Source organism: Gossypium hirsutum, chromosome D04, assembly GCF_007990345.1.
Source record: "Gossypium hirsutum isolate 1008001.06 chromosome D04, Gossypium_hirsutum_v2.1, whole genome shotgun sequence".
Classification (NCBI taxonomy): domain Eukaryota; kingdom Viridiplantae; phylum Streptophyta; class Magnoliopsida; order Malvales; family Malvaceae; genus Gossypium; species Gossypium hirsutum.
The window spans coordinates 56,102,633-56,174,721 of NC_053440.1; the positions used below are offsets into that span (position 1 = coordinate 56,102,633).

At 32.1% G+C, this 72,089-nt stretch overlaps 7 protein-coding genes across 8 annotated transcripts; 5 read left to right on the forward strand and 2 right to left on the reverse strand.

Annotated features, from left to right (window-relative positions):
* The first annotated feature begins 19,013 nt into the window (after positions 1-19,013).
* On the forward strand, positions 19,014-21,030 carry LOC107898697 (transcription factor TCP8). The gene has a single exon (XM_016824216.2). It carries the CDS (start codon positions 19,386-19,388, stop codon positions 20,847-20,849), a length of 1,464 nt encoding a protein of 487 aa, XP_016679705.2. The 5' UTR covers positions 19,014-19,385; the 3' UTR covers positions 20,850-21,030.
* Positions 21,031-22,878: 1,848 nt separating this feature from the next.
* LOC107898695 (protein EI24 homolog) lies at positions 22,879-25,741 on the reverse strand. The gene is made up of 11 exons (XM_016824213.2): positions 25,563-25,741; positions 25,407-25,472; positions 25,164-25,314; positions 24,578-24,630; positions 24,342-24,476; positions 24,186-24,249; positions 23,982-24,067; positions 23,809-23,891; positions 23,622-23,698; positions 23,415-23,530; positions 22,879-23,327 (listed from the first exon to the last, which is right to left on the reverse strand). The coding sequence occupies exons 1-11, from the start codon at positions 25,682-25,684 to the stop codon at positions 23,261-23,263; spliced, it is 1,020 nt and encodes a 339-aa protein (XP_016679702.1). The 5' UTR covers positions 25,685-25,741; the 3' UTR covers positions 22,879-23,260.
* Positions 25,742-25,974: 233 nt separating this feature from the next.
* LOC107898696 (cx9C motif-containing protein 4) lies at positions 25,975-26,949 on the forward strand. Its single transcript, XM_016824214.2, has 2 exons — positions 25,975-26,085; positions 26,701-26,949. The coding sequence occupies exons 1-2, from the start codon at positions 26,000-26,002 to the stop codon at positions 26,804-26,806; spliced, it is 192 nt and encodes a 63-aa protein (XP_016679703.1). The 5' UTR covers positions 25,975-25,999; the 3' UTR covers positions 26,807-26,949.
* Positions 26,950-27,018: 69 nt separating this feature from the next.
* LOC107898694 (probable magnesium transporter NIPA3) lies at positions 27,019-30,884 on the reverse strand. The gene is made up of 9 exons (XM_016824212.2): positions 30,164-30,884; positions 29,570-29,626; positions 29,201-29,291; positions 28,967-29,127; positions 28,736-28,863; positions 28,507-28,644; positions 28,125-28,217; positions 27,593-27,698; positions 27,019-27,473 (listed from the first exon to the last, which is right to left on the reverse strand). The coding sequence occupies exons 1-9, from the start codon at positions 30,312-30,314 to the stop codon at positions 27,367-27,369; spliced, it is 1,032 nt and encodes a 343-aa protein (XP_016679701.2). The 5' UTR covers positions 30,315-30,884; the 3' UTR covers positions 27,019-27,366.
* Positions 30,885-44,813: 13,929 nt separating this feature from the next.
* Positions 44,814-46,598, forward strand: LOC107898692 (berberine bridge enzyme-like 18). Its single transcript, XM_016824211.2, has one exon. It carries the CDS (start codon positions 44,828-44,830, stop codon positions 46,409-46,411), a length of 1,584 nt encoding a protein of 527 aa, XP_016679700.1. The 5' UTR covers positions 44,814-44,827; the 3' UTR covers positions 46,412-46,598.
* Positions 46,599-53,146: 6,548 nt separating this feature from the next.
* Positions 53,147-54,949, forward strand: LOC107898691 (berberine bridge enzyme-like 18). The gene has a single exon (XM_016824210.2). It carries the CDS (start codon positions 53,178-53,180, stop codon positions 54,762-54,764), a length of 1,587 nt encoding a protein of 528 aa, XP_016679699.2. The 5' UTR covers positions 53,147-53,177; the 3' UTR covers positions 54,765-54,949.
* A 9,575-nt stretch (positions 54,950-64,524) lies between these two features.
* On the forward strand, positions 64,525-68,952 carry LOC107898690 (ATP phosphoribosyltransferase 1, chloroplastic). Of its 2 annotated transcripts, none has more exons than XM_016824209.2 (11): positions 64,525-64,932; positions 65,686-65,745; positions 65,848-65,961; positions 66,271-66,336; positions 66,422-66,529; positions 66,670-66,753; positions 67,584-67,685; positions 67,814-67,927; positions 68,006-68,086; positions 68,190-68,309; positions 68,445-68,952. In XM_016824209.2, the coding sequence occupies exons 1-11, from the start codon at positions 64,702-64,704 to the stop codon at positions 68,538-68,540; spliced, it is 1,176 nt and encodes a 391-aa protein (XP_016679698.1). In that variant the 5' UTR covers positions 64,525-64,701; the 3' UTR covers positions 68,541-68,952. The 2 variants fall into 2 exon arrangements, with proteins under 2 accessions (XP_016679698.1, XP_040946955.1); XM_041091021.1 differs by having other exon boundaries at positions 64,546-64,932; positions 66,238-66,336.
* The last annotated feature ends 3,137 nt before the right edge of the window (positions 68,953-72,089 follow it).

The window sequence follows — 72,089 nt, forward strand, 5'->3', positions numbered from 1 at the left end:
TTTCTTGCTTGGCTGGCTTTTTTGAAGAAATATTTAGTCAGGTTGCCCCCACTGTAAACCTCAAAGTTTAATCCATTGGGGCGCAAAAATTCATACCATTGTTCTCCCACTGTAACCCAAGGGTATGTGGCTTTTCTTCAATCCTTTCCTATCACAACTCAAGGATACAGGATTTAAATCTTTCTGGTCTCTTACACCGTGCAAATGAAGACTCTCTTCCCTGAGGTAACCTCTTTCTATTTCCCGGTGATCATTACTTTGTCACCCACCTGACGTCTTTTCGTTTTGTTCGATCAATGTTTTTTGACAACAAAATCCAAAGAGATAATCTTCATTTAGACTCTTCCTTCTCAGATTTCTAACCTTTTTAAAACTTGGTACGTTCTAAACAATAGTCATGTTTCAGGTTCCTGTATTATTTAGAAACTTCTAAAGTAATATGCAAAACCTCCCTATGCAACATGTTTGCTAAAAGGGTATAACAATGGATGAGAATACAATTGGTTCTCAGCATAGCTCGAAAGGAATAAATTATCAACAAAAGTAGATAAGGATAGCAAAGAAATTAATTGGGAATGTGTATCTTGGAAAAGAATAAAGTATTCCAAGAATAATAAATTTAATATATAAAAAAAATTTGATGCCCCAAATATCGTAGCTTGAACTTCTCTGTACAAACTTTCTGAAGACCCTCTTGAGTTTGACATGTGTTTGAGAGATCTACAGTACTCTGTCGATGCCTCAAGATGTCGTCTACATTTTCCTGATAATTCAGGTATAACAAGATCACCACATGCCCCAATCTGGTTAAACTTTGAGTTGCTCTAATCACCTCGTGCCCCATTCTGATCAATATTTGAGCCGCCCTTTTCGGGTTTTCAACTCAAATCCCCTTTGGTCTCAAAGTGCCCTTTGCGGGTTTTCACTTTGGCCTTTCCATTTTCTTTTCTCTTTTATTTTTTATTTTTTTTGTTTTTGTTTTTATTTTTTTGTTTTTTTTAATCTGAACTCATAGGATTAAACAAGTCCTTGTTATCCCTTTCGATCAGAACCAATGTAAGATCTTCTTTGTAATCAGATTTCTTTCATAGAGCCTTTTGGGGCAAAATTTAACTATGACGAAAACTTTGGATCTTCCTCTTCAATTAGGATGAAATCCAACAACGGAGAAATGGCAACTTGACTTCGACAGGCTAAACCATGATGAGCCAAAGGAGAAGGCATTGCCCCGACAAAGAATTCTAAATGCATCGTTCATGATGTTAATCTTGAACATACTGTAAATTCTTGATATCGCATTGTTGTTCCGATTACAATGTCGGTGCTTACTCAAGCATATCCTGATATGACCATATGAAGACATCTTTGAACTCTTTGAAGTAACTCAACAAGGTCATGCTTCATTTCTTTGGTTATGCACGCTATCTTAAAGTCACAATCTCCATTGTCCCCTCATGAAGTAAGATTTCATTCCTGTTCTACCATCCTCAGCAAGTCTGAAAATAGGCTACAATCTGTGTCATCTTTAAAGTCATGAGATCCCTCTAAACACAAATCCCACTCAAAAGGAACTTCTGAGTCCGTAACAGCATCACTCATGTCATTGATATCTGGGGACCCACAGTAAATTCCAAAGAATATACAAAAGAATGTATGAATAATCATTTGTACAATTATGGATGAATAAAAGAATAATATGGAAGAAGATCCGAAAGAATGAAAGTATAATTATTCGAAAAGAATATTGGCTTAAAAAATGAATGCAAAGATGTATTTTATTAGAATAACGATGTTCAGACATGAGCCTATTTCATAAAGGAATTCTTATTGCCTCTAGGCTGAAGGCAACAAGTGTGTTTTGAACATTACTCTGAGTAATCTCTAAATACTACAGGGGTTTCTTCTGCAGTCTAATTATTTAAAACACTCCCAAGTCTATAAGGGCGAAAATCTTACAAGGTCTCTTCTTCAGTTGTTTCATCGTGAACACTTCTCGACACCCCTTCATATACTGCATTCAATCATGACTGGGTACTAGATGAGCCATCTATTTTGACAATACCCATGTTGATGAATTTTTCAACTAGTTTTTTGAAGGTAATGCAATTTTCTATAGAATGCCCCGTAATTCCCGCATGATAATCGCATTGTGCACCTGTGTCATACCATTTGGGATACGGGGGCTGTGGAGGTTTCACATGTAAAGGAGCAATAATATGCGTATTGAATAAGCTTTGATACAGCTCATTGTACGACATTGAAATTGGCGTGAACTGGAGCTTTTCAGTACCTGGCTTCACATATGATTCTTGCTTTAAAGGAACCAGATGGCTGGTGGTTTCTGTCTTTAACCGGCCCACAACGATTGGTCTTGAGTGGCCCTTGTTATATCTGCCTTCATTTTTCCCCTTATTCCCTTTCTTCCTTGAGGCTTTTATAGTATCTGGATGCTCTACCTTCACCTGTTTTATTTCTGATGAATTGTCAAGAGCAATAGGATTGGATTTTAAGTTTGTCAGGCGATATACTGGTGTCGATGTACCAGTCAGATATTGTCGGGATCTGATAGTAAAGTGTGCCTCTTGTGGACATGCGTCTGGTTGGGCCTGGACACTTATCAAGGTAAAATATATAGGGTCCTCATTATCATCCCCAAAGTGAGCCTCTGGGCTTTTCCCTTTACCCAATAACTGGGTTAGCTAGCTCATATTTATTTGGAATTCTAGCATCTGATTCCTCATTTCTTGTTGAAATTCAGTCAATTGCTCTTGCATCTGTATTTGCATTTGCTCTATTCTCTCCAATATTTGGTCCATGCCTCCTGACTTTGCTCGGGTACTATAACGGTGTTCAGTTGATTGGTTGGTTTCCAAATTAACTGAGGAATGATGTAAATTAATTAGAATCTTTTAATGTTTTTAAATGCATATGAAGTAATGCAATGCATGAATGCAAAAAGACGTCAATTTTGATTTAATTCCATATAAGAAAACCTTACTAGAAAGCAAATTTCTTTACATAAAGCGAATTACAAGTAAGACTTTGCCCTAGTACCCAGAACTCTGATCTTCCTAAGTAACAAAACTAATTCTTACCCCCGATCCGATTCTAATTCATACTTTATATTCAGCATGTCAGCCTGTACTGCTAAAATCTGTACGTAATCAGCTACTTCTCGAATCTAGACATAGCTTCCTTCATAAGATGATCTCTGCTCCTAACTTGACTCTGAAAGTGGTGGAGCTGTTCATTATTACTACTTTCGTTTATGTTCAAGTGCTTGATCTGGATCTCACAATTTTGCAGCACCGTTTCTAGCTCTTCCAAGGAATGCACTTGTTGTCCCTCTTTTGCTTAACTTGTGCAGCGACCCACTACTCACTCATCCCTATTATACCTATCAGCTTCTTTGAAAAGGTTGGCACATTTACCGTTCTCGAGTAAACTCTATCCACTTGAAACTTTGAACATCGGAGTAAAGCCACATATTTTTCTATCGTAGGTACCAAATCGACATTCCCAAATGTGAAGCAACTGTAAGCAGGATTCCAAAACTGGGTGAGGGCTTGAAACAAATGTTTGTCTACCTTCTCATCAAGCAAATAAGGCAAGTCCCCATAATTTTCGTAAAATAACTGCCTAGCCTCATTATTCCATTGGTTCCAAATTTCTTTCAACTCCTGCAAATTGTTTTGAGTTACACTGATGCGAGTAAAACCCATAATTCCGATACATACCCATCGGCCAGGCTATCTCCCTTATCTTGCTGCGTTGTTTCAGACCAAGTTCGGACAGCCGCATTGTCCTCCACTTTATCAAGAAACCCTTTTTCCATGTCAAGCTTTCTATCTAGCAACCGAATCTGAACTGACGCCTTTTATGATGAAATGAAATGCCATGTCATGCAAACAAAATAAAACACAAAAGGTCAGTGTCATATAATAATATAAAATATAATCAAGAAACAGTAAAACACCTAATCGGATGTCTACTAGGGTTCAGTATAGTTCTACCTAGGGTGGATTCCTAAGGTTCATTATATGAAGTTTGGCTTCTAGGGTAAAGGTACCCGAACCAGCAGATTCCTCCATCCTCACCCATTATAGGCTCATATGGATCGAGTTCGGTTTAGGGGAATACATTTCCCTATGGCTGCACGGAGATGAAATCTCACGAAGACACAGGTACGGATGTATCCCGGAAACAATCCACTACCCTACACGGAGGTGAAAACCTCACGAAGGCGTAGCTTCTCACTCCCACTTAAAAGGGTAAAAATGTTCAACTCATGAAATGTACAATGCAAACAATATTTAAGGAATAAGATAATGAATGTGAAAGGATGTTATGATTTTTTTTTAAAAAATATTTTTCTCGACCGTAAGACAAAAATTAATCAACTTTGTGGCTCGACTCTCTTCTTTTTTTAAAAAAATTTTCCCAGTGGAGTCGCCAAGCTGTCGAAACCATTTTTTTGAAAACAAAAAATTTTAGGTTGCCGACTTTTAAAAAATGAAAATTGGGAGTCGCCACCAATCTTTTATTAAGGTGTGATTGGGTCACCTAAAATGACTTTGGTCTACGAATTTTAGAAAAATGGGTCCGGAAGTCGGTTACGTATGAGGAAGGATTAGCACCCTCATTACGCCTAAAAATTGGTACCTAGTTAATTAATTAATGTCTTAAGGTCGAAAATTTTAAAAATATAATCTTTAAAAACTTAAAACGTTGCATATTAAGACCCTTTTCAATTCAGAGAAGCAAAAATACCACACCCAATACGTTAGGGCACAACATTCTAATTTCCCCCAAAATGAATTAGGTCAGAATATTTATACAATAAAACTTTAAAATAACATCCACTCATCCAAGATTTAAGAAATCACACCCAATACGTTAGGGCACGATCCCTTTAGAATCCCAAACTCGGAATATTTCCTTTACTTTAAAAGAACATCCACTTATCCAAGATTTAAGAAATCACACCCAATACGTTAGGGCACAATTCCTTTAGAATCTCAAACTCGGAATATTTCCTTTATGATTTTTTTAAAAAAATCTTCATTTCGAGAAATCAATGCGTCACATCCAATACATTAGGACACAACGTGTTGGATTCCCAATAATGAGTTTTTATTTTTTTGATTGAAGAGAAATGCTCGATTGTCGGATTTAATGAAGAAAATCGAAACCCAATATGTTAGGGCTCAATTCCCTTGAAAATCCTAAATACGAACATTATCTCAATTTTAAAAAATTTCTATCTTTAAATTTGAGTAAAAAATGATGTAACGTGATTTTATACATACAAATGCTATAATAATAATAACAATAATAAATACATCATCGACATAAAAATAATATAAGCAAATGAATAAACGAAATAATTAAAAAAAGGTAATCCTTGACATGCAAAATATTAAATGTAAACACAATTATACAATGGATAGGATAGCAAACAAATAAATAAGGATCAAAAGTCGTATAATATACACATGAAAATTATGAAGATTAAAAATATACATATAATTTATAAATAAAATTTTGGGTTATAGAATTTATATATAAATACAATACATAATATACTTATGCAAATAAAGAAAAAATATAATTATACGTACATATATAAAATAATAAAAAATAGGTATATTTTAAAAAAGAAAAAGTGAGTATTTAATCATTAAAAAAAACGTAAATATATACATATAAATATGAAAATATTCATTAAAAAATATAGGAAAATATTCGTTTTAAAAAATATATACATGTACATATAAAAGGAATATACATAGATAAAAAAATTAAATAATGAGTACATTATCAAAATTAATTTTAAAAAAAATAAATATACATATATATACATATATAAATGTGAGAAAAATATAAATTAAAAATATGTGCATAAAATATACATTTATAGATTTTAAAAAAATAAAAATAAAAAAATGACTACGTTATTAATTAATAAAATAAATGAAAAGAACAAAAAAAGAAAAGAAAAACTAAATTGAATTGCAATAAAAAAACTGGGGTAAATCCGCAAATAAATAAAAGTAAAAGGATTAATTTGAACGCGCGAATTACATAGAGGGGCTGGAAGGGAAATTTTCCCTTCTCCTCTAAAACGACACCGTTCAACTTAGACCCAATTGAAATAAAAATAAATAAAAGGGTAAATTAAGAAAAATAAAAAAAACTTAATTACAAAAACATTAACAGGCGGAGGGGCTAAATAAAATAAATAAAATTCACAGTGGTATCACCTTCTCTCCTTTTTTAAAAATCATAAATAAGTAAAAAAAATAATCGAAAGAAAAAAATAATAAGCCACCTTTAAAAAAACTGACAATCGTTCTCTTTTTTATTCCTCTTCCCTTTTTCTCCTTTTTTTTTCTTTTTTTTACAATGAAGGGTGAGGCCTCTATTTATAGTTGAGCCTCCCCAAATCCAACGGTACAGATCAATTACATCAACAGCTGAGATTAAAGGGTATCTACAAATTAAATCTCTAAGATTACAAAATCATATATTCTAAGATTGCATATCATATCTAAGATTATATATCATATCTAATATTGCATATTATATCTAAGATTGCATATATCATATCTTGGATTGTATATCATATCTAAGATTGTATATCCTAAAAAATTATGTTTCCATATGTGAGCCCGAGCTAAAATTGGGTATTACATCTATGATTGCACTTCACAAAGCAATACTCTTAATTGAGTGTATGAATGAAGAAGAGGTGTTAATTTGTAAGCCTCCATGGAAGGGGGGAAGGGGAGATTATATAGGTGAATGAACCAACTCTACTGGCTCAAGAAAACAAAGAAAAGTAAGACATTTTATTTTTATGAAATTTAAATGTGGGGGAAACATGATGTGGCAATACTTTTTTTAGCTAATGACTCATTTTTATACTTCTTCATTAATTCAAAGGATTCCATTTTTTGAAAATCTTGTAAATATTTCTCTAACTTTTCTACTTTTTACTCCAAGGTATTTTGACTAGAGCAGCTATAACTATCATCATATTCCTCGTCATAGCTATCATCTCTACCATCCATATCAACATCCTCATCCTTTATATTTTCATTACCTACGCCTTCATGCTGACGATCATGCTCGAAATGGATGGATTCTTCCCTTCTACTCCTGGGATTTTACTCTTGGTTCGTCCTATTTGCTCTGCACTCCTCAATGAACTTTTCATTTCTTCCATCTACCTTTTTTTTCTTATTCATCTACTCCCAGATGAAATTATGTTTCTCTTCTCATCTCTTTTACTGGGAGGACATTTTCCCCTCCACACCTCGCATGTCTAGATATATTGTTGATTACTTAAATTTAAATTTATTATTATTAAAATTTATTATTAATATAAAATTATAATATTAAATAATTTATTAAAATAATAAATTATATTAATAATTTAGGGTTTAAACTTTAGAGTTTAATAATTTATTATATTATTAAATATAAATAATTATAATATTTGATATTAATAGTTTATGATTCATTCCCATTTAACATGTTTAAACGTTGGAAGAGTCCAATGAAAGATGCATCGAATTATATAACTGTATAGGCTAAAACAAAATTGCCACGATATGAAAGGAAAAGTTCGGGTGAGCTAAAATACAATATTTTCTTATTTAAGAATCGAGGAATCGAGGGAGGGAGAGTTATGTATGATTTTAAGTATGGTATAAAAAATGAGAAATTAAAAAGAAAATAAAGCAGAAATAAGAACTTAGTTAATATATATTAATATGAAGCTCCCCAGGCATTTCATTTTCTGTAGACCACCATGTGGAAGCCTTCACCCTTTTCTCTGGCATAAAGAGTGACCACAGCTCTCATATTTTGTCGAACAAACCTGCACCACTCCTCGCCATCGATGCGACACTCGTCTCTGTTACCTCTGCAACGAACTGTCAACTGTTGAGATCCCACTGTAACAGTTAATTCACTTGGAAGTGGATTGCCATTATAACTAAACTCCCTTTTTGCTGCATGTTGTGATGCAAGAACAACGCTCCCTATCTCCGCCATTTCTTTTTACAACACCGCAATAGAATATGTCTATGATTGCACTTCTCAAAGCAATACTCTTAATTGTGTGTGTAAGAATGAAGAAGAGGGGTTAATTTGTAAGCCTCCATGGGATGGGGGGGTATATAGATGAATGAACCAACTCTACTGGCTCGAGCAAACAAAGAAAAATCAGACATTCTTCTTCTAAAAAATGGTATATTTTAGCGAGAAAAAGGCTAAATATCTTACGACATCCTTGCATATACTGTAAATGTTTCCTTGTTTGGGTCATTGCGAGAACTAAAAAACTCAACGTTTAATACCTTAAAGTGCTTTTTTTACTTGGTCAAACAGCTAGCCTCAATTTGGTAGTGTGTTGCGCTGAGCTCTTTTTTTCATTCGATAGATCGAGAGAGAATCTGAGAGAGAACGAGACATGGCTCACCAGCTTGCTCGAAAGATGGTTAGTTTCGAAGCCATTAATTTATACTATTCTTATTGTTATCTTAAAGAGCAGGCCAGGTACTACTACACACCAAAACAAGGACTCTGCGTTTCAATTTTCAAACATTTTTTTTTATTAAACTATATATGTGTAAGTTATAGTATCGACAGACAACGTTTATAATTTCTACTAAAGGAAAAAGGGTTGAATAAAATTAGTTGTTTAATGGAAGGATCTTGCTACGTTGACGATTTGCAACTTCAACCACGTGCTTTGCTCGCTCTATAACCCAACCATGTTAGCCGCAAGGGTATTTATGACCATATATATATATGTGTGTACATATTGCACGATGGGTTCTCCTCTTCAGAACATGTTGTGAGAGCAAGAGAAAGTGAGTCACTAACTTTGACAAGAATGGTATAATCTAACAAAATCTAAAGACGTTGGAAAATGATTTTATGTTTGTAAGTTTAGAACGAATAATTTTTTTTTGTTTAATTTAGCTGTATCAAAATTTGATTCATTGAGTTATGAATTTTATTATTGTGAATGATGCTACATATTATAGAAGTTGTATACTTAACGTAATAGCTTCCGATTCCTTATCTATTTGAACTCAGATTTTTACTTACATCAAAGTATACGAGTCACGCATACATAATCCATCATCCACTCAAGATTAAGGTATGACACACTATGAACATTACAAGTGAATCAATCCACAAACAAATTTAGGATCTATTCTACTTTGGTCATGCATGTTGTATTGTTAGTCCAATCAGTCACATCTATATCTCTATCTTTTAGAAGTCATTCGCTCTGATACTCAAGACAAAGTATTTCCCCAATTAGCCTAAATAAACAATATATTAGTCTTTTAATTGATCTGCTCATTTCTGATTAGACTAAATACATGTTTAGGTTCATCTACAAATACAAGCCGTCTTTCCATATTACGATCCAACCATGTAATACCGCTTAGTTTTAGTTAAACATTAGATAACCAGTGAGTCAATATTTGCTTCCATTTTGTTTTGCGTGCAAAAATATTGAGAACAATATACAAAGGGTATTAATATAATAAATGAACATTTTTATTAAACGAATTTGTTCGAAAAATACACGTATACAAAATGAATATACTACACTTAGAACATCAGATCTAACACGGACATAATCCAAGTTCACATACATTGGCTCATAATGTTTTATGTTAAGTATACTATTAGTCAACTATTCAAAAGGATGTCGCAAAATCGGTTCTCAAGAGTGAACCATGTCAAAGACTCTGACATCAGACATCAGGTCCACAATAACCATCGAAACCACTTCAATCAGTTACTAGTCCATGGCCCTTTTCAACTTGGGGAATTGATATTTTGGGGTCATTCCCAATGGCAATAGCTCAGAAAAAGTTTATAGTTGTTATTGAGTACTTTATTAAGTGGATAGAAGCTAAAGCACTAGTAACAATCACATAAAAGCAGATAGAAAACTTCATTTAGAAATCTGTTATATATCGCTATGGCATCCCAAACCTCATTATTACCGACAATGGTACACAATTGCAAGAAAAATTTAAGGACTTCTACTCTAGTTTACATATATCATTGGCTCAAATTTTGGTAAAAAAGCCACAAACTAATGGACAAGCAAGGGCAGCCAACAAGAAAATCCTTCAAGGGTTAAAGAAGAAAGTTGGTGATGCGAAAGGAGCATGGGTGGATGAATTGTCAGGTATATTGTGGGCCTTAAGAACCACATCCCACACTGGGATAGGTAAAGTATAGCTTGGTATAATCGTTAGTAATACAGAATTATTGAATACGTTGTGAGTGATTTTTAGAAATTCTATGTTATACTATTGCAAGCAAGGGAAGCTCTGTTTAACTTGATGCTCGACATGGAGGTAGTAATCCCAGTAGAAATTGGACTCTAAACACATCGAATTATAACAGTCTTTCTTCTGAGCAACAATATTTCGTTTTTTTCTTCTGTTGCTGTTCCTTGGAAGGAATAGGAGACTTCTGATTTATTAGTTTACTCCTCAAAGCACTTAGACTTTGATTAACCGAATTTTTGATGGTTGAGTCTGAAGGCAGGGGCAGTTGAGGCAGAAATGGTGGAAGTAGGAGATAAAAACAGACATCTCAGATGTAGGAGGAGTTGAGGCAAGTGCAGTGGTTATAATGGGAGCAATAGGAACCTCAGGATTAACGAAGTACTTTTCATTATCTCCAGCGTGCAAACCTTCACCTTCGCATAAATCCTCTGCATGATAAAAAAAAATCACTATCAAATTATAACAAACAAGAAGATAATAAAAGTAATACACACTAGAGCTACTACTACAAGACCAATTAAAATTTTAACGAAGAACTCCATCAATAATATCATAGCCCGATGAAACACGTAATGAATGAATCTTGCCCTATATTCCTTTGGTTATTCATCTTTAATGCGAGTGCTTCACTTGATTATAATAGTTCGTTTGCCTAGAATATATAAAAACTTGCAAAAGTAAATACAACAAATTAGAAAGTTCGAAATAACACCTCCAACACTAGAGTGTGTATCAAAGCCTGCAGGAGATTCAATATCCATCCTATCTCCGCTTGAGGCAACTTTACCAATGAAAGGAAGAGGATGAATATCCCCTTTTCTCTTTGTGCGAACTTCCAAATTGGGTCCTTTGCTTTTTTCAGAGGGTTCTTGAGTAACATCAACAATTTTAACCCCTTAAACGGTCTCAGTGGCTGACGAAGATTTAGTCGCCTTTGCAATTTTCTGCCCTTTTTTAGCTCTTGGAACCTTCGCAGTAACATCGCTGCTTTCTCCTTTCTAAACTCGATATTCCCATTTACATTCAGGACCAAAAGCATAATCAGGTAACCAATTTCTGGGTTTTTTGCACAATCCCAAAAGAATCTCTGCTGTCACATTATTATCCCTGTATAGCCAAGCCTCATTACATGGCTTTACCTCATCGAGTTGAGTTTCGCCAAGAGAATTGAAGTCCACATCATCCCAACCATTAGGACTTTTCTCCATCAAGTAGAACTGCCAAACATTTCTCAGGCTGTGAACTTGCTAATATCTAATTAGTTGTCTTGCTGCAGCCTTTTCAATTGAGCCTCTTCTGTTGCATTCAAAAATCGAGGGTCCCAAGTGCATTTGTTAGTGGAAGGTTTAACCCAACCCAACCCAAAGGGAAAGGGAACTCCCCACAAGGTTGCTCAATTTTAATAAACTTATCCCTCGCCAAACGAAAATTGGTGGTAGTACTATCCACGATAGCTTTTCCTCCTCTTCAAGTGGTGAACATCACAAACCCCCTTTGATTACTCTCACTCGCAGGAGACACTATGTATATTCTCCTAATCACATTTACAAAGGGTTCTTCTCCATGCAATTGATAATCTAGGGAAAAAGCCATTAACGTCCACCAACCCATTAATTGATCAAGAATCATTCCATATGAACTCAAAATTTCAACCAAAAAAATGGGTGTAAAGGCAAATGGAATCTTGTTTCTATCACATATAAAGACAAAAGAAACCAGTTGTTTTCCCTTCTTTGATTATTCATCTCACTCAATTGGTGTTTACCCTTTACAGCCTCGAATCTATACCTAAAGTTATCAAAGCAGGTGATTCCCCTACATTCGAGCAATTTCCACATTTCCTCCACTGATGCAAAACATTCAAATTCCTCACTTTCAGTGGGAACACTAAACAATCTAGGGTCCATGTTTCACTGATATGACAAGAAATGAAAGAAATTCAAACCTACCAAAGAAAATTGCACCAGAAGCATAGATGAACAAGATTTCAGAAAACTCAGAAACAAACGATGGATTAAATCACAAACCCTTACTCCCCATTTATAAGTTCAAACAAAAACCCTTCAGCTACTTCAAAACTTATTAAGTAAGTGACAACGTGCTCATGCGTACATTATTTCCCTTATATAAAAGTTGCTCCAATTAGAGTTCAACACGTGTACCAAAAAGTAATCGTGATGACACTTTTATTGGAAACCTAACCGAGAAGCCGTAATTTATAGCACGTTTCAAGCAACTTCATCCTTAAATATATTTGAATATACAAACATGAATTGTTTTACCCCGCCATTAATCCTACGAACTTAGAATATTTTTTCAATTTTTCAAACATGAAACTCCAAATCTCAAACATCCTAGTATACAAATTAAAAATCCTCCGACAATACATAAAACATCAACATACACATCAAATTAACTATCCAAACTTATACTGTGAACTTCTCTAACAAGCTCACGAAGGTTATAAAATTATTAAGTGCCCTAACATGTCTTATTCTAAGACCTCACATCACCATCAATGTCAAATGTATCAAGTTAGACTTTCATGTTAACAATCTTAGGACACGTAGCTAAGTTTGTTCTCCATTATAAAAGGGTTGTGCAAACAGCTCACGTAGGACATTCCTTCTCCCTTTTCCTAAAAACTCTTTCTAAGAAATAATAATCTCTTCTAAAACTTCATGCTCCTCTCTTTGATTCTTCCTTCATCTTCTTCCCTTGTTCGCCTTACTAGTTAACAAGTTCAAATTATTTTTTGATTATTTTTTTTTCCTCAGACCCAAATTCAACCCATAAGTTTTAGCATATTCAATTTAGTTCATTCTCCATTTAAAGAGCCAGTCAACTCACACTATATGTAAGTGCCTAGAATATGCAACCTTGTCAGAAATCACCTTAACTACTCACGCTCTTTCTCACTTTTGATACGCTCAGCTTCCACTACTCATATAAGATACTTTGTGAGACGTCTTTGAAGTGACATCTGCTCGGGAGCCAAAGAACCCTCAATGAAAAGTATTATCCCCATGTAAAGGCTTTTTTCTTGACTTCTATAGAGAATCATTAAACAATTCATAGAACGGATGGCGCTACAATTGATGAAGATAAATACCTGCAAGCTCATAAGAGAATTGTTAGTATTATGCATAATATTATACGAAACTCTCCACGAAAACCCCAATACATAGATAATACATTTTGTAAAGTAGTTCGTCACCTTTAAATCAACAACATTTAAAAAAAAAAAGTTCTATCTCCTCTCAACATTAAAAAGTGTCTTATCAATTAAAATAATAGTTTGAGTGAAGGGTAAACTACAAAAATGATCACTTTTGTTTGCCTTAAATTACATATTAGTCACTTATGTTTGAAATGTTACGTTTTAGTCACTTATGTTATTGTTTTGTTACGAAGTGGTCACTCTACCGTTAAACTCCGCTACCTCCCTAACAGCAGTCCTACATGGCAGTCTAAATGGGTTTTAAATGCCAACTTGGATGTCTAGTTGCTAGGATAAAAATAGGTTTTTAATTAAATAAATTTAATTTGGACTACCACACGTAGGACATCCAAGTTGGCATTTAAAACCCATTTGGTCTGCCACGTAGGATCACTGTTAGGGAGGTAACAAAACTTAACAGTAGAGTGATCACTTCGTAAGTGATTAAAACATAACATTTCAAACATAAGTGACTAATATATAATCTAAGGTAAATAAAAGTGACTATTTTTGTAGTTTACCCTTTAAGTGAATGAAGGTAAGAAATGTAGAAGTGGCGCGTGAAGTAAATAAGCTAGATTTTATGATAGAAATAATGATTTCACCTCCAAATCAACGTGGAAATGTGTAATTCTATTTTTCTCCGTTTTCCGGATAAGGTAAACATCTGGGTCCCACCGGCAAAGGACGATTCAGACAAAGACAGACCCTTTGTTCCCCTCATAATTGGTTACTGTCATCTCACGCGCTTCTTAAATGCGTCCGCCCGGTCAATTCACTATGGAACGCCGTGTATGATAAGCAAAATCCCCCCCTTTTTACCTTAAGGGATTTGAATTCCCCATCCCACCTCAGCTTTCCACAACACTCAAATTTCATTATATTTATGGCCAAACAAACCAAACATTTACCAAATCTGTGCCAGGAGCTGACATTGCGCACGTGACATGCCATGTCATGTCTATTTGCTGCTAAATCCTTTATTTTTCAAAATTATTGTACCATTTTTCTTTTATTGAATTTATACTAATTTGCTTCAAGGGAGGGAAAGGACTTTAGACCCCTTTATTTTGTATAATAAAATTGCATGTTAGAGTTTTTTTAAAATTTAATAATTTAATTTCAATAATTTTATATAAAATTTATGATTTTGGTCTTTAAAATTTTATAATTTTATATCAACTCTTAATACATTGTGTGTGTGTTTTTTATCTTATCTCATGCTTCTGAAGTTGGTATGATTATCAGGTGAAATTAATTATTTTTTCAGGAGAGATTAGGATTAAATTGTATAATTAATTTTATTATTTTAATAGTTTAAATTTTTATAATTTTTAAAGAAAGTCATAAATATAATTTTACCATGTATTTATGAATTTTAAAAAGTCAAACCATAAATTTACCATTTTTTGAGGAAGCACTACAAAATTTTAACGAAAATTACTAATGTATCATTAATTGATATGAAAATTATAAATAAGAATTTTTAATTTTCAACTCTTTTTTTTTCTTTTTGTGATAAAAACAAACAGGAAGATTACATTAATTTAATTCAATTTTAGCAATACGATCTACTTTGAAATTATCTTTGCGAGGTATATGTTCAAGCTTCCATTGATCAATATTCAACAAGTGCCGCTGAAAACGTCTAAACTCTACGTATATTCCTAAACCCTTAAATTAAAAGATAATATGCACTTAAGCGTACTCAAACCTACTCATTTCATTAAAGCTCAATTACCATATTTTGAATCTATTTTTCAAAAATGAATGAATGAATTTATTAAATCAAAATCCAAACCCAATTATCTTTTATTTTTAAAATTAAATAACTTCTTTGATAAAAAAATTGTAGAAATTTAAAATCGGAAAAATAAATCACAAGAATTTGGAATTCAAAATTAAAAAAAAATAGAAAATTGAAAAATAGACTGTTGAAAAAAATGAAAAAATTGTGAAATTGATTAATTAGGGTCCATTAAAAAGAAGGCGGTCAAATTGGTCGTTGCCACCTGCATGTTTATAATTATAGAGGTTTCCCACATGTGTTTGCTGGAAGTACATAAACGGGCTCTGTCAATGGTGACAATCATGATGCATGCTTCTTTTTTTGTTGGTAAAACTTACTTTTTTACTACTTTTGGGGGTAAAAAAAGAAAAAGAAGTGAAACTAAAGCTTATTTATTTGCTTCCAATTTTAAGTTTTACACTAAATTTACTGTAAAGTCAGTAAAAAGTAAAAAGTGGAAAGTTACTGGGAACAGAAAGAAAGAAGGGAAAAGAGAATTAAATGTCTTAAATATCATTTGATTTTGATGGCAAATGTATTTTTATATAATGGTTAATTTAACCAAAGGTCCTCATGTTATGATTCAAATTCTAGATTAAACCAAAGCTTTTAAGATGTTTTAATTGAGTCCTTTTCTTTTTGGGTGATACAAATAAGATTAAACAGAAGCGGTCTTCTATCACAAACCATCTTAACTAAGGTATCAGCGATCTTGTTCTCTTCCCAAGAAATGTGTTGGATACGCCAATGATGCACTTTTATTGGGAGTTATTGAATTCTTCTAATCAAAGTTGACTTGTGAACTCCTGCAGATTCTTTTTAAACGACAACAATAACCTCAAAATTATCTGTTCAAATCTCCGATACAATGTAACTCGCAATTCAACATTCAAAACAGAACAACAGCCCAGATATCTGCAGTACCCAAGAATCATTTAATTGGATCCTTCAAAGTATTACTTAATCATGGTAAATAGAGGAGTCAAAATGTGGGTGAATAATAATTTGTTCTGCCAAATACTGTGACTGACACAACTTGATTTTGGAATGTGGAAATAATGGAATGGAAGGAAAAGTAAAAGGGAGGTCTTTATCAACAATATTTTAATATTATTTTTTAAATAATAATATTTTAAAACAAAAAGGTAAAAGAGAAAAAGAAAGAATCAAACAAAAACAAAGGAAGAGAGAATCATGAAGGTGACCACTGGCTTAAACTAGCCACTCTGGCACCCACTATTCTTGATTTAATGCTATTATAATTTTTTTTACATTTTTAATTATTAATAATCGATTGATATGAATATTATTGTTAATATAAGGAAACGTAGATTTGAGTGTACTAAAATATATTATCTTCTTTTTTACAAATTGAAAAAAGAAACTATAGGTAATTCTAAACATGTAACGCAGTTTGAACTCTTGTTAATACTTTAATAATATTTGTTGTGATTTAAATAGTTTTGAAGATATGGGTGGGATTTGTGTTTGTTATTAATTGAATTTATTAATGAATTAGATTAGATGATTATCTGTTAATTTCAAGAGTTTATTTTCTTTTCATTTCTTTCATAAAGCAAAGAAAGTGGGTCCAGGTGGGTTTTGTCTGGCTGATTAGTGTTTGTGAATTATAATAATACTAAATAATATTTTATGGTTAAAATATGCCATAAGTTTATGCGCTTTTAAAATTTTAAAATTCAGCCCCTATATTTTTATTTTTAGATTTTAAAATTTAAATCTAATTATTAACATTTTTTATTAAATTCGTTTATGTGACATTTTAAAATGTAAAAAAATCACTCTGTAATTATATAATAAAAAAATTATTAGTGTTAATAGTTAGAATTTAAATTTTGAAATCTCAAAAGGGACTAAAATCATAAAAATAAAAATATAAGAATTAAATTCTAAATTTTCAAAAAAAATAAAATTTATCGCATACTTTAACCATTTTTTTTTTGCTATTTTTTTTGTTTAAATATAATAATAAGGAAAGGTAGAATGATTTGATTTGGGCACCCCCACCTCCAAAGGGGTTTTTTAAATTTTGGCAAAAGATGAGAGGACAAAATTGTACTTTAGCAAAGACAAAAGATTATATATATATATATATATATTAAATTTAAATAATCAAGAGAATATAACTTTAGAAAAGGAAAGTCTAAATTTATTATGTTTTTGTTACAAGAATATGTGATCATATGAATATGAAGATGCAAGGGTAGGCAGTGGCCGTGGCCCGGTAAATTATCGATTTAGCTTTTTGCGTTTAAAATCTTAAGAAATTTTATGGAATTTTTATCTGATGCATTGATAATATATAAATTCATCCCTTATTTATGAAGTAAATGAATATAGTTTGAAATCAAGAAAAGGAATTTATTTTTAGAAATTTAAATGAATATCGATTAAGATTTTTATCTGATATTTAAATTCTATTATTCTCTTTCTCTTCTTATAATAATAAGGTAAAGTTCAAATAATCATCGTGACTAACAAAACTCGAACCCAGACCATATCTGAGACGATAAAGATTCTCTTTCTCTTCTTTATACTATGATATAAGTCGCCAGGTTATGAAAAGAAGGGGTAGCCATTTGTTTACTTAATTAAAAGAATTGTGGGTTGGGTTAAAGGCTATGAGTTGTCTTAAGATGCTTCCCAGCTTGCTGATTGCATATTCTGTAATAGTTTTGTATTTATTAAATTAATTTTATTAAATATATATTATTAAAATTTTATACAAAATTGTGAAATCAACCTATAAACTCTGTTAATTCACCATTAACATATTTTCTCTCAAGTTTGATAAGATCACTTGTTGAAGAAGAGAGGATTTCATAGACCTATGAGTTGGATTAGCTTTGAGGGACTTAAAATTAAATTTTGGAATCATATTATCTAAAGTTTAGATCAATTCTAATTTAAGTTATTTTCTTTTTTTTTTCCTGAAGAAAACGAACTACTATATCATGTTAAAAAATAAAAAGCACCCCTCGCTTTGTCTTGTTGAAACATATCTGAGACTTCATTAGGGATGACATTAAGGATTTGTAGACTTGATTTCCAAGTGAGACTCAATTTCGCCAAGTGATTAGCAATTGTGTTATCTTCTTTAGGTATATACCTCAACCACCACTGACCTTCAGCTTTCAAAAGTCGTCGTACCCTTCTAAGCACTGTAATACCTGAATCTTCCAACTAATTTTCAAACAAGGCTTTGATGACTTTAGGATTATCAGATTGAATTGTAATTTTTTTTCTTGATTCAAGTTATTTTAAAATATTTAATAGAATTATTTTAGATTTGGGTCATTTTGAATTAAAGTCTTTAGGGTTTAAAACTCAATTTTTTTGAGGGAAACTAAGGTATCTTTTATGCCCGCTTTTACGGTACATAGAGAATGGTTCTTTTGGAATTCACGATTGTCCCTCCTAATGATGTCATTTTCAAAGTTCTAACTCGTAAAACTCGATTTTTTTAGCATAGCAATAAGTGTCCTCATCTATTTTATAGATTAAAATTAATAATGTTGAAGCAATAGTTGTATAAGTAAAACCCAAAATATTAATGAGTGAAAGATTCAAATTTTATCCAAATAGATTAAAAAAAATCCACTAACAATTTTTACATAATGTTATTCACAAAATAAAGCTTGAATGAACTCAAAGGACAAAATAGGAATTTCACATTATGTAAATTCATCATCGAAGGGCTTATTTTAACATTCCTTTATAGGACCCCATGAGTAGACTTTTGCTATAACTTTCTGCCCCCCCACACATCTGCTTTTATCTAAAGCCACCCTCTCTCTCTCTCTCTCTCACACACACACACAAAGAGCTCAGAGACAACAGTCAATCACAAAACAAAACAAGCCCCACAATCAAAACTCTTTTTAGTCCTAAAGAAAAACATCTCTCTCGAGAAACCAAAAAAATTGATGATGGATCAGCTTTTAAACCCCAAAACACTTCCACTATTAAAATAAAAATCCAACCTTTTTATTTTTATTTTTTCTCAGAACACCCCACCAGAATGGAACCTACATATTCTCAGAACAATAAGCAAACCAACAATAATACCAATTTGGTCTCTTTTGATGGCACCACCACCACATCTTCAGCTCCTTCTTCTACTAGCAACAACAACAATAGCCCTTTTAATATAACCTCCATATCTCACCTTCACCGCCGTCTTCTTCATCCTACTACTTCTTCAACAGCCACCGTTATAACCACTGCAACGCCGCCTCTTTCTTCTTCTTCTTCTTCCTCCTCTTCCACTACTAAGACTAACCCTGCTCAGCCGGTTGATGCTTCACTAGCTATTGCTACCAGATCTAGCGCTTCCCTTAACATCGATGATTCTACAAAGAAGAATCAACCCAACTTGCCACCGTCGTCGAACCCACCGGCGAAACGGTCCACTAAAGACCGTCACACGAAGGTGGATGGTCGGGGACGGCGTATAAGAATGCCTGCAGCTTGTGCAGCTAGGGTTTTTCAGTTGACTAGAGAGTTGGGTCATAAATCTGATGGTGAAACGATTGAATGGCTTTTACAGCAGGCTGAGCCGGCGATCATTGCAGCCACCGGAACTGGTACTATACCGGCCAATTTTTCGACTCTTAACGTTTCGTTGAGAAGTAGTGGGTCTACGCTTTCAGCTCCACCGTCGAAATCTGCTCCTCACTCGTTCCATGGTGCTTTAGCTTTGGCTTCTCATCATCACCCATATGAAGAAGGGTTTGCTCATAGCGCTTTGTTCGGTTTCCACCATCAACAGCAACAGCTGTTAAGGGCAGGTCAAATAGCTGAAACTTTACCTGCAGGTGGCAGTGGTAGCGGTGGTGGTGGGAATTCAAGTGAGAACTATATGAGGAAGCGTTTTAGGGAGGACTTGTTCAAGGATGATAACCAACAACAAGGAGAAACCGGTGACGGCGGTGGAAGCGGAGACGGTGACAGTGGCGGTGATGGATCCTCCATTAAGGCTTTTAAAACTGGCTTACCTCAATTGCATAAGCCATCAAATATCTTACCTGCCACTGCCATGTGGGCAGTGGCACCAGCTCCCAGCAGTACAACTGGAAGTACGTTCTGGATGCTTCCGGTTGCTACTACTGGTCCCTCAATTCTAACAGCCGCATCTGGAGCGGGTTCATCCGAACCCCAGATATGGCCGTTCGGAACGGCGAGTGGCAACACATTGCAAGCACCCTTACATTTTGTACCAAGAATTAACCTTCAAGGGGACCTAGAGTCCCAAGGTGGTAGAGCCAGCCCTCTGCAATTAGGTTCCATGTTATTGCAACAACAACATCAACCGTCTCAACACCTCGGGTTAGGGTTATCGGAATCTAATTTAGGAATGTTGGCCGCTCTTAACGCCTATTCTAGAGGCGGTCCGAACATTAATTCCGACCAAAATAATCCCATGGAGCATCATCAACAACAAGGTACAAATAGTGGAGATGAAAACCCAAATAATTCTCAATGATGTGGTTAGTAGGCAAAAACTTTAATTCCCATAGTTGAGATGCTTTTCAATTTTTGTTCCCTTCAAGAAAATACATTTAGTTTTATAAATATGGGGAGAAATTAAGGTTCTAATTAGCTACTATACCCTTCTTTTGTGTTCTTTGTTTTGATTTGGTTAATTTATGGTTTTCATTCTTCTACCCTATTCAATTTTGAAATTTAGTTCATATACTTTCGTTTGGCATAATTTAGTCCCTATTTTCATAAGGCTGTCCTTATGTTTTTATTTCAAGGAATTTAGTTCCTCTACTTTTTTAAATCCAAAATTACAAGTCTAATTTAAATATTGGTTCATTAGAAGTGAACAATTAGATTTAAATTTAAGAAGAATTCAGAGACTTGGATCATATATAAACTTTTTTATAATGTCATTCATTAGTTTAAGTAATTATTCTGGGTAAAATTAAGATGATTATTTTTTCTTAAAAACATACTTCCATGTCAAGGTGATGAGTTGGAAGTGGTGGTTTTAAGAAAAGTCTAGATCATTATTTTAATTGTTTAAACTAATTAATGATGTTATAAAAGAGAAAGAATCAAATTATGCTAAATTAAAATTCATGAATCGAATCCCGAATTTGAGCATACCAAAGAGGTTAAAGTCGTAATTTGACCTTTTTATTTTGGATTTATGAATCTTTATAGCTGGAGTTTGGTAGTAAGCAATTTCAGGTGTAGTCCAAAGGGACTTAATTGGGAAAATGACAGAGTTGTTTGTATAGTAAGATATTTTTATTTATTTGTGTTTAAACAATGTTATTACATCCTTTGTTTGTACGTATTTTTAATTTGTTGTAAATCTTTCTCTCTCAGTTCGGGAAATTTCGTAAATGGACCCTGAAGTTTGAATGAATTTGAGTTCGATTTACTAATACAAGTTTGAGGTTTAGGGTTTTTAGATCGGATCATTACAAGCCCAAATCATTTCAACTTCCGTTATTTGTTCAATGCATTTCATATTCAAGTTGTTCTAGTTTTAGATTAGCTTTGGGTTTAAAGAAAATTGAACGAGTCCTCAACATTTACCTCTTTTGTCATTTTAGTTTTAATTTCTTTTTGGATCGTTTTCATTTTTAACCTTCAAACTTTTGTAATAAATTTATTTTTTTAGATGAAAAAGTTAACTGAACTGTCAATCCTTATGTACTTTATAAAAAGTATTAAAAAATTTAACAAATTAGTAAAACTCTTCACTTTTTATTCACGTCAACTATGAAGTACGACACGTCAATTACGTTTAAATTTTAAGACTTTTTCGTTAAAAAACAATTTAACTAAAATTTAAATATATATGTCAAAATAATTAAAAAAGAAAAATCGGTACCAAAGTGAAAATAATTAAACATCAAAAAGTGCCATTATGCCTTTATTATTATATTAGTACGATCATAACCTTCTAAATGGGGAAATTAAAATGTCATTATTTTCCTTTTGGTGGCGGGGGGCTGTGTCTGCCTCTTTCTTTTTTCAGGTATGGAATAACAAAGTTGTGTACCATATTGGAATAAAATAATCCAAATTAAAATTATGTACACCTCAACATAATTATATTTTTAATAAATTTACGTTTCGATAATTTGATTTTAAAAAATATTCGAAATATTTTATTTAAGTCACTAAGTTATTATATATATTTTCAAATCTGACTGACAAGCTCCAAGCGATAATTTGATGATCGATATTATAGATCAATACCCATCTATGATTAGAAGAGCATACCTTACATGCAGGTCAATCAGACGATTAATGTCGAAGATTAAAAGGAAAAAAATTGCTTGGAGTTTACTTTGCAGATTCATGACGCTTAAATGTGCTCCTTAAAGAAAATGAACTATAGAAGACAAATGGAACGAGACCTTTCAATTGATGTAGACGGTATGATCAAAAAAGATCATACAACAATGATTTTAACATGCTGATGATATAATGAAAACTTTCAAATAATTTAACAATAATCTGAAATGCAAGCTAATTGCTTCAAATCAACATACACAATTTCATTCCTTTCATTCAAATAATGTCAGGTAAATCATGTAGCTCAGACTCTTCAAATTTTCTTGAAGTAATCGTGTCTAACGTTCTGTGTCCTACATATGAATATAGAGATACGACAACCGTCTCACACCCGATTCCAAGTAAGATAACTTTAAAAGTTTATATAAAACCCACATTTTTGGTAATCTCATAAGAGGGGCAGAAATCAATGATAAGTATAATGTTTTTACACTTCATTTCTGCAAATTTTTATGTACACAACACAAAGATACAAAAGAAATGAGATAAAAAAGTTCGAAAGCGTCTTTTTTTTCGGTCGAGCTTGTGGAAATGGACTTACAGGTCAAGAAGGTAGGAGAGCATGGTCAGAATCTGTTATAGTGTTTTGTTGTCTTGTGTTCGTTCTCGGGATTCCGATGGGAAGAGGGACAAGACCCGCATCCTAGAGAAGAAATAAACACAAAAGTTATCGATTTTAAAACCAACCATGTTGAGGAGGAAGTGGAAATGAATAATATGGTTAGCTTACAATAAAGTGTCAGCTGCGTAAAATACTGGAACCTTCCCCAATTGTGCACCGGTAAATCTCCTTCTTCGAGTGGAAATAACCTGCTCGGCTTCTGTGCCTGTTGCAGTAAGAACAAACTGAAAGACATGCACGTTAAAGACAATCCAATGATCGGGAAACCGAAATTCAATAATCACCAAAAGAACAAGAGAAGGGGCCGAGATGAACCAGAGGGAAGAGTACAGCCATAAACCCATATCCCACGAGAGGTGGGAAAAAGAAAATCGCTAGAACACAAGGACTTCCTGAAAATCCCATTAGAACATCAGTGATCTCGAACGTGATATTAAAAACACAAAGTTTCTCGGGTTCTTTTCACTTCCATAACAAGCAAACTCAAAGAGAAATCAATTACCGAAACCAGCAAAAAATGCCCAATTAGTTTCAAAAAAATCCAATCTTTTCTCCAGGCCCCATTCAGTAAAGTTCCATTTGTACCTACAAAGATTAGAAGTTATTTCACCATTATCTTAGCTTAGACTAAGAGCAAAAAGATTTGAGACGGAAAATACTTGTTTTACCACGTACTCGAAACAGTAATACGCGTACATCCAAGAAAGAAGTACAAAATTGAGTGCCTTCCCAATGTAAGGTATAAATCCTGTGGCATAAACCTACATATATCGTAAAAGATGCAAGTCATCATCTCAAAATATATATAGATGACTTCATACATGGAAAAACAAGTTTAAAAAAAAAAAAAAAACTATACGAGATAGGCAATAATTTTACCTCGAAGAAAAAGAAAGTTAAAAGAAGCAACGAATACACCTGCTCCCCTATTCCAATCATGATCCTGTAGGAAAACATACAATGAAAACCGGACTTAACACACCTATACGAAGTTTAATTGTTTGTTTAAGAAAAAGCGCCCACGGTCATCAGTACCCTCCGAGGCCAGCAGGCCTAGCTGCATGCACTTTGCTGTCTGAGGTCAACGTATCGTTTTGTTTCAAGGATTCCACCGTAGAAGGCCTGGATCTCCCCATTGCAGCAAAACCATGTGTAGCAATGTCATTGTACCTGGATGTTTTTACAAAATAGGTTTATGTTCAACAAATAGTACTAATCCGGTTCAAAATGTTGCATCGGAGAATATAAAAGCAGAACGGACAAGAACGCACCATAGATTGCTCAGAATAAAGCTGAATACATATAAGGGATAGAACCAAAATACCTGCAGATAAAAAATCAAATATGTAATAATAATCAGTTCAAGTAAGTGTTCATAACAAGACAAAAACCGCAAGACATGATACGGTTTGTGATAAAGAGTACTGTTAGTTATATCAATGAAACATAGAGCACGCAGTTCCCGACCAAATGGCGGGGATAATGAGATGATAACAGCAGTCACGAAGTTGATCTGGGAGAAAGCAGCAATGACTAGTTTTATGGTATTGTTGCAGGGTACGGTCACGATTATAGGACGTTTTGGGATTCGTTTCTTTCGATCAACTTCCTCGGCTAAGTACTCAAATAGCTACGGTATGACAATCAAACTTTACTAAAAGCACATAATGATTATAAATTACTTCTTAAGCCGCATCGATAGGGGAAATTTGCAGGATTTGCATCATATGCACAAATCAACACAATTCCATTAAACCAAACATTAGCATCTCAAATTCATATGAATGCTATATATATATATATGACTGCCATCAAATTGGAACTGTTTCTAGGATTGTATATATGGTAAACACTTACATAGAATAGTTGTATGAGGAAGCCACGTAAGAAGGAATAAAATTTGAAGACACCATGGAATTCAGACATTGCTTCACAACTGGTTTGTGAGTAATGATCAGGCAATATCCATTGTAGTGTTGGGATAACTACTGAATTTAGGACAAACAAACTGAAAAATACAACAAAATTAACCCAAATTACGCATAAATCATTAGCTAATCATCAATTATGAAAATTAAAAAATAAAATTCTCAGCTTCACCTTCCTAAGAATATGAAGCCATTTAAAAGAAAACACTGTCCCGTTCTAATCATAAGCTTCTTCGACCTGCAAAAAAAAAAAACCCCAGATTTTGTTTACATCAAAAAAGAAAAATAAAGTGATTAATTAACCAAAAAAGAAGAAAGAATTAGAAACCTGCGACAAAGAACGATAACTCTGTGAAGACAACAAGCTTCTCTGAAACCCTCTGCCCATAGAATCAAAGCTTGCTTTAATTTAGTCTTCAAAGCTTCAATTAATGGTTTAATATCTTCCATCTGTGTTTTCTTTTTAATCGATAATCAAAGAGAGAAGGAAGGGCTTCCAGTGTGACGACGTTTGAAAGACGAGACAAAGGCTTTAGCTTTGATAGACTTATAAAGCTTTTGCCTTGAAAGGGCAAAAGTCTTGAACTTGATTGGGCCACGTGTCGGCTTTAAACGACATCCATGAAAATGAGTTTTTTTTTAAGGGTTAAACTCGAAACCGGTTTAGCTGCCGCTTCTTCGTTACAAGATTCTCGAGCTTAGGTGAAAAACCAGAAACAAAGAGCAAAAAAGCTGAGACTTTATTTTTTCTTAAAAACAAAAGAGATGGCACAGCCAAGCAAAGAGCCTTGCAAGAAAGAAGCTTGCGATATTCAAACTTGTCTTTCGAAGAACAACTTCCTCCCTAAAAGGTAACATTTTTATTCTGTGATTTTCCCAAGTGATTCAGTAAATTGATTGATTTATGGGTATGATTGGATTTGCAGTATCTTCACAGTTTTCTAAATTAGAACTTTGATCAAAGGAACCTTGAAATCATCTTTGATTAATTCCATTGAAAAATGGATGGATCATGGATATTTTTTTTTTACAGACTACGGATTAGCTTAGAAATTAAATTCATGTACCATTTGATCCATCCTTTGATGCTGCAATTGTTTTAAAAAATGGATGCTTAACTTGGGTCCTATCTGTGAATAAGAAAACCGTACCGGTAATTTCAAGTTTTAATTTTTTCCGGGTAATTTCGAATTCAAGTCAATTTTCATTTCAAGTTCGAGTGATTTTGAGTTCAGTTCAAATTTATATACTGGCCATTGTGTCATTTCGAGTTTTATACTTGAGTTCAGGATCATTTCCGAGTTCAATTAGTGTTTTAAGATCAAATCGAATTGAATCAAATTCGGATTCAAATTTTCAAGTTCGGGTCAGAGATTTTGTTTATGCTTGATGTTGGACTACTACATATTTGTTTTCCATTACATGTTTCCACTTGTTATGAAATGATCCATGTTTGTGCATTGTAGGTGCCAAAAAGTAATTGAGCTGCTCCAATCTTGCTGTGAGAAATGCAACTATGAATCCACTCATTGTGCTTCAGTGTCTGCTCTCCTAAAGCAAATAGCCAAATGAAAGACAACATGACTTTCCATGCTCAATTCATGCCATTCCCTTTGAAATACACATTTATATATCACTCAATGTAACCTTGTATTAGATTTGATGTTGTTTGGTACTGACCATATTCTATAATATATATAGATTTGAGTTTTTAAGGGGGCATATAACTTCACTGATTCATTGTATATAAATGAAAGGACCGTAGTGGATCTACCAAATCAAAATTGCAAAAGATATGCATGTATTTGATTCCTCTTTGTTTTTTCTCTTTTTCACACTTCACATGTTGAGAGAACTATGGATATAGTTTATACAAGGCAAAAGATACTTTGGGCTATATATTTTTCCTGTATGAACTATGGATAGTTTATACGAGGCAAAAGCTGAAGTCTATAGTCTGTATCTTGAAGCTAAAGGGAAAAAGAGCCATAGATAATCTCACCTCGGATAACTCCCTCCAAAATATAAGTGTGATTGAATAAGTTTGGTCGTAAAATACACATTGACATCAATAAGGCTTCTCCCCATAAGCTCTACTGAGATTTGTAGGATGACCTAAAGTTTTGTTTCAATCAAGGTATTCTCAAAGAATCCTGCCGCTTAAGAGGGATGCTTTCGTCAAAGCCATCCTCTTCTTCGTGCTTTAATTGTCGCATTGACATAGATGTCAAACTTGTACCTAATTTAAGATGATTCATCAAATGTTTAAAATGCCAACAACAAATTGAAAGAATATGCTCCACATGCTAATAGGTCATTAATCGCAATGCATGATTGAGAAGGTTCATGAGAACATACCATCAGCCATATCCTTGGTTTTGTGAAGAAGAAAAGTTCCTGAAAGGATAGTCACAAATGCACACATCTCTGTTATAATCTGCGTAGGGTTTTGCCTGTCCCAATCCTGATAATAACATATATTTAAATTTGAATTAGTTACTTTCAATAATAAAAATGCAAACTAGTAAGCATTTTTATTAAATAGAGAAGTTAGGGGAAGCACCACATGGTGGAAGTAGCAAGCTAGAAGCTCAATTTCAGGTTATGGCAGACAACCATGGATTAAAACTATACTCAATTGAACAAGAGAATTGAAACATGGGATTGTCAGTTATAAATTCTTGAATGATAAACTATTCATGCTTCTACATGTACGAGTATATATAGGATTAAGTAATTCATTGCATGTTGTAGACAGATCAATAAGATGATAAAGTTGGAAAAGGGCTTGGGTTGAAAGACAATAGAGAGGCATCAAGGAAGATATGTTTTAGAATATGCACAAATGGAGTTTTCAACCATTCTGATACCATAAACGACTGAAAATTACCTTAAACATGATTACACTCGCCAAAATGGTCAGTGTCGTGAACATAACATAGTATATGGGAGAAACAACAGCTGTGTTGAAAGTATCAAGTGCCTGCAATTTTGAAGGCAAAAAAGAAAGTATGAGTGTGAAACAAAAGTTTTAATTCAGCACACATGATTAACACAAAATCAAGTATAAGAGTATGAAAAGCATAGTTTCTATAAATTGTTCAAAACTAAAGAGGAAATAGAATTTGAAGTAAAAAGATAAATCTCAATGTAATTTCTCTTCACATTCCCCACATTGCCTTCTAGTTCCCTTTCTTTAAAGGGTCACTTCAAAGACATCAAGATAAAGAGGGAAACAAAAAAAGGGGGGGGGGACAACAAGTAAACATTACCTTGTTTAAATAATTCATTTGAGTAACCACACAAGTAACCACAACTAAAGTAAAGGCCCATGTTTGTGGATATACAAGCTGATTCATTCCTGAAAAAGTTAACTTCAAGGCTATACCAACTGCTTTAACACTCATGACCTGTCAAAGAACACTTTGATAAATTACAATCTGCAAAAACATAAGAAGGTAAACAAAACTAAGCTACCAACAGCCTGACAGGGATGCATACCGAAATGGAACCCACAAGAGAGCAAACTCCAATGTAAACCATAATGTGTGACTGTCCATATTGTGGAACAAAGTGGAATATAAGTATAAAGACAGCTGTTAAGACCAATAATGCGTAAAATAGGAACCCTGCAAGAAGATCCAAGGAAAACGACAATCATTTTCTTTCTTAGCAGCTCAACAATTTTGAGCATAAAACAATGTTCAGAGCTGAAAGCAAACATAATGGAACCTGGCTCTGTAGCAAGATCCCAAACTTCTGTTACAGATTCAATCTGACGTTCTGGGGGAGCATGCAAAACGATTGCTGTAGATCCCACGACACATAAAACACAACCAAGAATCCCAAAAGTATGTAATTTTTCCCGTAAAATTATATGTGCTAGGGCCGCACTGCAAGAGAAATGACAACTAGCAATTAACACTAAAAGGCCAAACCAGAAATTTGAGTGATATATTTCCATACCTGATAATTATACTGAGGGCGCCAAGAGGAGTAACCAGTATAGCAGGTGCAAATGCATAAGCTGCAAAATTAGCAATTTCCCCAACAACCACTGTTGCATAGCCAAGTTTGAATTAGAATTTAACCACTTTTCCTTCCAGAATCATGAACCATAAGCAACTCAGACAATTCAGTAAATTTAACAAGATTGCACAATTTGATCAGCCCCTAAACATTAACATGTATGCATGCAACAAAACTAAAAGAACTATGTAGATTCCAACAAAACACAAAAAGATGATCTTTTCAATAAGTGCAATGTTGTTCCTACAGAATCATATAATCATAAAATATTGAGTTAATGATCAATGCAAAATCCATAAAACTTACTTGTTATCATGCCTACCCACCAAAGTGGCTCCAACAAGTAAGAATAACCTCCACTGCCTGTGCAAAAAGTAAAACCAATAAAACAATCACTGGCACCGTGTTACGCACTAGAGCAATACCAGTGTCAAATTTTGATAAAACACTAAATGATAGCAGTGCATTTCAAAGAGTTCTTTAGGTAACTGAGGTAACGAAAAAAACAAGGTGCTAACAGCAATGCAACATAACAATTTGGGCGATAACAGTCATAACATGAACAGAAAATTTTTTTATTCCATAGCAACAAAACAAACAATCATCTGAACAAGCAGATCATTTTCCCCAAACAGTTCTCATACTAGATTTCCAAAGGCTCAAATCGATTTAATGACCGTGCTTGTTAATTAAATTCCCAAGGCAAATTGATTTCCAACAGTTACAGTTCACTCAAATTGACTTTCCTAAATTGAGTAGACTACTATTCAATGCGTCACAACACCCTGCAGTAATCCAGAAAGACTGAAAATTATATTTTACAATAAAACAAAATCCCCCAATTCTAATGATAACAAAAATAAGAGAAAATATTAGTAAAACTTTGATAAATTGAAGTACCTGCCCTGATACCAGAAGCACCAGCTTTCTTCAAGCCTTTTTTCTTAACAATGAAACTTGCTCCAATAAATAAACTGGAAGAAAGTGCTAAAACCAAACCCTTAACATTATCTGAGGCCATGCCCTCACTCCATCTTCGCACAGCTGCCATACTTCGAAAAAAAAATCTTCCGAAAACCCTAATTCTGAAGGGATAGCTCTACATAGAGTCAACCACAACTCGACTCGATCCTCAATCTACCCAGAACTCGGACTGAGTCTAAAAACCGAGTTCATGGATCGCGATTTCAACCGATCTTGGAGTAGGTTGAAACGTGAGATCGGAACAGAGTTGGAAGACCACAACCTAACCGATCTCGACTCCTTAAAGAAATTACTTGCACAAATAGCAGTGAGTCCTTAGTCGAATGAGTTGAAATATGAGACGGAAATTTTGAGGAAGAAAAAACGGGGGGGGGGGGAAGCAACGAATATTTACAATGTGAGTGAAGAAGAGAAAGTTGACTGCGTTGACGCGGAGTGAGTTGAAGCGGAAGGAGTAGATCTCACGTCTTTTGAGACCAAAAAAAGAAGAAGCAGATGAAGAAGAGTTGGCTGTCTGTCAACGAGAATTGAGAACGACTGAGTTTGCCCGAGTTTGGTGAGTTGGTGAGAAGAGAAACAGCTTTTAATTATTGTAAAGAGGTTTTCTTGGAAAGGAAGTGAGAGACAAGAAAAAGAAAAGCGCGTGGTGGAGATTGCGCGGGGTTTTTATGCTACGGCTTTGGTTTGGTTATGATGAATTAATGATGATTAGGGATCGGATTATATTTTTCACCATAATTATGGTTAAATTAAATTAGTTAGATCATCGATTTATTTATTTGATTGGTCCGTTAAGTTTATTAAATAAATAATTAGAATAATTTATAAAAATATTTTAAAGATTTATATTCAACCGGTTCAATCGCACTATTTAATTGAGTTTTTTTTTTCTCAATTCGACTGGTTTTTAAGTTAACATGTCCAATACCTTTTTTCGAACCGATACCTTAGTCGGTTTTTGGCCTGATTCAGTTCAAACAATCATGATTTTATCAATAATTTTTAAGTTGGATTGATAGTCGAACCAATTAAGCTATCGGTTTTTGGTTCGATCAATTCATACGTATTAATTAATTAAATTATTATAAATTTATAAAAATTATAAATTATAAAATCCGATTCGACTAGATTCTTAGTTTGGTTTAGCTAGTTTGATGATCAATTGATACTTTACCTTGCTTTGGATCAATATATCGACTTATTCCCAATCCAATTAATCTAATCGCCTGACTCAATTTGTTTTTTAATACTTTGCATTTGATTTATTAATTTAAATAGATCGAAACCCAATTTGAATCTAACCAAAAAATTGATCTAAATTCGAAATAATTCGAGTTCAAAATAATCCAATTTCAGATAATACTTTGTTGGAAGATTTTAAACCTCTAATCCGAAATTATTTAAGCATGAATCTATCTAAGCTCAAAATCAGCTACCCAGATTTAGAAAATACATAATTAATCTAACGTGTTTAATTCACATGTTAGATATATAATTACTTAAGGACTGTTTTATTTAATTAATTATCAAAATAACATTTGGACTACTTAAATTTAAGTACCGAAAAGTCTAGTTTAAATGAAAATTTTAAATCAAAGTTAATTGTGAATAAAAAAATGTCATACAAAGTCGATTTTAACAATTCAAATACCATTTTGTAATTTTTTGAAGTTCGGTGAACAAAATGTAAATTTACTAATAGTTTAGTGACACTGGGTGTAGTTTACCTAAACAGTTATTGAAAGAGCATAAGTCGGTTTGCTCTCTGGATAGATGTTTGAACATACGTATAAATAAGGCAGTTTAACAACAATTTATAAACGGAGAGTAAGACAGTGAGAGAAATCAACACACAATATTTGTTAAACCATTTTGGATTCACCAATCTTATTTTGCAAAGTCTTTCTCAGTGAATAATTTTATTTAGCAATTGTTCCAATTATCTATTAGCTAAAGCTCAATCTACTTTTAAACAAAGTAATTGCAATCCCAATTGCTACAAATCACTCACCAAAACAACCTCATTTACAACAAGGTTTACTCTCCAACAAAAGCCTAACACAATAGTGCAAAAATACCAAGTATAAGATACACAAATAGCCAGCCTAAAGCACTCCCACTAGCACACTAACATGTGCGGCAATGCAACCTATTTATAGGCCAAGAATTACAACTTGTCAAAGTAACTTTTGGTACAATAAAACTCTTAGTTAAAAGCTAAAGTTATCTATTGAATTATCTTCAATAATTATCTCATAAAATTCATTCATATTAAGTAAAAGGATAAGGATAACACTTTGACATGGAATTATTGATCCATTCTCCTTCTACCATTTTTCGACCAACAACAATCAAGATATAATAAAACATGGTTTGATGATCATTTGCTATCAGTGTAACACACCATGAAGATCAAAGTATAAAACGACAACTTCATACTGCACTTAATTATCCTAAACGCATGTTCAGAGACTTGTCTAAAGGTCTGTCCCGTTTGAACTAGGGATGCAAAACATGCCATGCAATAAACTGTTCAAACATGAGAAACTTCAGATATAAGGACAGCTAAGGTCCCAACATTTATCATCCATATTATTATTATTATTGTGTTTGTTTGAAATATATTTGTTAGTCTTGAAAATATCAAGAAAATACTAAAAGGGGGTGAAATGGTATTTTTAAATTCTTTGCACACTTTTCTAAATGATAAGAAAAGAGAAGAAAAGTTTGGACAATTCAATTTATAACGGTTTGAACCCAATTACCTACTTTCACTATTTTTGTATATCTTAACCGAAAAATTTTTAATTCGCTATACTTGAATTGTTACCTTTCAAGGAAAAAGTATAACCTTCACAACCCTTAACTTTTTCACAAGGCTTAGATAAAATCTTTCCCCCTAGCTTTTATGGCTAAACTAGAACCTTTCTTAGTTTTTATGGCTCAACTAAAACCATCCCAATTTACAATTGGTGATTTGAATGAAAGAAAACAAAGAGACTACTACAAAGTATTTATTTACAAAATTAAGCTCTCCAAGAAATGGAATGAAAGTGATAAAAGATCTAACAATAAGTTGCTAGAGAATATTTACAAAAGAAATGAAAATAAATAAATATTTGAATACTTTTCTCTTGATCTTGATACTTGAATATCTCTCTCGAGTCTTGAAGTGTTATACCAATGAACAAGTTTGTGGACGTTTATGATCGTTAGGGATGAAATCTAGCCATTGGAAGCATTAATATCGAGCTTAAAAACTATCCCTGCACATCATGTCTCGAGACCTAGCGAGATTTCTTGGGACAAGGCTGAAAAATATTCGTTATATAGCCATTGGCAAGCGTTGTCTCGAGACAATAAGCAATTGTCTCTGGACATACCATACAATGTCTCAAGACAAATAGATCCTGAAGCAGAGTTTTTGAAGTTTTCATGTCTCAAGACACGTAATTGTATGTCTCAAGACTTGCATGCCAAAATCCCTTTAAAACATTTTAAACATCGTAGAATGTTTTTATATTAACCCAAAAACATTTAGATAAATTAAAAAAACATTTTAAACATATTTTTTTGAATATTTTGTAAGTCTTTAAAAATACTTTGCAAATATTTAGTTAAATTTTCAACAAATGATTTAGTACATATAATACATATAAAATTTGTTTTAAATGTTGTATATATATATGATCTAGATGAAGTCATACGACAATGTTTCACTCATAACTTTAAAACTAGAGTTCAAACTAATGAAAATGAACATTGCAAGAAAAGACACAAAGGGATGGTCCACTCTGGTTTGGGCTTCTTCAATTTGCTAACAAGAAGGGCAAAGCTTGCTTATGTTTCAATGGGCTATTGGTGGGTTAGGAATATCATCATTCTCAATGGACATTATAAAAATTAATCAATTAAAAGTTATTCAAGTTAAGACAAAAGTTATGAAAGTTTTTAATTTCTCCAATCAAAACTAGTCTTGTATTTCTTTTTGTGGTGATGAAAATAGGTTTGCTCATTGTCTCATGATGATATTTGGAGTTCTGCTTGATGTTCTTCAGTTTGATTGTATGTCTTCAACTAGTGATTGTGGAAGTGATTAGGTTTGAGTGTATTAGGTAACTCTGTTAATTTGGGTTTAGTTTATCTTGGTTATAAAAATGGAGGGTAATAAAATAAGAGTTATTATTTGGTATACTGGCACTACAATTTTTTTATTTCGCAAGTAGTTTCAAAAAATGTCATGTGTTTTTTTTGGGATAAATCTCAAAATTATATATTAACTTTGATTTAATGTGTAATTGTATACATGAACTTTAATTTGATGCAATTATACACACAAAACTCTAATTGCGATTCAAATGTATACTTGAAATCATAATTTTGATTTAATCATACACATTTTGAAAAATAAATACATCAATTTATTTTTATATTGGATAAATATAATTATTTATGTATGCAATATATAAATATAAAATGATGTTATATCAATAATTGTATTAATAATTTACAAAAATTGGACCAAATCAAGATTTTAGGTATAAAATTGTACATTAAACCATAGTTCATGTTTAATTTTGGGATTTATCCCTTTTTTTAATATTTCCCTATACTTTTATAAGATACTTGTCAACTCCTTAACTTAACTTTACTTTTGTTGGTTAACAAAAATAAAGCACGTTTGGGCATTTTAAAATTGTAGGTACCATATTAAAACAAACCACAAAGTATAGGGATCTTTCTTGCCATTATCTTGGATATCTAATCATATATATATATATATATATATATTTAATATAACAATATACAAAAGCACATAATGATAACAAGTGGTGATGTCTCTTTTTCTTGTATGTAATTTTTAAGGCTTTTTTTTATTTTGGTATTTAATTGTTCATTATTAATTAAATTAGAGTTTTCAAACTTTTCATTATCTATTAGTTGTATTTATATGTTAATAATAAATTTCAAAAAATCATTTTATGTTTTTAGAGAAATAAAAGTGTCCTAAATTTCACATTAACTGAAGAATACTCTCACAGCTCACACTTATATTATAAATAAGTTTCAATTTACTCGATATTTTTATAATCTCTTCTTTATTTGGAGAAATTCACGAGAAAAGGCTTATAGTTTAAAGATAAATATATATATACAGTACGATATATATGTGATGTGAAAGAGAAAAACAATAATGTTAAAAAGAAATGAGTATTAGTTTTAGAGATAATTTGGAACCTAGTGACTTCAATAGTGGTGATTCTATTACAAAGCTAAGTTTGTTTTAAATGTTAGGCTGCAACTGTTAGGTTAGAGTTGTACTAAATTTGTTCTAGAATTTGTTTTAAATGCTAGGCTAGAATTGTACTAAGTTTATTTTATAACTGGAATGATGTATTAATATAGTAAGGTTGATATATATAGTGTGCAGGATGTATCTTGAAAATATTTTTTTATGGTTTTTTCTTCTCTTGAGTGATTTCTTGCATTATTCATTTCAAAAGTGCAACAAAAAGTGCCCCGTTTGAGAAAATTACAAGTGTATATAGACGAAAATACTACACTTAAGGCACCAGAGTCCAACAGTTAAATGGTTAAATTGAGCTTGTGCAGGAATATGGTTGAGGAGAAAATATGAAGAAAAGCATCCACTGTGGCCAAGATCGTGACACCAATGCCTCCATCACCACTCAAGGAGTTGGACTTTAGCAATGTGCAATTAAGTGGCCTATCTTCGAAGTCACGACATTAATGGAGTGATGTCGTGACACCCATTTTCATGGTTGCAATGCTAAGTCACCAATGTTGCAACCTCGAGTTCATACACCAAAGTGAGTAAACTAGGTCGCTTGAGTGCCAAGTCACGACACCAGAAGATCATGGTCGCGACATTGAAGCTCCCAAACAACCTCTGAAGTCAACTGATGAGGGTGTCGTGACACTGAAGCTTGACAGGTGAAAAAATACAGGGGAAATTTTGTGGCCAAACAAGCTTAAGCCACTTTTCATTTAAGGTTTGGGGCGTATTTAGGGTTTAGGGTTTTAAGGTTTAGAGTTTAAGGATAAAAGTTACATAGGTTTAGGGTGTGACCTAGGAGCTTAGAAAGGGCAACGGAAGGCCTAAAAGAGGCTTTATGAACTCCTTGTATAGAGGAAACTTCAAAGTGAGTTGATGAATAAGTGGAAAAGACTTTAGAGACCAATGTTTTGGATGCCAATGGAACTGATAAAAGAATTTGAGGGGGCCTACAGACTCCTTAGAGGAGGATTAACGGCTTTCGAGGTATCTAAGAGAGATAGGCTTAGGAAGTGCAAGAGAGACATAATAAATTGATAAATCATACATAATAATAGACATAATGAACTTGAATAATTCATATGTCAACATGGTGGCACTGCAGCAAAATAGGCTTTTAGCGGCGTTTTTTTAGGCCTATAGAAGCGCCGCTAAATTTTGTGGCGTTTGTGTGAAAAAAGTGCCACTATAGAACATGACATTTAGCGGTGCTTTACCCACAAACGCCGCTAAAGGTCATGATCTTTAGCGTTGCTTTTATCACAAACTCCGCTAAAGAACATGACCTTTAGCGGCGCTTTTATCACAAACGCCGCTAAAGACATGACCTTTAGCGACGCTTTTATCACAAACGCTGCTATAAATACCGTTTTTTAGTGGCGTTTATGAAAAAATGCCACTAACTTTGGCAGATTTGTAACATTCAATTTTCATCCATATACAACCCTTCCTGTAACATGAAATCCAACAAAAAATAGTAAATCTAAATGATAATTCAAATTCAACGAAATATATATGACATAAATTGATAACTGAAGTATAATTCAAAATATTCTTACAATAATGTTAAAAGTTACAATGTTAAAGATATTCTTACAATAACAAAACAAATGTGCACCTCATCTTTCAACATCATTCACATAGTGCACCTCATCAAATATAACCTGTCGAAACCACCTTTTTGAAAACAAAAATTTTAGTTGTCGACTTTAAAAATAAAACTGGAGTCGCCACCGATCCTTTATTAAGGTGTGATCGGCTCATCTTAAAAAAATATTTTGGTCTACGAATTTTGAGAAAACGAGTTCGGGAGTCGGTTACGCACGAGGAAGGGTTAGCACCCTCGTGACGCCCAAAATCGGTACCAAATTGATCATTTAATGTCTTAGTGTCGAAGGTCAAAAAGATTTTAAAATAAACTCAAATGATGAAATTTGAAAAAGGATAATCAATTGTTCAAGTCATGTAAAGAAATCGAGTCCCAATACGTTAGGGTACAATCCTCATAATCCCCGAATTTTGAATATCACTTTTATTTTGTGTGAAAATCTTCATTTTGAGAAAGTAACATGCCACACCCAATGCGTTAGGGCACAACAAGTTAAGTTCCCAAAAATGATTTTTATACTCATGCATTTTGAATAAAGAATATCCTCGGTTATTTAAGATTAACAAAGAAAATCGGAACCCAATACGTTAGGGCTCAATTTCCTCGAAAATCCCAAACTTCGAATATTGTTTTTATTCAAAATAAACCTTGAATCAAGAAAAAATGGTTTTGATTTATCGAAAAAAACAAAATTTATTTCCAAAGGGTATGTTAAAAATTAATGTACAATATGAAGCAAATATTTTAATTTAAAATATATATGTACATGTATTTACAAAATATGTAAACACCAGCACAATATACAAGTAAATTTGAAAATATGTGTATATATGTATATAAAGAACGGAAAATCTATTTACAATAATTTTGATTATAAAATATGAAAAATGTATAAATATTATAAAAGTATAAATGTACATACGTATATATGTATATAGAAACTAAGAAAATGAAATAATAGCAAAATATAAAAAAAATATGTATATGTATTAAAAAACATTTAAAAAATATATATCTATTAGCATACATATGCGTATATATGTAAGTATAACAATACTATATAATAATAATAATAATAATAATAATAGTAAAAAAGTCATAGTATAACATAATTTTTTTAAAAATGAATAAAATAAAAAAGGGTTAAATTGAAAAAAAAGGGAAAAAAAGCTAAATTCGAAATAAATCTGAAAACCTGACCACATTGAATGCGCGCGCAAGTGCGGAGGACCAAAAGGGAAATTATTCCCTCCCTTCAAAAACGTTGCGCAGCAATGGGCTAAATTGAAAAACAATTAAAAAATGCGGCTTAATTTAAAAAGAAGCAAAGCAGGTTTGATTGCAACGCGCCACAAACAAGAGGGCCTCAATGCGCAATTTACCCCTTAAAGCCCAACGCGTAGATCCTCCCCCTCCGGGTCGGGTCACCGCGCGGGTTATACTGGGGCTAAACGGCACCGTTTCCTCTACTCATAAAAGGCCAAAATTTTTACCAAAATTCACTTTTTCCCTTTTTTAAAAGCAATAGCAGAGAAACCCTCTACTAGGGTTTTTTTTCCATGCCGCCGCCGCTGCTCAAGCCATTCCATGGCCTCCGACGACGCCCCGACCTCCGATCACAATGGAGGGGGGACCGATTCGACGGTTTCGGCTAAAGGTAAGTCTTTTCCCTTCTTTTCTTTTGTTGTTTTAGGTAAAATAAAACGAAAATAAAAGGAAAATTAATATACATACATACAAAAAGAAACGATGAACAAAGTAAAAAACCTTCGAAAAATAAATTTTCTCTGTATTTCTTTTTCTGTTTCTCGTATATCTCCGTGTCTACCCCCTTTTTGAGTACATGGAATATGGCTTTTATAGCCTAAAAATAATAGAAAGAAGAAGAAAAAAAACTATTCTCTATTCGAAATCTGTTATTTTCCTTCTTTTTCGTTGCTATTTGTTCCTGTTTGTTGCTTTTTTGGGTTGTTCGCAGGTGCGTGCTTGGAGGCGTGTGCGAGATTCGCGGCGGGCGGCGCGATCTGCGGAGTGCAAGGGGGACTGCTGGGCGTGGGAGCGGCGTGCAAGTAGGGGGTGGTTGCGGCTTGCGGCGATGGCAGAGAGGCTCTTAGGGTTTCTGCTATTTTTTTTGTGGGCTAGGTTTAGTTTGTTGGGTCTATGGGCTGTTTGGGTATTGGGTTTGTAAAAAATTGGGCCTTTATTTTTTCGCATGCGGGCCCGGGTAGATTGGGCTTGTTACATAACCTACATTCATATAGTCACAACAGAAAGAAACATATTAAATATCATGTTCACAAATTAGAGAAAATTACACCTCTTTGTCCATTGTGACTTTGTGCGGGCTATCTAGTTTGGAATTTATCTCTTTGATTGAATCCAACATGTCTTGTTGAACTCAATTAGGGAATGGATTTTTCAATGAGAATGATATGGAGTACAAGGAAGCAATAGATTTTTCCTCAATTTTCATGTGCATTCTATGTGGAACATGGAAGGCAAGGAATATGGTGGTATTTTTTCTGAAGGAATGTTCAAACTCAATTTGTACGTTAGAACAAATCAAGCGGATGCTACAATATATTCACAGAGCCATTAACCTCAAGTTGGAATAAAGAAAGGGAAGTTGAAGCTTACATCTCAATCTAGAGGAAGTGGAGCTAGTAATTGGAAAGTGGCGTTTTTGTATTATTAAAGGGCAAGGGGATAACAACTTTGGAGTAGAGATTCAAGGAGGAACTCGATAATTGTTTGTAATCTTAAAATGCAATTGATGCTTCAGAGTGGGATTACAATTTTAAGAATGATATTGGTATTCTTGAAGGAGATAGATATTTGGAGCAAGACTTCTTAATAGAGCTAAAAAATGGACCAATATTTTAAACAACAAGAGCAAGGTTGATGGAAAGTTTGCACTAGCATATAAAGATACCATACTTTTGACAAGCACAATTTAAGTACAATTAGAAGTCAAGCCATGAGTAAAGATAGGATTCTTGCCTTCAAATGTGCCAACAAAGGCAATTAATCCAGAAACAATTTTAAAGGAATAGAAAAAAAAGGGATTAGTTTTCTTACCCAAAAGAAGTTGTGGACGTTGATGTTCATTAGAAAGCCTTTTGGCTTTTTTTTTTGCACTGTTTGGACTCATCGAGCTTGGATTGGATTAAGGAAATTGATTTCTCTATTTTGAAGAAATTGGATCGATTAAACTTGGAATTATATCCTAAAGGTTCAAGACTTATCCTGCACTTATTGAAGATACTCTTAGAGCTAATTATCTTGTTGTTTTAATGAGAAGACTGGTTGTAATTGATCTATTAAGTCAACTAATCTCAATTCCTTACATATTGAGGAGACTTGTATAGATGATGTAATGAATTGATTATTGAAGAACGTTTTCTATGAGTGCATTAAGTGACAAATCAAGTGTGCTACTTGTTTTCTGTCCTACTTAGACGAAAGTGATATAGATATTAAGTACAAAAACGAGATTATAATCTAGCGAGTGTTAGAGCTGATAATCATTTATTGTATGAAGTGTTAAGATAATAAATTATTTTTCTAGACAATACCTCGCAGACAAAAAAAAAAAAAAGAACCATGCAAATATATCATGTGTTATTCATTGTTCTTCACCAGTGCCTAGAATAATCGTCACGGCTCAATTTACCTGCAAATATCAATTTAAATTCTTTCAAAAATAAATAAAACCGTTGACTCCATCGTAATTTTCCTTTGACTATTTTTATCTGAATTTTATGTAATTGTCTTTGTCGTACTTACTATCTAAAGGGGGTTTGTTTCACGTTTCTATCAAATAGAAAGGACTAATTAATTAATTAATTAATTAATTAATTAATAATTAATACAAGTCATATATTCCAATGGTTAAGTTCACAACCACTCACTAAATTATTAAGTAGAGTACATTGACTGCAACTTCAATTCATTTTGGTAAATTACATAATTAGTCATTAAATTATGTGTAAGTTTTCGTTTTGGTCATTTAATTAAAATTATTACAATTTTATCACTAAAGTTTTTTAAATTGTTTTCTTTCTTATCACTCGATTATTATTAAGTAGCACTTTTTCTAATTGATATAGTAAAAATTTTGTAGATAAAAAATTTAAAAATAGATAAAATAAGGGAAAATTATTTTTAAATCCTCCTAATTTTCTCTATGTATTATTTGTATAGGAATATCCAATGCCTATTCTTTAAAAATATTATAAAAACAAAAACATTACCCGAAATTATTGGTTCTCTATTTTTAACTCTTCTGTTTTTTGACATAGCTTTTTCGCTATAAGAAAAGAAAAAAATCAGAATATAAGTTTTTTTTTTACAATTTGGGTTTTAAAAAATAATTTAAAAGATTAAAAATTTGAATTGAGTCTGGAAAAGGAATTTTTGTGGTATATTTTGTATATTTTTGCTAAAAAAATGGCATCAAAGCCAATTTCCCAACCTTCTATAATATCAGTTCTAGGTGTTCTACAAGGGTATAGAACTTGACTTGAAGATATTACTAATTTGGTTCTGAGAAATATTGAAGAAACTTTTAATGATCTAACTTTTTTTTGGTTTTGTTTTATTTTTAATAATTTTGAGCTTTTTTTATAATTTATATATAAAATAGGGCCAAATTGAAAGAAAATATAAAAGCTAAGAACTAAAATTGTTATTACCAACTAAAAAAGTGACTCTTAACAATTGGATGACCAAAAAACAATTTCGAAAACTTTAGCTACCAAATGGTAACTTTTTTTAGTCAAGTGACCAAAACGAAGACTTATTCATAATTTGGTGACTAATGGTGTAATTTACCCATTTTTAAATAATCATATTAAAAATACAAATGTTAAATTGCGAAGCCAAACTTTTGTGTTAGGGGCACAAAATAAAAATAAGAAAATTGAGAGGGGCTAAAGCATAAATTTTATATTAAAAAAACTTAAATTAAATTATAATTTTTGAGGAAGGACTAACATATCAATTTAACCAATTGAAAAAAAAGGGGTATTAATTCTCTTACCTAACCCCCTATGTCTTTAAATAAAATAATTATAATTATTTTACACTTTAAACATTATACTAATAACATTTCATCATATTTAATAAAAAAATAAGGGTAAATTACACCATTAGTCACTAAATTATTCAAAATTTTTCATTTAAGTCTCTAAATTATTTAAATCAATATTATATGGCTTTCTCCGTTTGCACTACCTATACCAATTGAAAGCTCTCTTTCCCCTTCTCTTCTACAATGCATTTTTTTCATGAAACAATTTTGGATATCACGAATCTACGAATCAAAATTCAAACAACTTTTGTCTTCGATCTCTAACATTGATTGTCAGATCAACTTAGATCTAAAGTATGTTCTTCTACTCATTGATGTGTACTGATCTACTGTGCTAATTGTCAAATCGTCGTTTAAAGCTCACTAGCAAAACTTTTTTTTTAAAAAATAGTGACTTAAATAAAAAATTTTGAATAGTTTAGTGACTTAAATGAAAACTTTCAAATAATTTAGTGACCAAATTATAACTTTTTTAATTAAACGGCCAAAGCGAAAACTTAACCATAATTTAGTGACTAATGATGTAGTTTACTCAAAAAAGATGAGTACATGAGTTACAATATATGCGTTATACTTTTTTATTTGATGAAGAAACATTTTTTTATTTATTTTAATATTATACGTATAGAGGTGTTCATGGGTCGGGTCGGGTCCAATCAAAATTGTAGGCCCGTTTGTTAGGCACGGACTCGAAAAATAGGCCTAAAATTTTATCTAAGCCCGACCCGACTTGCTCGTATTAAATTTTTAAAAATATATATAATACATCCAAAATACAAAAAAAAATTAAGATAAATATTTCCCAACACATTGAAAATAAATTTAAAAAGAATATGTATACTTAAATAACACTAATATAGTTGCAATTTAACAAGAAAATGACTCTAAAATAGTAACAAAATTAACAACAAAACAAGAGTTATACAATAACAACAAAATAGTAACAATATAATAGTGAAATGGTAGTAAAATTGTGAAAAAAATAATAACAAAATAACAGAAGAACAGTAAGAAAAAAACAATAAAATAGCAACAAAATAGTAAAAAAATAACCGTTTTCTTTGTTTTTTTTGCATATTCGGGCCGGGTTGGCTCGCGCAAAAAAAGTATTACTTGAGACCCGACCTATTTTTTAAACGGGCCTTATTTTTTTTTCCAAACTCATTTTTTGAGCCTATATTTTTACATAAACCCTCCTACATTTTGGGCAGACCTTCAGACTAGGCCAGGTCTATACAAGTTGCTTAATAATATTTTTTTCATTAAAGGTAATTGCTTAATATTACAATTTATTAATTTATTAAATATATACAAATATATATTAATCCTAAAGATACCTAAACACGAAGATAATTCTCAAACTCAACAAACCTTTTAATAAAATAAAATAAAAAGATGTACAAGATTATTTTAATATGGTTTATATAGGTTCTTTTAATAGAATTTTATGGTTTATTAATGTGTAAATTTTATTGGATTACATAGCTTGGTACGATTTAATTTTTTAACCACTTTGTGATCTATAAAAATCCGACTCCGGTGCGGACCAATCAAACCATCCCGATTACGGATTAAAATGTTTTTACCAACTCTATATTATTTCAAACATCAAACAATGACCCTCTTTGAAACGATATTAAGAGATGATCCTATCTATCTTTTTTATCGATTTTAGTCGAACCATAAAATAAAACTCAAATAACAATGGCCATGGTCTCTTCGGGTGCGCCCCTCTCCTTAACGTCTATTATTATTAAAACCTAATAAAGTAGCTGTGGCGGCCCCCAATTTTGACGAAAATAATGATAATAATATCCACTAACCCTAAAAATAAGGGTAATATTAAAACCAAGAAAGAAATATTCTAATAAAACTTAGGTTATTAATACCCCAGATGTGGCTTGGGTTTAAGTCATGCTAGTCGTGTTGCTTATTCGAGTTTTACCCTGTTATCATAATTCACAAAAAAAAAATTCAAAAATAATGTCTAAAACTTTAAATTCTTTGTTGAATGTATCAAAAAAGAAATTCAACCTAAGTTATAAAAAATAATAATTATTATATGTTACGTTATTATCATATCTTTAATTATCATCATATAAAATTGGTGGAGTGCGACCTTCCATCTAACCAAACGTTTCCTCATTATTTATAATAAAACTCGAAACGATTTGGTGAAATCCAAAATAAAGAAACATGCAATTATGAAATTTTAATAGATTTTATATACTTGCATGCTATACATTCCAACTACCCGAATATACTTGGACAAACCCTTAAATTATTACATTTTGTTTAAATAAGTCCCTAATTTATGATTTTTTATCCATAAAAACTCCCGATTTTCCTAATGCCCTTCTAGAAAAGAGGTCAAACTTAATTTGTTTATACAAAAGGTCAAACTTGAAATTCAATTATCTGCCTTTTTAAATTAAACTTCCATGCTAAACACGGTGTTTAGAGCATTTTGTTTTCCCTAGGAGTGGACTTTGACAAAGTAAATGGAATAATGAATATAAAACTTCTCCAACATAGTTATAAATAAGTGTAACACATTTCCATACTCACAACCAACTTAAGAACATGAAGTTCCTTCAACATTCTGTGCTCCCATTTCTTATTGTCACATTGTCATTGAATGGGGCAACTTTAGCTCATTCTTATGGAGATTTCCTTCATTGCCTTTCTCTTCGTATATCAAACTCTTCTACCATTTCTAAAGTTATTTACACCCAAAATAATCCCTCCTATTCATCGGTTTTGAATGCTTCTATTCATAATGCTAGGTTCTCTACACCAACCACCCCTAAACCCTATGCCATTATTACACCACGCAAAACATCCCATGTCCAATCAACAATTTATTGTTCCAAAAACCATGGCTTCCAACTTAGGATTCGAAGTGGTGGTCATGATGTTGAGGGTGTTTCTTATGTTTCTCAAGTTCCATTTGTCATCCTTGATTTGGTCAACTTTCGAGAGGTTAAAGTTGACACAGAAAATGAAGTTGCCTGGGTTCAATCTGGTGCAACTACAGGTGAATTATATTATGGGATTGCTTCGAAGACGCAGACGCTCGGCTTTCCTGCTGGTATTTGCCACACTATAGGCATTGGTGGGCATTTAAGTGGGGGTGGATTTGGCGTATTGGGCCGTAAATATGGTCTTGCTGTTGATCATGTAATTGATGCTAAATTGGTTGATGCTAATGGAAGGGTTCTTCGTCGAAAATCCATGGGTGAAGATTTGTTTTGGGCTATCCGAGGAGGTGGAGGGAATACCTTTGGGGTTGTTCTTGCTTGGAAAGTAAAGTTAGTCCCTGTTCCACCGGTTGTAACTGTGTTTACAGTTAACAAGAACTTGGAACAAAATGCAACCAAAATCTTCCATCGATGGCAATACATTGCTCACAAGTTACCCAAGGATTTATTTACGACTGTTTGGGTAATGAAGGTGAATTCCAGTCAAGTAGGGAAGAAAACAGTTGAAGCTAGTTTTAGGGGCATGTTACTTGGTGGGGTTGATGAGTTGATTCCATTGATCCAAAACGAGTTTCCAGAGCTAGGACTTGCCAAAGAGAATTGTACCCAAATGAGTTGGGTTCAATCTATTCTTTACTTTGGAGGACTTCCAATTCAACCCGTGGATATTTTGCTTAATAGACATGCTCTTCCAGTATCAAGCGTCAAAGAAAAAACGGACTTCGTCAGGGAACCGATGTCTGAAACTGGAATCGAAGGGTTCATGAACATGTTTCTTGAGGAAGAAGCTGACTTTGCTATAACGATGATAGAGGCTTTCGGAGGCAGAATGGATGAAATCCGGGAAAATGAATTACCTTACCCACATAGAGCAGGCATCTTGTTCGAATCCACTTACATTGTCCAATGGACAAATGAAGCAGATGCGGGAACGTACATAAACTGGATCCGAAGACTCTACAGTTATATGGCCAGTTATGCTTCCAAGTCTCCGAGAGAAGCATATTATAATTACAAGGATCTAGATCTTGGAACTAACAACATTATTGGTTACACAAGTTACGAACAAGCTAGCGTTTGGGGTCTTAAATATTTCAAGAATAACTTCAAAAGATTGGTGCAAATAAAGACCAAGGTTGATCCAATGAATTTCTTTAGAAACGAGCAAAGTATCCCTCCTCTTTGATCTCTATGAAAGAAGAAAGCTCGTCAGGGTTGAAGATTTTAGAGTTTTTTTTTAAATGAAATAATATTTGGGTGAAAAGTAATACTATATTGTAAAATAAATTGTTTCTTTGTCACTATATATGTCATGATGAATAATTTAGTGCATAATGTATTAATTAAATTATAAATTTATCTTTATTCTAAAATAGTTTTTGTGCGGTGATTATACTTGAAAGGTCCCTGCATTACAGGGATTGGATCACATGGTTTGTCATTTTAATTTTTTATTCAATAAAAATTTCAATAAGAAAAAGAAGTTGAATAAGATAATAGGTGTGGGTATGCCTGGCATTTTCGGACCTTTTAGGCACTTACTGTTACCCTTATTGCGACACGAGGACTTCAAAAACGTAACATGCCCAACAGACGATGACATCATAACGAGGAGGTTTCCGACGTCACAACGACACAGTGTCACGACAACGAACGACATCATGGTGAGATGATTCAGGACATTGTGACATGGTGACGTGTTCCCACATAAATCAGGTTTCGTTTCCCAGTTAAACTCTGCTACCTTTTCCAGTCAAACTTAGATTATTTTAGAGATATTTTAGTCAGATATTAACACTAATTTCAACCTATATAAGGACTTTAGTAACCCTAGAATCGACATCTTCATCACATTAAGATTAAGAGAAGATTAAGAGAGTTTTTGAAAGAGTTTAAGGGAATTTCTTATTTTAGCCAGAGAACTTTATTTTTTAGGATTCAGGATTTTCTGTTTTGGTTATCTCCATCTTGTACTCTTCGTTTATTTGCTCATTAAGTAAAGCCTATTTGCCTGTGGTTTTTTTATCATCTCCAAAGGGATTTTTCCATGTAAATATTTGTGTATCCAATTTTATTTTTCTCTTTTTTGTTGCGTATTGATCCACAATAAACTGGCATTAGAGCTTAGTTCATTTTTCGCAATCAATTCGTTCAGGGATGACAATGAGATATAATATCGAGAAGTTCGATGGCATCACAAATTTCAGTTTATGGCAAGTATGGATGATAGTTATTTTGGTTCAGTATGGCCTGAAAAAGGTCATTACAGGGAAAAAGCCTGCAAATATGAATCAGTTAGAATGGGATAAGCTTGATAAGAAGACTTTGTCAACAATTCAGTTGTGCCTCACAAACAATATGTTGCAGGAGATGTTTACAGAGAAAACGATAGCAGCCTTATATATGGAGTAAGTTAGAAACCCTATACATGACCAAGTTTCTAGCAGATCGATTGGTGTTGAAACAACACCTTTACACGTTTCGTATAGCCGAAGGTGAGTACCTTAAGGGTCACATTAGTCAATTTGTTACTCTCTTGAATGATCTTAAAAACATCGAGTTTAATATAGATGATGAAGATCAGACTATGCTATTATTGTGCTCTTTGCCCCTTTCGTATAAGTCTTTCAAGGAGACCTTGATTTATAGTAGGGATAAACTCTCGTTCGAGGAAGCAAAAGGAAACTTGTTGGGCAAAGACAGACTTGACAATGAGTTTGATTCGGATAGCAAGTCAAATGAGCAAGCCTCGGTTTTGGTTGCAAGATGCAAGAAAGAATCAAAGTCAAGGAATCGAGACAAAACATGTGGCTACTGCAAGAAGTTAGGTCACATTAAGACAAAGTGTTTGCAAAAAATCAAATGCTAGTTCATTGTATGCATGACTTTTTTAGATGCATGATTCTGATTGGTACATAAATATATAATATATATGACATGCATATATTTTTACAATCATGAAAAAGAGAAAGAAAGAAGTTAATGAAATTTTAAGCAATGCAAAGAAATAATGTTTCAGTTGGTGCCTTAAGCCAAAAACACATGTTTGTTCGATGATTTGAAATCCAAATAACCATGTCTATTTTGTAAACTTTCATACATGAAAAGTTATGACTTGTCAAAAGGCACTTGTGTACTTATTGGTACATTATATAGAGTTGTTTGGTTGGAGTTGAATTAATTTAATTCATTCCATCCAATTTCTGAGTGAAATTTTTAGTACAAAAATATTATTTCTTTTTAATGATATTCAATTTGAGATATGATATGATATTATTTATTTATTTAAATAATGATATTAGTAACCAACATTTGGATAATATAGATGAGACATCATTTTCATTGTTAAAAATGAAAGTTTGTAGATGATCGTATAATATAAATGATTTTAGTTGTTGTTTTTATTAAATAACCTTAAGCTAAAAGAGTTTTATATATGATTGTACATTTTTTATTGTATATCATAAAGTTTGGACTAGAAGTGATTTTGACTAGAAAAGAATTAAGTTATATGCATATGTATGGTTAATTTTTCTAATCAATGTAGAATAGTGGAAAATTTGGCTTATATAATAATATCATTATTCTGATATAAAATTTTCTAGTGAGAATATATAATGTGATAATCATAAATTTAAAATCGAGATGATATTGTGCATATGGTTTTTGTACATGGCTTGGATATTATACATGGTCTCACGATTCTAAAAAATTTGAGATGTAGTAAATTTCAAAATTCACTTTGAAAGTCACGAATAAAAAATATCATGAGTATTAAATAACAATATGAATGCCATTTGACCCATTTAGGTGATGGACCTGATTTTGATCATAGTCAGAAAATAATTGATAATGCCCATGGTGAATAAATGTATGATTTTATAGTTGACTGGACAATTGGTGGTATTTTAGTGTGACTATATATGTTACACCCTTGTATATATAAGGTGTGTTGAGAAAAATAATGTTATTTGACTATGAATGAAAAAAAATTAAAGTCATCTACTGATTTTGAAAATAAACTATAACAAATAACAAATATGTTGTCCAGTTTCACCAAGAGATTTATGGCCTGTTAACAACAACTTACTTGGTGAAAAATACATGATTTATGGTTTCATATATTTGGTTATTGTGAAATTAATTTCTTGAATATTAAGAAATAAATAAAATAGTCAAATATGATAAGAAAAGATAAAGTGATCACTATAATTTGACAATAGTAAAAAGGATATCCTTGATAGCATTTTTTTGCGAAAAGAATGAGTAACTGAACATGGTGGGGATGTTGGCCTTCTAAATTTTCAAGACATAAATAAATATTATAAAGTTTCACCATGTGATATGGATAATTAACATAACTATGTTGAAATTTTGGAAATTGAGAGATGAGGTTCAAGCCTATAATATTTGAGTCGCCAATGATAGAAACTCAACTCAACGCTTGATATAACGTCAAGTCTTGAGTTCAATAAGACAAAGTACATCATCAATATGTGGCTGCTAGCACTATAAAAAATATATATTATATCATTTCAAGGGAAAAGTGCTAGGCATCTATAATGATAAAGGGAAGGATGAGTATTATACTCTTAATAGAACCATAGCATAAATATGTTGGAGTGTTATAATTACGAAAATACTTTTGATGGGATCTACCTATATGAGTGGAAGTGTGGTCGCTTTTAGGAGCTCAAGCGCTTTGCTCTGATAACACTCATAAAAAGAGGTTAAGATACATGGCTATAATAATGTCTCTGGATACTATGTATTGGCTGGTGTTGAAATCGTTGTGTGAAATGTGTTCGGTTAATTAAATTGAATAGCTGATTCAAAGTATAGTCTACCATGCAATTTTGATTAACTTTAACATGTTTTCAATAAGTGAAGGTTCAATTGTAATACACCTTCACTTATTCAATTTATTTCCAAGATTATCGAAATATAGAATATTTTGAAAATGGGGGAGATTGTTGGAACATTTTAAAAATATATAGTGTTCCAATAATTACAAATGAAAAATGGTAAATTTCCCAAAGTTGTCAATTAATTAATAATAAAGAGCTATAATTATTCGAGTAGATCCCTATTGAATAATTATGTTTATGGCTAAATATATGACTATCCATTTGGGGTAGTTATATCCCTATAAAAAGACATGAGACCTCCTATAAATAGGAGTGAAATTTCATTTGTAAGACACAATAGAAAGCACATCAAAAGTTTTTTTTTTCTATTCTCCAACCATATTTTATTTTTCTAGATTGTTCTATAACAAATTGATATTCTTGTTATGCTTCACTCAATGCTCAGTGGACTGTTTCTATCAGTACAAAACCCGACAGCTATTGGGCTTCATTATATTCTCGAGATTTATCTGCCAATAATTCTTTTATACACCATAATATAGGTGAATACGAATAATTAAACCTTAAAAAAAGAACATTGATACACGTCTTAAAATATTTGTTAACTTCTCATAAATTTATTTTTACCCTCGCGCACCAACACCACAAATCAACTATAAAATCTGAGAGAATACATTCCCCACTAATCACAAAAGAGAAAACCCAATCTGAAGATTGTGAAACATGCTTCAGAAAAATGCATATACCAACAAAAGATTGTTTAGCGAACAACAAAAATATCAAAACTCTTTTAAACAATTTCTTTGCCTAAAGCATAATTATTCTAAAATAGTTTTTTGACATTTTAATTTTTTATTTAATAAAAATTTCAATGTTAAATAAGGTAGTAGGTAAGCTAAGTAATTTTATTTTATTAAAAATATTATATTTGAAATAAATTATATTTTTAATAAAATGAAATATTTAAAATACCATTTTTTTACTTTTATCCAAAAAGATTTAAAATGTTATATTAAAGATAAATAATTTTTAAAAAATTAAAATTCACTTTTATCAAACCACATAATTATATTTAATATTTAAGTTTTTATTAATTTAGCATATAAATTTATTTATTTTATATAAATTTAGTATTAAAATTAATTCATCACTTAAAAATTCACTTTATAAAACAACATAATTTTTAATCCCTTGAATATCAAATAATTTAAAAAATCATTTAATTGATTTTTTTCTATAAAAATCATTGAAAAAAAATGTAATTAGAGGTTATTTATCACTTAAATATCTTTTTAAATAAACATAAAATCATAACAGTTTAAATTAATTATTTTTATTATTGTTTTGGATATTATTAAAAGTATATACATTCTTATAATTTCTTTTTTTTTCGATATTTAAATTTTTCAAAATTTAAAATTTATATTTATGTTTCTCACTTTATATTTAGTAAATCCAAGAGAGTTAGTGCAATGGAAGTGAGTTAAATTTTGGGTCAACTTTACCTATATGGTTGGATAAAGACAAGCAATCGGTTTAATTCGTAGGTTGGATCACTTTAATTGAGAAAATTAATTAAATAGAATCCACTTTGATTCAGTTGAATTTTTTGATTAATTAATTTTAAGATGAGTTTATATGATTATATATGTATTATATTTTTTAAAATAACATAAATAAAGTTATTTTTTTATCGGTTCAATTTTAATATTTAAAAATGGATGACCGATCGAATTAAATAATGAAATCAAAGTCAAAATGGATGAACCCACATCGAAATCGGAAAAACCAAATGCATGAATTAAATTGCTGTTCCCTAAAGTCAGAGTCTTGAAGGGGGATTGTATTATTTTACCATTCCAAGTTTGGGGGCTTAGACTTTTGTCCCTTTTTCAAAAATAAAAGATATGACTATATGATAAAAAGGGTAAAATTCGATTCGTTTAAAAAAAATCAAATTCATTTTTAAACTTCGAGTTGATCGAATCGGGTTATTCGAATTATTTGAGTTAATTCGAATATGTAATTCGAGTTTCAAGTTCAAAACGAGTTGAATTTTACAATTCGAATAACAGATTGGTGTAACTACCCTTTTAGTCCCTTCCAAGTTTGAAAATAAACAAATTGGCCTCTCTCTCAACAAAAATTACAAAAAAAATTCAAAATAAAAATATTTATAAAAATTCCAAAATTTTTATTTTTTAAAAAATTATAAAAATTTTAAAAAAAATCTAAAAAAATGTATATAGAAAGTTTAAAAAAGTAAAAAATTTCTAAAATAATAATTTTGAGGACCTATGTAAGTTAATTAATGATTCAAGTTTATCATACTAAAGAATTTTTTGATTATTTTGCTTTGAAAATATTTTCAAAAATATGTGCTATGACATGGAATTAGTTATATTGTAACAAGATTTTAATTTGACTTGTTTAATTTTTTTTAATTTAACTAGAACAATTTCACTCAATTTGATTCGAAAAAATTTCAAATCGAGTTAGGGTGACAAAATAGGACTCGTCAACTCAATTAATTCGAAATTTTTTCACTTGACTCAATCGAACACTCACCCTTAAATTCTTATGTGGGAAAGTACTTCAACAATATCAATGATGAGTTAATTGAATAGTTGATGGTGTGATAAATATATATATATATATAGATTTCATATCGCCCCTATTAAATAGTTATATATATGCAACACAGTATTTCAATATTTAATTAGCAAAATTAGTAGAAAAAGATGATTTACATTAAGAGGAATTCAATCTAGAATATAAAGCTACCCAAATCAACCGTTATTTTGAGGTAATATTTACACACACTAAAGGGACTAAAATAAAAATGATCTTATTTTAATAAAAAGAAAAATTGTCTATAGTCTAATAGTTGTCCTATACTTAGCTAAACAAAATTCAATTCAATTTAAAAAGATGAGAAAACATGTTTTTTTAGCAAATATACTACAGAAATAATTAAAATATGAAAAGAATAAAAGAAATTATAAATATAAAACATCTCAAACATAACTATAAATAAGGTAACAAAGTGTGACACAATCCCATCCTCACAACTGGCTCAAGAACATGAAGTTCCTTCAATTTTCTGTGCTTCCATTTCTTATTGTGATATTGTCAGTGAGTGGGGCAAATTTAGCTCGTCATCCTCATCGGGATTTCCTTCGTTGCCTTTCTCTTCGTATAGCAAACTCTTCTACCATTACTTACACCCAAAATAATCCCTCCTATTCATCGGTTTTGAATGCTTCTATTCATAATACTAGGTTCTCTACACCAACCACCCCTAAACCCTATGCCATTATTACACCACGCAAAACATCCCATGTCCAATCAACAATTTATTGTTCCAAAAACCATGGCTTCCAACTTAGGATTCGAAGTGGTGGTCATGATGATGAGGGTGTTTCTTATGTTTCTCAAGTTCCATTTGTCATCCTTGATTTGGTCAACTTTCGAGATGTTAAAGTTGACACCAAAAATGAAGTTGCCTGGGTTCAATCTGGTGCAACTACAGGTGAATTATATTACGGGATTGCTTCAAAGACACAAACTCTCGGCTTTCCTGCTGGTATTTGCCACACTATAGGCATTGGTGGGCATTTAAGTGGGGGTGGATTTGGCATATTGGGCCGCAAATATGGTCTTGCTGCTGATCATATAATTGATGCTAAATTGGTTGATGCTAATGGAAGGGTTCTTCGTCGAAAATCCATGGGTGAAGATTTGTTTTGGGCTATCCGAGGAGGTGGAGGAAATACCTTTGGAGTTGTTCTTGCTTGGAAAATAAAGTTAGTCCCTGTTCCACCTGTTGTAACTGTGTTTACAGTTAACAAGAACTTGGAACAAAATGCAACCAAAACCTTCCATCGATGGCAATACATTGCTCACAAGTTACCCAGGGATTTATTTACGACTGTTTGGGTAATGAAAGTGAATTCCAGTCAAGTAGGGAGGAAAACAGTTCAAGCTTCTTTTAAAGGCATGTTTCTTGGTAGGATTGATGTGTTGATTCCATTGATCCAATACGCGTTTCCAGAGCTAGGACTCGCCAGAGAGAATTGTACCGAAATGAGTTGGGTTCAATCTGTTCTTTACTTTGGAGCACTTCCAATTGAACCTGTGGAGATTTTGCTTAATAGAAGTGCTCTGCCAAGATTAAGTCTCAAAGCCAAAACGGACTACATCAGGCAACCGATGTCCGAAACTGGAATCGAAGGGTTCATGAACATGTTTCTTGAGGAAGGAACTGACTTTGCTATAACGATGATAGAGGCTTTCGGAGGCAAAATGGATGAAATCCGGGAAAATGAATTACCTTTCCCACATAGATCAGGCATCTTGTTCGAATCCGTTTACATTGTACAATGGACAAATGAAGAAGATGCAGGACTGTGCATAAATTGGATGCGAAGACTTTACAGTTATATGTCCAGTTATGCTTCGAAATCTCTGAGAGGAGCATATTATAATTACAAGGATCTAGATCTTGGAACTAACAACATTAATGGTTACACAAGTTACGAACAAGCCAGCGTTTGGGGTCTTAAATATTTCAGGAACAACTTCAAAAGATTGGTGCGAATAAAGACCATGATTGATCCAATGAATTTCTTTAGTAATGAGCAAAGTATCCCTCCTCTTTTGTCTCCATGAAAGAAGAAAGGTCGTCAGGGTTGCAGATTTTAGAGTTTTTTCTTAAATATGAAATAATATTCGGATGAAAAGTAATATTATATTGTAATACAAAGAGTTTCCTTTTTACTATATATGTCGTCATGTCATCAATAATTTAGTGCATAATGTATTAATTAAATCATAATTTTATTTTTATTCTAAAATAATTTTTGTGAGGTGAATGCATTATAGGGATTGTGTCATTTTAATTTTTTTTATTTAATAAAAATTTCAATAAAAAAAAGTGTTGAATAAGATAGATAGTAAGTAGCATTTGGAAATTATGGAAGTGCAGAAATGACTTTATTTTTAATGATTAATAATTGATCTTAAGAAAAAGCGTATATGGTTGGGCAAGGGAAAGCAATCAGTTTATAATCGGTAGGTTTGGCCGATTTTTTCAAACCGCCTTCAATATGAGAAAATCAACTCGATCAACTTTAGTTGAGAAAATCAGTCCAACCAAATATTCGACTTTGATTCAATCGATTTAGTCGATTTTTTCAGTTAACTAACCTTGAGTTATTGATTTGAGTTTATATGGTTATATATCTATTATATATATTATAAAATGTAAATATTTTTAAATAATGTAAAATAAGTCAATTTTTTCGATCGATTCAATTCTAAAATTCAAAAATCGATAACCAATCGAATTAATCAATTAAATAAACATCAAAACCGATCAATCCCCCTCACCGGACATCAAAATCAAGAAAACCAAATGCACCTGTTAGTTGAAGTCAAGGTTTGAATCCTAAAGAGCTCTCTTGAGGAGGGATTGTATTATTTACCATTCCAAGTCTCGGGGGCTTAGACTTTTGAGCCTAACCTATCGTTTTAAACCAACATATTTTTAAAAGTAGAACATGTAACTTTACATTTTTTAAAACTAACATATTTTAAATTCCTTTAAAAAAAACATATGAGGTAAAAGAAGAGGTGGTTGAAATTTGAGCAATTTCTTTTTATATAGTGTATAAGATTATCCGTAAGTTCACTCAAACTGACATTTCTTGTAATGAAAATAATGTTGATGCCAACTGAGTTAAGACTCAACCGACTATGAAAAACAATATTTCAACAATATCAATGATTAGTTAATTGAATCGTTGATGGTATGATAAATAATTTTTTTTATAGTTTTCACATCACCCTTATATATATGCAACATAGTATTTCAATATTTAATTAAAATTACTAGAAAAAGATGATTTACATTAAGAGGAATTCAATCTAGAATATAAAGCTACCCAAATCAATTTGAAAAAGTTTAAGGTGACTAAAATTAGAACGAATTTTTTTAGAGTTCTTAACTATGTAATTTATCCTTTTTTTTAAAATAATTTTATTATAGATTTTGATCATGTCTGTTCTTTTTGACACAATATCTAGAATTATCCATAGACCTTCCCAACTCATAAATAAGAGGATAATGTGCTTCAGCGTACTCGGACCATATCCTTCTGAACAATGTCCATGCCAATTGAGTTAAGACTCAGTCAGCTAATTTAAAGAGAAAATTGTAAATATATACATACTAAATAACTAAAATATGAAAAGAATAAAAGAAATGATAAATATAAAACATCTCAAACATAATTATAAATAAGGTAACTAAGTGTAACACAATCCCATGCTCACAACTGGCTCAATAACATGAAGTTCCTTCTATTTTATGTGCTTCCATTTCTTATGGTGATATTGTCAGTTAGTAGGGCAAATTTAACTCATCATCCTCATCGGGATTTCCTTCGTTGCCTTTCTCTTCATGTAATGGCTCAATTTCGCTTGGGCCTGGGCCCAAAACAGAAATATTACACTTATTATTCAAAATTTTCAAAATAAGACAATGTTTCATATTTAGAGCTTCAAAAAATTGTACCCTAACTCACATGGTTTCGATTCTCTCGTTGAACTCAAATAACCGAATATCCTTTTAAAATCAAAATAATAAGATTTAAAATTAAAAAAGGCAAGCTCGTTCTCAAAGGTTCAAGGTGTTGTGCTCTAACTCGCGGGACGTGATATTTTACTACTTTGGGACGAGAAAGTCTTAAGCGCACATTTTGATTTATCTAAGCAATTTTAATTAAAAATAACATTAATAAAAAAGGGATCGCATTTTAAAATCCTTTCAAATTTTCAACTTTCGACATTGAGACATTAAGTAATCAACTAGGTACCAATTTTGGGCTTATCGAGGGTGCTAATCCTTCCTCATGCGTAACCGACTTCTGAACCCATTTTCTGGATTTTGTAAACAAAAATTATCGTTTTAGTAAATTTAAACTTTTATTAAAATAATTAAATTATGAGGTGATCCAATCACACCTAAATAAAAAGGATTGGTGGCGACTCCATTTTCATTTTTAAATAAAGAGTCGACCTTTCAAAAAAATAGTTTCGACAGCTTGACGACTCCACTGGGGACAAAATAAGAGAGTCAAGCCACGAGTTGATTAGTTCTTGTCTTTTTGTCAAAAATTGATAATTTGGGAAATTTACGATCCTTTCATTGCATTTCATTTTTTTATGGTCTGCATCATTTTGATATGTTTGCTTTATTGATTTGAGTCTGTTAATCTCTGCACATTGCATTACATGACCGCTCGATTATACTCTTTAAGTGTGAGTGAGAAACTACTCCTTCGTGAGGTTTTCACCTCCATATGGGATAGTGAATTACTTTCGGGATATATCCGTACCTATTTTTTCGTGAGATTTTCACCTCCGCATGGCCATATGGAAATGTATTCCCCCTGAACTGATCTTGGTCCATATGAGCCTATAATGGGTGAAGATCGAGGAATCTGCCGGTTCAGGTACCTTTACTTTAGAACCAAACCGCATATAGTGAGCCCTAAGAGCCTACCCTAGGTAGAACCACACCGAACCCCTAGTGGTCATCCAAATAGGTACTCTTTTCGTTATTTATGTTTTTGTACTAACGTGTTTTCTTTTGTTTTGGTTATGACTGCATTGCATTTTCGTCATAGAAAAGAGGTGTTGATTCACGCTCAGTTGCTAAATAGAGAGCTTGTCATGGAAAATAGATTTCTTGATAAAGTGGAAAACAATGCGGTCGTCCGAATACGGTCTGAGAAAACGTAACGAGGGAAGGGTGATAGTCTGATGAATAAATACACGACTTTGCTTTGTTGCCCGTGGATTCAAGCTGACAAAGATTATTCAAGAGCCACAAACATTCCAACTTTTTTAAAGAAGCTAACGAGCATCATGAGGATGAGTAAACAATGGGTCATGGCTTAGATCAAGCAAAAAGGAGATAGAAGAGACACCCTTTTGAAGAGTTCGCGAGATCCAATCTTAACATACGGATATAAGGAAAAGGATCAATGTCTTTACTTGGAGTATTAGGGCAAGACCATATATGTATCCGCTTTATGTAAAGAAACCTATTTTCTAGTAAAATTGTTTTAATGGAATTGAACTAGAATCAACACATTTTTGCATGCATCTTTTCCATTCATTAACATTATATTTCATTGCATACAATAAATTTCCTAAAATCCAAAAATGCGTCGAGTTCAGAACTCTAGTACAGAGCCTGATGGATAATAAAGAATTGGAATTCTTTGAAGATATCAATGGTTCAGAAGGGAAAGATGTTTATGCCTTTGAAGAATGAACTAAAAAAAACTATCAGGAATTTGTTCCTACATCCCTAGAGGCGTTCTGAACAACTGGACTGTGGAGGAGATTCTTGTAGTTGTTAGGACCATTTCAGAGTAATATTTAGAACACTCTTATTGCTCTAAGCCTAGGAGCAATAGAAATCTTTTTTGTGAAAAAGACACATGTCCACTATTTTTTATTTCAACGAAATGCATCTTTGTGTCTCATTTTGGCAAACATTCTTTTGTTCCTTCCATTTCATTCATACTCATACCACACAGATAATTATCCTTTGATTTATTGGTTCTTTGATTCTTCCTTTGTTCCTATAACAGGTCTCCAGATATCAATGATATGAGTGACACTGCTATTGTCTCAGAACCTCCTTTTGAGCAAGATAGGTGTTTAGAGGAACCTCAGGACTTACAAAGATAAAGTCACTTTCACCTTAAGTAAACCCTTACAAAGATGAGGAAAACTAATAAAGACTAAAAACTACTCTTAAAAGAAGATATTACAATGATAAGACTCACTCAATAATAATACAACACTTGAAAAGAATAAAAAAGATGGTTGCTCAAGTATGTGTATGAAGAACAAAGAGAATGTCAATGAAAAGATTGGATTTTTGTGTAATTTACTTTATAAACTTGTTTCTTGTCTTCAATATGGAGCTATTGACTTGCATATATGCCTTCTAATAACCTTGGAGCCGTTTGGAGACGTTGGGAGTAAATTAGAGCTGTTGTTGCAATTAATTCGAGCATTAATTACAAATTGTAGACTACTTGTATCGATACAAGTAGACTTGTGCCAGTAGAAGTCTTCTCGTTGAAGCCCGATGTATCGGTAGAAGTCTACTTTATTAGTAGAAGTTTGAGGGTTTCAAAGGTACAAACTTGTACCAATAGTTGTATCTGTAGAAGGTGCAGAAGAACCCAAAAATTGCTCATTGACTTATTTGTACCAATAGTCTAATTTATGTTTTATGTAAATAAACACATACAATTTAGAGAGAAACAAAATACTAACTTAAGATATTTTAAAAAAGAAAACATCCAAAGCATAGCTGTATAGCCCAAATATAAATAAAACTGACCATGAAGTCAGCATAGTCCACGTCTAAGGTTCAATAAATTGCCAACACCTAAATATGAAAACGGTCCCCACACAAATTTTGTTAGCAGAGAAGCGGGCATTCTCTCTGACACCAAATTGCTAGTTTTATATTTTTCAATAACCTCCTCCTCTGACAATTTGAAAAAAATATAATTGAAAAATATTTTAAAATACATTATAAAAACTTATTTTAAAAAATGATTGAAAATATATCTAAATCTATTAAAAGTAAAAAAAGCAATTAAAGGAAGAAGAAATTTAAAATATTTTTAAATTAAAAATAATTTATAAACATTTTAAATATGAAAATAAACTATGTTTTAAAACTAATTTACACCACTTGATTCAAGACAGAAAAACATGCCTTTTTTTTTACTTAAAACATTAAAACTAATAAAAATACTTTTAAAAATTAATAGATTTTTGTAATGACCCAAAATTCACGGGCATCGAAAAAGTATAATATCGGGCATCCGTCTTAGTAATTTGAGTTCGAAAATAATTATTAGAAATATTTACGAGGCTAGTTGTGTGTTTAAATAGGTTTTGGATAGGTGAATTTAGTTTAATTATGAGTAATTAGTAAAAAGGATTAAATTGAATAAAGAGTGAAAGCATAATTATAGATTAAAAGAAATCATAAGGGACCAAATAGGTAATTAAGCCTATTTTATTACATGAGGCGGCAAATGTGCATAAAAATCTTAGATTTTTATGACAATTAATTATAAAATATTAAATATATTATTACTATTATTATTAAATAAATTAAAATAAAGACATGATAAAGTAATACATGTGTAATTAAAGAATGTATATATTTGTAGTTTATAGATTTAATTTGCTTATTAATTAGTATAAGATATTTATTATTTATTATTAGTTATTAGTTATTATTAAATTAAAAGATATTTAATAATTAAATAATTAGTATAAGATTTTGGGTAATAATAAATTATGATTTTGCCAAGTGTGTGGTAAAAATAAAATACAAGTGTATTACATTTATTTATTTACTTGAAAATTAAGTAAAAGATAATTGTTAATTAAATAAGAATATTATGAGATTTTATTTGATAAATTAGTTAGATTGAGAAAAGTGTATGGTGATGAATTAATGCAAGAGTACTAATAAAATACATACATTTGTAATACTTATAATTAATTAATATAATATAAAGTAAATGAAATAAAAAGAAATAAAAACAAAGCAAAAGAAAGGAAAGAAACAGAATAGAAGAGACGAAACAGGGGAGAAACAGGGGAGAAAGAAGAAAAGAAGAAAAAAGGGAAAATATGGTTTTGAAGCTTGAAATTTAAATTGGTAAGTCAAATTAGCCCTTTTCTCTTAATTCTAATGTTTTAAAAGCTTTAAAACAAAGTTTTGATGGAATTAAGTTGATATTTTGTAAGTTCATAGGTTTTCAAGTATAGTTTATGTTGAACAAAAGAGATGAATTAGGGATTAAATTGAATGAATTTTAAGTTAGAATTGAAAAAGGGATTAAATTGTAAAAGAAACTATAAGTTTTATGTTTTAGGGACTAAATTTAGAGAAATTCGAAATTAGCAAAATATGCTGAAATTTTTATAGTTAAATTTTAGTTTGGATGAAATTTGAATAGAAATAGAGTGTGAATTGAATTAGGAAAGTAAGTGAATTTAGTTAGGATTAAATTGACAATTAGGAAGAAATTGAATAGAAATTCAATTATTTATTATAATTAGTGCTGTAATTAATATTACAAATTATTATTATTTTCGTAGCTAACAAAGAACCCGAGGCATCGGCGTCAAAAGGAAAGGAGAAAGTTATCGAGGACTAAAACGGGAGAATAACGGTTTGTATTACTATAATTCAAGTTATTTATTATTAAATGCTAAATTTTAATTTATGAGTTTAGTAAATGAAATGTGAGGTAAGTATTAATATTAGTATTAGTATTATTATTATTATTATTAGTGGGAATTATATTGAATAGTTGATATGAATTAATATTTGGATTGTTTGTTGATTGAAAGAGGGAAGTGAATTTGAATCAAATTGTGAATGGTATTAAACTGTATAGAAATGTATCGAGCTGTGAAAATGTGTGAATTGTGGATTAATTATTGATTGAAAGGTGGAAAAATGATTGAATTGAAAATGTGAGAAATTGTGATTGAATTGAGATTACATGTGATTTAAATACCCTATTAACTAGTCGGGCTGAGTCGGATATAGTTGGCATGCCATAGGATTGGAAGAGTTCAGGGATACTTCGACCTCGAGTCGATGAGACACTGGGTGTCACTATATTTCTTCGGATAGATTCGATGAGGTACTGGGTACCAACTTTCTTTGGCTCTGCCGATGAGACACTGGGTGTCAATTATTGCTTCGAACTATCCGATGAGGCACTGGGTGCCATACTGGTGTGTTTGGTTGGATCCGTGTATCCGCCAAAGTCCGAGTTTCGTTAATAGGGTAATTAATGAAATGATAAACCGGACGAGTTGATCGAACGAGCTACTGAAATGAAATGAAAAAGTTGAATTGTGAATTGAAATGTGAAATGAGATTGAGAAATGAACCTAAGGTTCATGAAATGTTTAAATTTAAATTGTGGATGTGTGATATTAGTTGATGATTTGTTATTATTGAAATGTGGAATTTGAATTATGGTAATACCACTGAGTATGAATTACTCAGCGTACGATTGTTTCCGTGCGCAGGTCGATAGAAGTCAAAGGTCCCGGTTCAGCATCCAGATTAATCCCGGCTTCGGCAAAACTTGGTGATGTATTTTTCCTTTGGTAAAGGTGGCATGTACATAGATTGTGTATAAAGGTTATTATGTTTTAATATATAATGGTTAAAAATGTTAGTATTAAAAGTTTATGGATTTTAATGAAAGAAGTCTATCTATTTTATCTAATTAGTACATTGTTAAATTTTAAATTGATATTGTGTAGATTGAGTTTGATTAGAAGTATTTAGAATAGAAAATGTGAATGTGAAATGAATTGGTTGAATTGGTGATATTTGGGAACTGTATGGTTTTAATTTGTAGGGGGTTTTATGTAAAAATAAGCAGAAATGCTGCCGAAATTTTTATAAAAAAAATGAAGTCATTTGGTAAACAAACTAATAAATTTTATGAATTATTTTAATATATTGGTTATTTATTTAAGAATTGTTGTAAATCGTTCGATACGTCCGGTAATGCCTCGTAATTCTGTTCCGGCGACGGTTCGGGGTTAAGGGGTGTTACAATTTTTGCGTCAAACTTCCAAACCATTTTAGACACCTTGATATTTCTTGGGCTTAGGTCGTGAAATAATATTAGTTAGACCTTTCGATTACTTTTGAATTTATATATTCTGAGCCCAAAATGAAATTTTATAACTAAAATTATAGTCGCAATACGGTAATAATATTGTATTGAAAATTTACTCATTTTTCTTGAATTATTTTCCTAAATCCATAATAAATAAAATATAAGTATAAATAATATAATTAAGAAGTCAAATAACATAATTCAAGAGGAGAAATATCATAAATAGATTGAAAAATACGCACTTATCAATTTGGGTTGTTTTGGTTTTAGTTTTTTCAGATTCGAATCATTCGAGTTTGAATCTAAGTTTTTGAGCTGAGTCGTTATAGTTTTTGATATTTTTAATAATAGTCATTTTAGATTTCAATCATTAAGAGTTTAAATTATTTTGTGCTCAGTTCAATTTTGTATTTAGTTTAGTTTAAGTTCAAATTGTACAAAATAAGATGATTATCTATTTATCATGAAATCAAATTGAATTGAGTTAGGATGGATAGTATTTTTAAATGGGGAATAATTTTTTTAATTTATTAATTCAACCCTAGTAAAAAGTAACATTTAACAATTTTTTAAGTTAAATTTTTTCAAACTTTAACTTCAATTAATTTTAAATATTTTAAATTTATAAATACTTTAAAATTATTTTTTATAATATATTTTTTAAAACTCTTATTCATAACCAATTATAAAAATTAAAAGAATTAAATTAAAAAGTATTGACCACTGAAAATAATAAATTTTCATTAAACCAAAGAAATATTTCTTTTGGAGGGTTACCTTGACAATTTTGTCTCATTGTAAAGGAAGAATTCGGAGGTTGTATGCCCCTCATGAGTGGTCACCTTCATCTACCAGAAATATCTCCGACCGCACCAAATCACACCCCTCACTTCCCACGGCCTCAATTGAGTTTCAAAAAAAAAAAAAAAAGCATAATACTAAATTTAGTCCTTAAACTTTACATTTTTTCAATTCAACCTTATTCTTTTTTTGAGCTAAATTTAGCTCTCAAGCTTTTAAAAAAAGAGTAAAATAATTTTTAATGGAAATGCTCAACTAAAACATTAATTTTTAACAATGTCAGCGTGACAACCCACATGATAGTCCTTATATACTTCATATTGATTTAGCATTATTTATCTTATATGCGTCAACAAATAATTTAAAAATTATAAAAAGGGATAATAGAAAGTTTTACTCTATACTTTAATGAAATTATCAATGTGGTACCTAAACTTTTATTCCGCCTATTGGATTTGGTACTCAATCCTTATCTTCCCACATCAACAAAATTTCTGACACCATTAGGGTCAGGTGCCAAATCAATAGACAAAATAAAAGTTTAGGTACCGCAATGGATAAGTTGAAAGTTCAAGTACCACATTGACAATTTTATTAAAGAATACAGGTAAAACTTATCATTATCCCTTATAAATATTCAAAAATTTTTAAAAAAATTGTATAAATTACATGTGAATGGCCAAGAAATTATGTTTTAAAAAAATATTTTAATTAGTATTTCTGCTAAAAATAACAAAAAAAATTATTTTTTTAAAAGGTTAACTGACAAAATTAGCTTAAAGAAAATAAAGATCAAATTGATAAAAGATGTAAATATTGAAGGTTAAATTTGATATTATGCCAGAAAAACACACTGACTACCCTCCATCCTGCCGCGGCTCATTGTTTAGTCCCTCGTCGGTCGTCACTGTATTTTCCTTTGGATTTTACTTTTTTATTATTTTGTTTTACTTCAAAATATCTCAAAAATCAAAATTTCCATTCATAGATTCCGATAATTGCTTTAGGGTTTTAATTTTGGGGGTCAGCCATAGAAAATGTCTCAATTCTCCACCGCATTCACGGCCGCCTCCTCGGTCTCACTTCCTCCTCCGTCGTTCAACGTATCGGTTTCTAAACGCAGCTTCATCTATTGTTGTTCGTCGTCGCAGTCTAGAACGACCGTTGTTAATGGGAAATTCGATGGTAAAATCTTTGAAAGAGATGAGATTCGTTTCGGCTTGCCTAGCAAAGGTCGCATGGCTGGTGACACTCTCGATCTACTCAAGGTAGTACTGGCTTAACACTTGTTTCTTATTAAAGTTTGTGAATTATGATTAGAATCAAGCATTACGAGCTATAATATAGCTGTTAATTGTATAGAAATGGTGAAATATACCTTCCGTCCTTATGCTTTAACAAAGTTTGAGATTTAATTGCTATACAAAGTTAAAAAAAATTGAATCTATTCTGGTCTAAACGTTGATAAGATAGTATTTTCTGATAAAATTTGCTTATAATCAGGTATGCTTACTGGATAATAATGGTTTGCTTTTGAAATTTGTATGATTGCACCGTTAGCTTGATTGCATGGATGGTTAATTTTGATGGAAAATATTAATGGTGTCAACTACTGAGTTAAACTCTTTTAAATAAAAAATGTAAGGGGATTTAATTTTAGCTTTTTAAAGTATAAGGGCTAAATCTCAAATTGCATTAATTATAGGACTAGCAGCGCAATTTGACCTTTAGAAATTGATTTATTTTCTTTATTAATTAATTTTATATGGATTTGTTTATTTTGTATAAGAAACTGTAAAAGTGAGGCATTGGCACTTGGTGTGCAAAAAAATGCTTTGCATACAAAAGTGGATAACATTTATAATAAGTTAATTTAAAATGTATTTTTTTTAATAATAAAAATGTACATAAATTTAGTAATCATGTCATTATGTCCTCATTTTGTCTTTCCTTTAGAGAAAAAAAAATCTCTATCAAACTCTTTGGTCTGACCCCTTCCATTATTCTGTATTTGTCAAAAGGATTGTCAATTGTCGGTTAAGCAGGTCAATCCTAGACAGTATGTTGCACAAATACCTCAGGTTTGTGCTATCTTTCTCTCTCACAATATGCTTTGTACTTGGGACCTGTATATGATTTATATGTAGGATTGATACTGAACGCATAATTTGTTTTTATCCCAGCTTTCCAATGTAGAAGTCTGGTTTCAGCGGCCCAAAGACATTGTACGGAAATTGTTATCTGGAGATTTAGATCTTGGTATTGTGGGGCTTGATACTGTCAGTGAATATGGGCGGGTAAGTAGTTAGACATTGCATGGCCCAAAAACATTTTTTGATTCATCCTGTCATTATCAAAATGTTACTGAGAATCCAAATATCTAATTCTATGCAGTGAAACTGTTAGAATTTCAGCCTTGCCGATTATTTTTGCCATGTCATCTTAGAACTAGTTATACATTATTGTTTGAGTTATCTAATGTTAGGCTTGGAGGTGATCTGGTTTATTCTACTACTGCACTTATCCCTTTCGCCAATATGCAAAAAGATTCTTTCTTGAAAAAATGAATGCAGAATGGAACTTTACTGCTTCAATACTTTTATCAGGGGGATGAAGATCTTATCATTGTTCATGATGCCCTCAAGTATGGAGATTGCCGTTTGTCCCTTGCAGTAAGCAAATTCTTTGTTACTAGTACATAGCCAGATGCATCTTCCTGATATCCTTGCTACTGATGATTTGCATATTTTTGTTCAGATTCCTAAGTATGGGATCTTTGAGAATATCAATTCACTGAAGGAGCTAGCTCAGATGCCTCGGTGGACTATTGATAGACCTCTAAGAGTTGCAACTGGCTTCACTTATGTATAATATCCGCTTAAATGGATTTTGATAATTATATTGATTTTAGAAATTATTTTTGGTACCATCTGCTTGGGTTAGCTTATTGCCTATTGGCAATTGTTTCTATTTGACTTTAATTTCTTTTCTATCTTTCTACCTAGCTTGGTCCTAAATTTATGCAAGAAAACGGATTGAAGCATGTGATATTTTCAACTGCTGATGGAGCCTTAGAGGCAGCTCCTGCGGTAAGAGTTAAATTCTCCCGGAGTACCTGTAGTTTACTTTTCATTTGAAGTTATTTAAAATTGAATGAAAGAGTAGCTCATCCTTCTACAATTCTGTGTGTAATAATTTACTTAAACCTTACTGGACACTCTTATCATGCATATTATTGCTTTCCTAAAGGAAAAATATTCCCGCTTGAACTTCAGACTTCCAAGTCTAGTTGCTCATACACCTCAGTTAATTCTCTGCCACCTGCTTACGAGTCTTAAGATTGTTTTCCGGATTCATAAACTATAAATAGATTAGTTCTCTTTCTCTCTCTCAATTTAAACGGTATGGGCATGCATTATCTGATATGTGATAAGAGAAAAAAGATTGTTCCGTTCCCATTTTGGGGTTAGATGATAAAAATGGAAGGAGTGAATGAAGGGAAGTGAGGTTGTTTATATGACAAAAGGAAGAAGTAACAAGGGAACATAGCAATGAGACTACCATAGAAACTAAGATACATAATCAGAGGAAAGAAGAGAAAGAAGCTTACCAGGCAACGAATATGCTGCCTAACTAATAACTCCATATTGAGTTCTTACTCAATTTAGGGGTGGGGGTGGCAGGTTGGAAGCCCTTTATTAATGAGGTAGCTGACCCTAAAGGCAATTCTGCTGTTCTACCTGCCTGTTTTTCACCCAATTGATATTTGACTGAACAAAATGTCCTGTCTTTCCCTTATTGAAGGAAATGATATTTGAAAGACAGTACTTACTAGATATGGATGAAGCAGTTTGGAAAATGATGGTTCTATTTGTCTTCATGATGTTATGGAAATAACTTCTCTTTGTTATTAATATAGATGGGAATAGCTGATGCAATCTTGGACCTTGTGAGTAGCGGGACAACTCTGAGGGAAAACAACTTGAAAGAGATTGAAGGTGGAGTTGTATTGGAAAGTCAGGTAACCAGCTCTATATCTTTCCTGTTCCTGCAATTTTCAAGAATGTTATCTTGTCATCTGGAGTATGCTATTTTAAAAGGATTTGTTTTTAGAATATTTTGCCTGACCTTTAGTCCATTTTTCTTCAGGCTGTTCTAGTTGCAAGCAGAAAAGCATTAATCCAGCGGAAGGGAGCTCTAGACACAACACACGAGATTCTGGAAAGATTTGAGGCTCATTTGAGGGCAGCTGATCAGTTCATGGTATGGATATTCGTGATTCTTTGTTGTTATCTTTTCCCTTCCCTCCCAGTATTCATCCTGTTTATCTTTTTATGGCAGGTAACTGCAAATATGAGGGGCAGTAGCGCAAAGGAAGTTGCTGAGCGAGTACTGAGCCAGCCATTATTATCTGGGTTGCAGGTGAGTTTTGAAAAAATTTTGCTTCCTGGAGACTCTCACTTTTTCCTAATCTATTGCTAAATCTAAGATGGGTTTTAGAAATATCCATGTTTGCATTTTGCAGGGCCCCACAGTATCTCCAGTTCTTTGCAAGCGTGATGGAAAAGTAGCTGCTGACTACTATGCGATAGTCATATGTGTACCGAAAAAAGCTCTATACAAGTCTGTACAACAGTTGAGAGCGGTAAGTCATGACAAATTATAATAAATACTGCCTATATGTTATGGAAACTGTGGTTTTAATGCTTGTTCTATTTGCAGCACTAGTTTAAGTAGTGCACATCATTATAGTCATGAATTTGAATTTTCTCTGGTTCAGATTGGAGGCAGTGGAGTGCTAATTTCACCATTGACCTACATTTTCGACGAAGAGACCCCAAGATGGAGGGAACTGCTCTCGAAGCTTGGTCTTTAGTCTTTTACGATGAATACATGGGTGCATTACTTGCATTTCATATCAGAAGTTTTGAAGTCTTAAGGTACCAAGGTGGATTGGAAACTACTTTGGTGAGAGCAAGAACCTCCAAAAGTTTTGTATTATAGCCTTGTTTAATTAAAATGTCATTCTCCTGCCCCTTCTCTTTCGTTTGTTTTTCTTTTCTGATAGTGCAATCCTCATTGCAACCATAAATGATGATTTAGAGAACATGTCCTGCCCCTTCTCTTTCGTTTGTTTTTCTTTTCTGATAGTGCAATCCTCATTGCAACCATAAACGATGATTTAGAGAACATGTTTCCCTTTTCGATTGTGTATGTATGATTATGGGGAACTGTTTGTATAGCTGCTAGTTTGCAGTTCTTATTGAAATGTATAGTCACTTTATGTACGCTCTTAGCTTAGATGAAATCTACGTGCTTGGTAATTTTATTACATCCTTGGGGAAATACAACAAAACATCTCTCCTTTCAAATTAATATAGTTCACTAAGCCCAAAAAGACAGGTGGAAAACCATCAAAGGAACTTAAAGTAAGGAGCTCTCGAACTGGTAACTGGCATTTCAACCTTGTTATGTAGAGCTAGAATGCTTGGATGTTCCATTTCTCTTTGTTCTTGTGAGCCAAACCCAAATAACTCGATGACTTTTGGTTCACTAACTGTTATATCTGGCTTCAGGCTAATAAATTCAAACATCAGACCAGGTTGATTTTGAAGCCCGTCAGTCTGTTCATTGTTTACAGTTCGACCAGTGCTGCTGTTGGAGGCAACAGTTGCTTCCTCTTCAACATCAGTGTAGCTTGCATCGTGGTTCTGAACTAGTGGTAAACATTCTCCCCTAATCATTCCAATTCTGTTGTGCCCCTAACCATCTTTATCCATCTTCCTACAAACCATCACTGTATCACCGATTGCCGGCTTCCAACGCTGCAAAAATGGAAGCCATCCCTTACTAAGAACAGGCTTCGGATAGTCTTTCTTCCTCCTTATAGAACAACAAAATAACCAGACTTTGCCATGGTCAGTCATCCTTCACCTTAAACTCCCACTTTATTTGGAACAGACCACCTGTTCTCAGTATCAATCTTTGTAAGTCTCTTGACGAATAATAGTTTTTCTATTTCCATTGTTTAAGGAAAAGTGAGTTGAAGAGGTAGATTAAAATATTATTTTGGTATGGAGTGATATGGAGTACACGGATTGTTTGGAGAAGGGGGGGGGTTACTTTAAAAATATTATTTTGGTAGATTAAAAACACTAATTTTTGCTAACATGGAGTTGATATTTGGAGGGGGCTTTTAAGAAAATCTTATCAACTTTCACAAAAAATAATTAATGGTTTTGTTTGGTATTGTATGAGTTTTAATTTTTATATTTTAATTTGATATTGTTTTATGACATTATTTGTCAGTTTAAATGGTCAATACTCACTATTATGGTTTAGGTTTTTTTATAATGTCTAAATTTCAAATTTAATTTAATTCATAGGAAACTTCCAAAAAAAAAATTTAAATTCTACAAATAGAATGAGAGGATTGACAAGTTTATAGAGATATAATAAAATATTTAAAAAATAAGTATTTTAGAAAAGGAGACGCAACAAATTTTTAAACCTGTTTTTAGAGTAAAAAAATATATTTTAAATGTATTTTTTATTAACCCGAGATTTTTAATTTAAAAGATTATTTTCGTATATTAAGAATTTTTGGTATTTGGAGGGGGTTTTAAGAAAATCTTATTGGATTAATTGTTGAGGCTAAGTATAGAAAGATATGGCAAATTTTGGATTTAATTATTTGAGTTAGGGGTGAAGTTAGAAAATTCTTTTAGGCGACAAAAATAAAATTTTAATTTTTAATAGTCTATATTTTTATAATTTTTAAAAGATTAAATTAATTTTTTTTATAATTTTAGAGAAGCAAAATATAATTTTACCTTTATTAATTTAAAATTTTAAAATTTTTTAAAGAGTCTAAATAGTATTTTTCTATTTTAGGGGGAGTCGAGCCTTGTTAGCCCCTTAGATTCACCTTTGATTTGAGCTATATCTAAATTCTGAATTTATGTCTTGTATTTTAATTTAACATGTCAAATTTAAAAATTGGGTTTTATTTTAAATTTATATAATATGTAACATCCAATATCTAATTCGGTCGTCCTGAGCTAGGAGATGCTACAATCATTATTGGAGCAATTAGAGTCACATATACTTCATACAACCACTCACACATGCAATTTAATGCATTTCACATTCATTCTATGTCATATAATCATTTTCGGGTGCCATATGAGCTTAAGAAATGTTTTTTCTTTGTCTTCCTTTATTTTTTTTGTCACTGTGTAATTTGGTAATTTGGTGCCGTACGAGCTTACAAAATCCTCACCATTTACATCACCTTGGATTGTTCGGCAATGATGATTCGAATATAAAAATTATCACCACAGATTATCCGGCAACAATAATTTTCAATTAATAATTTAATTCTATAATATGTCAATTATATCCGACTCGGTCCGACAACTAATAGGGTAATTTTAATATACAATTCAAATCATGCTTATTTATTTCAAATTTTCATCATCAACTTATCAATTCAATACGTGACATATATATACCAACTCAAGTTCATACCAATTTCACATATCAATTTAAGTAATAAAATTTTTATTTTATTCAATTTAGTCCTTGCTTCAATATTCAATCCAACTCATATCAATTCAACTCAAGCATTCATCAAGAACTCACCTCCAACTTCATATGCTTCCTCTTCAACATCACCGTAGCTTGCTACCGCCAAGGCTGATGGCTCTTCGGCATCGTGGTTCCGAATTAAAGGTGAATCTCTTCTCTTGATCACTTCAATTCTATAGTACTCCTTACCATCTTTATCCATCATCCTATAAACTCTCACTCCATCACCGATTTCCAGCTTCCAACACCGCACAAATGGAAGCCATCCTTTACTGAGAACCGGCTTCCGATAGCCTTTCTTCTTCCTTATTGAACAACAAAACACCCAGTCTTTCCCATTGTCGTCCTTCACCTTAAACTCCGCCTTATGCCGGTTTTGGAAATTCAGGAAACATCTTTTCTTCTTAGTTGGAACAGACAACCGCACCTTGATATCCGTCCTTGAAAGTATCTTCATGAATAGTGGTTTCTCTATTGCCATTGCTTTAAGGAAAAAAAAGTGAGTTGAAGAGGTATTTTTCTAAGGGTTTTAGTGTTTCCTACCCAGAGAAACAAAGAAAATGGCTGTTTACCTTTGTCCTTCACTCTTATTTCTTTGACCGATGTGAGGGGTTCCCGCTTTTCTCCCGTTCTTCCTTTGTAAGGAATTGGATGCAATTTCTTCGAACAAAGCAAAAAAGAACAGGTTTTATTAAAAAAAAAAAGTCAACTAGTTATATATTTTTTAAAATGCAACTTCAAATTTTAATATTTATAATTGTGTCAATTTATTTTTATTATAAAAAATTAATCCTCAATATTTACGTATTGTGTAATTTGGTTTCTCTTTTTTTTT

Coding starts and splice junctions, on each gene's coding strand:
- LOC107898697 (XM_016824216.2), top strand. CDS start 19,386: ATGGAACCTACATATTCTCAGAACAATAAGCAAACCAACAATAATACC.
- LOC107898695 (XM_016824213.2), bottom strand. CDS start 25,684: ATGGAAGATATTAAACCATTAATTGAAGCTTTGAAGACTAAATTAAAG. Junction 24,631..25,163: donor TCCTCATACAACTATTCTAT/GTAAGTGTTTAC, acceptor TTTTATCTGCAG/GTATTTTGGTTCTATCCCTT. Junction 23,699..23,808: donor GGCATTTTTTGCTGGTTTCG/GTAATTGATTTC, acceptor TGGGATTTTCAG/GAAGTCCTTGTGTTCTAGCG.
- LOC107898696 (XM_016824214.2), top strand. CDS start 26,000: ATGGCACAGCCAAGCAAAGAGCCTTGCAAGAAAGAAGCTTGCGATATT. Junction 26,086..26,700: donor AACAACTTCCTCCCTAAAAG/GTAACATTTTTA, acceptor TGTGCATTGTAG/GTGCCAAAAAGTAATTGAGC.
- LOC107898694 (XM_016824212.2), bottom strand. CDS start 30,314: ATGGCAGCTGTGCGAAGATGGAGTGAGGGCATGGCCTCAGATAATGTT. Junction 28,645..28,735: donor CTCTTGTGGGTTCCATTTCG/GTATGCATCCCT, acceptor GTTCTTTGACAG/GTCATGAGTGTTAAAGCAGT. Junction 28,218..28,506: donor AAATGAATTATTTAAACAAG/GTAATGTTTACT, acceptor TCAAAATTGCAG/GCACTTGATACTTTCAACAC.
- LOC107898692 (XM_016824211.2), top strand. CDS start 44,828: ATGAAGTTCCTTCAACATTCTGTGCTCCCATTTCTTATTGTCACATTG.
- LOC107898691 (XM_016824210.2), top strand. CDS start 53,178: ATGAAGTTCCTTCAATTTTCTGTGCTTCCATTTCTTATTGTGATATTG.
- LOC107898690 (XM_041091021.1), top strand. CDS start 64,702: ATGTCTCAATTCTCCACCGCATTCACGGCCGCCTCCTCGGTCTCACTT. Junction 65,962..66,237: donor CTGTCAGTGAATATGGGCGG/GTAAGTAGTTAG, acceptor AAATGAATGCAG/AATGGAACTTTACTGCTTCA. Junction 68,310..68,444: donor CTGTACAACAGTTGAGAGCG/GTAAGTCATGAC, acceptor TCTCTGGTTCAG/ATTGGAGGCAGTGGAGTGCT.